Source organism: Pinus tabuliformis, chromosome Q, assembly GCF_031772625.1.
Source record: "Pinus tabuliformis cultivar Carrire ecotype Pingquan chromosome Q, CPIR1, whole genome shotgun sequence".
NCBI classification, from domain to species: domain Eukaryota; kingdom Viridiplantae; phylum Streptophyta; class Pinopsida; order Pinales; family Pinaceae; genus Pinus; species Pinus tabuliformis.
The window spans coordinates 414,759,640-414,831,728 of NC_142296.1; the positions used below are offsets into that span (position 1 = coordinate 414,759,640).

General features: G+C 37.3%; 2 protein-coding genes across 2 annotated transcripts; one reads left to right on the forward strand and one right to left on the reverse strand.

Moving 5' to 3' along the window:
• Window positions 1-33,296: 33,296 nt before the first annotated feature.
• On the reverse strand, window positions 33,297-33,907 carry LOC149219953 (uncharacterized). The gene is made up of 3 exons (XM_089382700.1): window positions 33,735-33,907; window positions 33,565-33,629; window positions 33,297-33,460 (listed from the first exon to the last, which is right to left on the reverse strand). The coding sequence occupies exons 1-3, from the start codon at window positions 33,814-33,816 to the stop codon at window positions 33,374-33,376; spliced, it is 234 nt and encodes a 77-aa protein (XP_089238826.1). The 5' UTR covers window positions 33,817-33,907; the 3' UTR covers window positions 33,297-33,373.
• Window positions 33,908-40,445: 6,538 nt separating this feature from the next.
• Window positions 40,446-47,542, forward strand: LOC149219954 (uncharacterized). Its single transcript, XM_089384578.1, has 7 exons — window positions 40,446-41,887; window positions 43,304-43,341; window positions 43,452-43,679; window positions 43,777-43,997; window positions 44,093-44,250; window positions 44,380-44,869; window positions 45,020-47,542. The coding sequence occupies exons 1-7, from the start codon at window positions 41,786-41,788 to the stop codon at window positions 47,059-47,061; spliced, it is 3,279 nt and encodes a 1,092-aa protein (XP_089240704.1). The 5' UTR covers window positions 40,446-41,785; the 3' UTR covers window positions 47,062-47,542.
• Window positions 47,543-72,089: the final 24,547 nt, after the last annotated feature.

Consider the following 72,089-nt stretch of genomic DNA (forward strand, 5'->3'; position numbering starts at 1 on the left):
AGTATAGGTCGGTTATGCAATGGTTATGAATGTCATTGTTTATATGTATTGTGTATGCATGCATGTCATACATATTTTGATCATGCATACATTAACATTGTTGTAGTTTTCATGCATGAGGTCATGATGTGTGTTTGATATGGTCATGCATTGATGACTAGACTATGGTTAGGATGATATCTATATATTTTTATGGTTATGTTTATACATGTATTGTGCAAATCTAGTTGATCTTGCAGATGAGATATCCTCCCCAAACTGTACTCAGGTAATGTTGATTATATTATGTTATAGTTTAGCTGACATGGTATACTTGCAGGAAAGAGATCAAAGATTACTAGAAATATGGTAGAATATAATTCCCGAGACTCTCCCTATGGATCAAATGAGTAGCGTGGTGTTGGGAACTCATATGATTTAGCAGACACATTGAGAAGGTTGAAGGAAGAAATAAGGAGTTGCAAAGCAGATAATGATAGAATCATCCAAGCACAGGAGAAACAAGTAGAAGTCAATGCAGTAATCCTTCAAAGTTTGTCAAAATTGTAGAGACAAAGACCACTTCGGATCAGCCATGAATAGGACGATAGGAATAATGGGGCATATGGCAGTAGATCTCACAATGGGCATAGGTCAGATAAGGATGACATGATCAGAGATGGTAGGTTCTTGGAAACTCTGGATAGGAGAGGTGATGGACACAGGTACTATTCTAGTTTTGGTTCTGAAAGGTATCATGATCATCTCCGTTATCATCCTTACAAGAGAAGTGATAGGGAATATTTTTCAGATGAGTTCAAGAAAGCTAAGACACCTAATTTTGATGTAGATTTGAAGAATTTGGAGGATGCAGAGGCTTGGTTACTTGGGATGAGTAATTTCTTTGAAATGCATGAGCACACAGAGAATATGAAGGCCATAATAACTATCTTCAACCTCAAAGGGAAAGCAAATATCTGGTGGGAAGATGTGAATTGGGTTAGACACATCAGAACTAAAGATTTGAGTTGGCATGAATTCAAGAGACTCTTCAGGAAGAAATACTTGTCAGAAAGGTACCACGACAGTAAGGCCAAAGAATTCTACCAGCAAAATATGGGATCGGTTACAGATGAGGATTATACGAATAAGTTCCTAGAGCTATTGAGGTATGTACCATATCTTAAGGATGAGAAAGCTAAAGTTAAAATATTTTTCAGTGGATTTCCATTAGCATTTAGAGATCAGATTGAGTATGATGAGCCTTGGCCACTTGAGGAAGTTATTGGGAAATCAAAACACTGTTATGAGCAACCAAAGTGTAAGAATGAACCTCAACAAGGATGGAAAGGAAAAGATAAAGGTAAAAGTAAATGGCAGTTGAAAATAACAAGGCCTCATAATGCAGAAGAGAAAGAAAATGTTGCACCATACAAGAAGTTCAGCGTAGCTAGACAGGGACATGGGTCACAGCAACAGAATAGAGGTGATAGTACAGGACGGTTGGAGTGTTGGACATGTGGTAAGGAACATTTTAAGAGGGTTTGTTCGCAAAATTAGGGTGGTAGGCCTCAGATTTATAGTGCATAGGAGGCGTAGACAATTGGGGATGTTGGGCAGAGCATTCCACGAATTTATGCAACACTAGATAACAAGCATGCATATAACCAGGAAACTATTATTGAGATGGACGGTAAGCTTTGTGATCAAGTTGTTTCCATTTTGATTGACCCTGGATATAATTATAGTTATGTTATTCCTGACCTGGTGGATAAGTGCATGTAGAATCTTGGCTAGTGTAGTTGGCTACAGGTACAAAGAAGAGAGTATATCACTGGGTAAGAGCTTGTGCATTTGAGTTGAATGGTATGCCTACATCAACACATTTGAATGTATTGTCGTTGGGATCATACAATATGATTTTGGGTATGGACTGGTTGTATCTTCATGGGAACAAAGTGGACTCTTATGACAAAGCCATTGAGTGTTTGGATGACAATGGAGCATAGATAATCTTGCAGGGTAAGAAGAAGGTAACATCAGTTAGAATGGTGACAGCTATGTAGGAAAATCACAGTTGCAAAAAAGGGTGTTTTTTATTTGTAATGCATATTTATAGTGATAAAGGTAAGGATGTTGAGGATATAGAGGTATTGAGTAGGTCCCTAATCTTCCAACGATTTCAGGATGTGTTTCCAAAACAGATTTCAAAGTTTCCCCCTCATAGAGAAGTGGACTTTTCTATTGAGTTCGTACCAGGGGCAGCACCAGTATCGAAGGCACCATACAGGATGAACACTCCAAAGTTAGTCGAGTTAAAGTTTCAATTAAAGGAAATGCTTGACAAGGGATACATTAGGCCAAGTGTGTCACCTTGGGGTGCACTGGTATTGTTTGTGAAGAAGAAGGATGGTACTCTTAGGTTATGCATCGATTACAGGAAATTGAATAAGGTAACCATCAAGAACAGGCATATGTTTCCGAGGATTGATGACTTGTTTGATCAGTTGAAGGGAGCAGCAGTGTTCTCGAAGATTGATATGAGATCCAGATATCATTAGGTACGCATCAAGGGAGAGGACATATACAAGCCTACTTTTTGAACCAGGTACGGGCAATGAATTTTTTGTAGTTCCATTTGGTTTGAATGATGCTCCAGCTACCTTTATGTGCTTGATGAATAGTGTGTTACACCCTTATCTAGATAAGTTTTTATCGTATTAATTGATGACAACTTGATATATTCTAATAATTAGGAAGAACATGTTGAGCATTTAGCAGCAACGTTGAGACTGCTAAGAGAGCATCAGTTGTATGCCAAGGTTAGCAAATGCAATTTATTTCTGAAAGAGGTACATTACTTGGGACATGCTGTTTCCAAGGAAGGTATAATAGTGGATCCAAAGAAGATAAGAGCTATCATGGAATGGTCAACTCCTAGAAATGTAGATGAGGTAAGATCATTCAGGGGGTTAGCAGGTTACTATAGGAGGTTCATCAAGAACTTCTCTCGCATTGTATATCCTATTACGACATTCAAAGAAAAGGTAGGAAATTTGAATGGACAGAGGAATGTGCAGCTAGCTTTGAGAAATTGTAGTTGTTGACAAATGCTCTAGTGTTAAAGATTATAGATTTAGACAAAGAGTTTGTGGTTTGTACAAATGCTTGCAAGAGAGGATTTGGTGGCGTCCTTATGCAGGAAGGACAGGTAGTGTGCTATGAGTCATGAAAACTAAATGAGCATGAGAAGAATTATCTGACACATGATCTTGAGTTGGTAGCTATCATCCATGTGTTGAAGATGTGGAGGCACTATCTTCTTGGCAAGAGGTTTGTATTGATGAGTGATCACAGTGGGTTGAGATATTTGTTTGATCAGCCGAATCTGAATGTCAGGAAAGCTAGATGGTTGGCCACAATCAGTGAGTTTGATTTTGAGATCAGGTACATTAAGGGTAAATAAAACAGGGTTGTAAATGCTCTTAGCAAGAGGATATAGGTGAATCATATAGCATCTATGAGCTCTTATGGGACAGATTTACAGGATCGTGTCTTACAAGAAGGTCAGCAGGACGAAAGGTGCAAGGAGCTTATGCACAGGTTACAGCAGGGTACAGGTGATTAGGAGGTGGACTATCATCTCACAGTAGATGGCTTGGTCAAATTTAGGGACTGGATATATGTGCCAAGTAGTAGTGAGCTCAAGAAGACTATCTTGAGAGAGTTTCATGTGAAACCATATTCAGGTCACCCAGGATATCAAAAGACATTGACAACAGTGAGGAAGTTTTATTATTAGTCAAATTTGAAGAAAGGCGTGGTAGAGTTTGTGGCTAGATGCTTGGACAGTCAGTAGGTAAGGGCAGAGTGTAAGCATCCAGGTGGACTACTACAGCCGATTGTGATTACAAAGTGGAAGTGGGAGGTCATTTCCATGGATTTTATCATAGTTTTTTCGAGGACATCTAGATAGCATGATTCCATCATGGTTGTGGTGGACAGGTTGACAAAGGTGGCACACTTCATTCCAGTGAAGTCTACTTATTCAACTAGTGATGTAGCATGTGTCTTCATCAGAGATGTTGTCAAAATGCATGGTGTTTCAAGGAATATTATGTCAGACAGGGATTCTAAGTTCACTTCCAAGATTTGGAAGGATTTGTTTGCAGGTTTGGGAACAGAGTTGGCCTTCACTACAGCTTATCATCCACAGACAGATGGGCAAACATAGAGGGTCAACATGATATTGGAGGACATGTTGAGGATGTATGTGATGCATCAGAAATAGAAGTGGAAAGAGTATCTTCCATTAGTTGAGTTTCCTTACAACAATAGGTATCAAGAATATTTGAGGATGAATCTGTTTGAGGCATTGTATGGGCGGAGTTGTAATACTCCCATCAGTTGGAGTGATCCAGTTAATAGGGTGTTGATTGGATCGAATATGTTGGCAAAGATGGAATAGGAAATACGGGTAATCAAGAAGAATCTAAAGGCAACACAAGACAGGTAGAAAATTTATGCAGATTAGAATAGGGTGTTTATTGAGTTACAGGTTGGGGAACAGGTGTACTTGCGCATCAAGCCCAAGAAGAGCTCCTTGAGGATTGGATCGTGTGCCAAGCTAGCACTTCGGTTTTGTGGACCTTTCAATATTCTTGACAGGATTGGACTCGTAGCCTATCGACTTTCAATGCCTTAGACAGTGAAAGTCCATGATGTTTTCCTTGTGTCATTGCTTAAGAAGTATGTTAAAGATGTTGATCATGTGATTGACTGGTCTGTATTGCAAGTGGAGCCAAATGGATAATTTCAATTGGAACCTTAGTGTATATTATAGAGAAATATGCTCATACTCTATAACTGAGCAATCGAGCAAGTTAAAGTGCAGTGGAAGCACTTTGGGCCCGATGAAACTACATGGGAGATGGTGGATCAGATGCGAGTTATGTATCCTTCCCTATTCGTTGGTTGAGTGAATTTTTTTGGCATATGTTTTGGTGTGATGTTTTTGGTATATGTACATATGTATATGGATGTAAATACCGCCATGAGTTGTGTTATAAAGCTCCAATAAGCGGTATGGGTGTCATGTCATTATGGTTGTCATGTTGTTATGTTGTCATGTTGGTTTGTTTTTTAGCACGTTGATCATTGTAAATACTGCAAAGAGCCAAGTTATAAATCTCCTTGGGCAGTATGTTTTGCTTTCAGCGATCATGTGGTTTTAGGTGCCATTCAACACCGAGGACGGTGTTCCCCCAAGGGGGAGGGTTCTGTAACAGCCCTGGTGAAAATTCCATGTAAATAAAGTTAAAAAAGGCAAAATAATAACCATGGTTATGGAACACTTATTCCAAGCTGAATATTGGGCAATACATTTGTGGGTGTTCAATTGGTTTATTATGGCTAAGGAAATTGGCAAAGGAAAATGGCAAAGGATTTGGAAATGCATGAGGTATTAATTGGCATTTTATTTATGAAAATAATGGAAATTAGGAGAAAAGGAAGGTGAAAGGTCATAGGTTGCGCGTGAGGAGGAAAATAAAGAAAAATAATGGAAAAATGAAGAAAATAGAGGCCTCATTAATAAAAAGGCTTTTGAGGATCAGTTTGTAAACTTTTGTCAATTTTACCTTTGGTCAGCTCATTTTTGGAGCTCTCTCTCTATTATCTCTCTCACACACTCTTGGACACTTAGATTTTTCTTGGAGCACTTCAACATTGGATCAAGAAAAGCAAAGAAGGCAAGAGGAAGAAAAAGATCAAGCAAGGAAGAGAAGGATCAAGCAGCTATAGTGGGAAAATTCCTCACGATTGTGGTGGAGAAATCCGGTGGCATCCATGCTTGTTTAGGGGCCAGTGATCCAGTGTGGATTGTAGTAAATTGTGGTTCTATTGATGAGGGTGATGTGGTTTAGCCTCAGGAAGCCCTGGTTGATTTTTTGGTTATGAGTCTCACATTAATGTTTGGAATAGGGCACGGGAGTGATTAGCTAAAAGAAATATTTGGTTCAGCCAATCTATGGTCGAGTGGTTCGTGGAAGTCCAATACCTAGTTGGCTTTTGCATTCATTAATGAGAGTTCCATCTCCTTGGTATTTCATGTGTAAATATATCGGTTTATATGTGGATTTTATGGTTGTAATATCCTTATTGTTTATGTTGTTTATATGTTGGTTATGAGTATGTTTTATGACAGTGTTGATGTATGGATCTCATCATGTTTTGATTTGTAAATGAATGAACAATGAATATATGACATAATAGATGCTAATGTAGCTAATGTGATAAGGCATCAATGCTTCTTAGTGATTCTCAGATAAGTATGATAATCCCTATGCTCAAATTTGTTTTTATGACCTGTAGAATGCATATTTGTGACATGTTTGACGAAATGCTTGTCATGGCTAGTAGGTGTCCAATCAAGTCCTTGTTCAAGTATTTTCATTAGTATTCTTGTTTCGATGTTGTTTTCATTTCTGGAAGTTCCATGAAGTTCTAGGTAGTGGCCTGAGTCTTGGACTTGAAAAATTGGCACAAAATCCAGGGTTGCGGGCTCAAAACTAGCTGAAAAAATCCCCAGTTACTTACATGCCCTTGTTGTGGGAGCAACTAGAGGGTCCCAGTCACATGCATGCCCATGTCATGGGAGCGACCGAGGCTATAGGTCAGTAAAATGTTAATTTTCCTAAGGGCTTGGTCACCTGAAAAGGTTGGTTGGCTCCTGGAGGTTCAGCAACATGTGTAGAAGGTTAGATTGGTTGTGTTTTGTCGATTCCACTTCCTTAACTATACATGGGGAGTTGAATAAAATCATAGTAGCCTCTCATCACATGTTTACCCTAGCGGACTGGTTAACTTGGGTAAATTTGGGAGGAGGGTGTTACAATACTAAATTCATAGATCTATCAGGGCTACTCCTCCCACTCGATTCCTCATAAGGCCATGAACCTCTTCATGCCATTCACCTGCATAAGCAATCATTCTTCCAAAAGAATGATCCTTGACAACTTTGTCATACATTGACATACATACATACTTACATACATATACATGTAAACACTTGTTGGGTTGTGTTATATTCTTTCCACGTAGTTAACAGGGGGTTTGAGGGGTACTTGTAACCCCACTTTATGGGATTCGGGGCAATGCCCCAGAAAATTTTGGTTTTGGACCCTATGTTAGGTTGGGCGGACCCACCTATGGTTTTGTGCATGATTTTTGCACATGTTTTTGGACGCGATGGTTTTCGGTCCATGGTATTGGATGCTTTGGCATGTATAAATATGTATTATAACATTGAAAGGAACATAATGAAAAATCAAGCTGGTAGTCCTAGTTTTGGGATCCAAGGGAAAATCTTTGTGTATATGTGTTTTATGTGTTATGCTTTCGCATTGTTTATTTTCTGTGTTTTAGAATTCGTATGCAGGTAATTTCTGTATGGGTTTAAAACCTACATTTGGTATCAGAGTTGTTTTGGCTTCAAGGGGACGCCTTTGTTGCTGAGGGGTTTTGCTCGGGCTTGTGCTAGACCCTGTTCAGTGGGAGATCTGCAAAGATCGATTCTAGTGGTGAAAGAAGATGGCGAGCAGTGGAAAGATAGAGATCGAGAAATATAATGGTCAGAGTTTTGAGTTGTGTAAACTCAAGATGGAGGATTTTTTGGTGGATAAAGATCAGTGGATCGCGATAGATCCAGGTACTAAACCAACGTGAGTGTCTGATGAAGAATGGAAGAAGTTAGATTGGAAGGCAAAGAGCACAATACAATTGTGTGTCTCAGATTCAATATTGCTGAATGTATTAGGGGAAGCTACGGTGAAGGCTTTGTGGGACAAGTTAGGGACTTTGTACCAATCTAAGTCTCTGGTGAATAAACTGTTCCTGCGAGAAAAATTGTATAACCTGAGGATGAAAGATGGAGACTTGGTGACAGAGCATCTGAATGCATTTAATACTGTGGTAACTTAGTTAGCATCTATTGATATTAAAATTGCAGATGAAGATAAGTGCATCAGTTTGTTGTGTTCTCTACCAAATTCGTGGGATAGTCTGGTTATTGCAATAGGTAGCAATGCAACTGCCTTGCAGTTTGATGAAATAGTCTCAGCCTTGTTAACGGAGGAGATGAGACGGAAAAATATGGAGAACCAGAATGGTGATGCCTTGTCTATACAAGGACGGTCCTAGAACAGAAACAAAAATAAGTCATCGAGTGGGAGATCTAAATCTAGAGGGAGATCTAAATCTCCAGGAAAACCTGTAAAGGTGGTGTGATGGAAATGCGGAAAGGAAGGCCACTTTAAAAGGGACTATAAATCTAAAACTCCTGACAAAGGAAAGGGATCTGATGAGGCTCCTTCTGCAGAGGCAAAAACCACCTCAGATGAAGGTGCGGATGTGTACTTGGCTTCTTCAAGTACACATGTAGATCATGAGGCATGGTTCATTGACTCAGGTGCATCCTTTCACTTCACTCCCCATAGAGAGTGGTTCTATGAGTATGAGAAATATGATGGTGGTGATGTCTTCTTGGGGGATGACAGGAAGGCTAGAATTGTTGGTCGCGGAAAAGTAAAGTTGAAGTTGCAAGGTGGAAGGGTTAGAACACTTCCAGGTGTTCTACATATTCTTGCATTAGCCAGAAATCTGATTTATGTAAGCAAGCTGGATGATGCAGGTGTAAAAACAATGTTCGAGAAGGATACCTGCAAAATGGTTCGGGGAGCACTGGTATTGATGCGGGGAGTTCGGATTGGAACTCTATACAAGCTGCAAGGTAGCACTGTTATTGATGGGTGCAATAGTTCTATGTTTCCTGAAAGTGGAGCAGAAAATCTGGTGGTCTCTCGAGAGAAGACCATGCTGTGGCATTAAAGGCTTGGACATATTGGAGAGAAGGGCCTTCGAATACTTCATGGTAAAGGTATGGTAGAAGGTATGAGTAATAGCTCTCTGGATTTTGATTTCTGTGAAAATGGTGTATGTGGGAAGCAGAATTGAGTGAGTTTCCCCTCTAGTGATAAGAGGGCGAAACATATATTAGAGCTTGTGCACAGCGATGTGTTTGGACCTGTGAAGGTTCCATCACTGGGTAAGTTTATGTACTATATATCATTTATAGATGACTTCTCAAGGAATACATGGATATATTTCCTTAAGAAGAAATCTGAAGTCTTTGACAGGTTTAAAGAATTTAAGGCTCTGGTGGAAAATTAGACAGAGAATAAGATAAAGGTGCTGAGGACAGATAATGGTGGAGAGTTTTGTAGCAAGGAATTTGAAGAATTCTATAAGAAGTGTGGTATATCACGGCAGAAGACTACTCCATGCACACCTCAGCAAAATGGAGTTGCAGAAAGAATGAACAAGACGTTTATGGAAAAGGCAAGAAGCATGCTCAATGGTGCCGGGTTAGGACAAGAATTCTGGGTAGAGGCGGTGGATACTGCATGTTACCTGGTCAACGAGTCACCTTCATCAGTGTTGGAGGATAATACTCAACAAGAGGTATGGACTGGTAAGAAACCCTCTCTTTCACATCTAAGGGTATTTGGATGTGATGCATATGTACATGTTCCAAAGGAGAAAAGAACCAAGTTGGATAGTAAATCTGAAAAGTGCATCTTTATTGGGTATAAGGATGGTTTAAAGGGTTATAAGCTTTGGAACCCATTAACAAGGAAGGTTGTGTACAGCTGAGATGTGGTGTTCAGAGAGGTGAAAGATGTTATTAAACATGAAGTCCAACCAAAGGAACCTGAGAAGATAGAGTTTGAGCTAAAGGAGGAAGAATCAGACTCTATAGCAGAGGAGGAATCAGAAGATGAAGAGCCACAAACTCCGGCTGTGAGAAGATTAATTCGAGAAAGAAGGCAGCCAGAAAGGTATAGTCCATCTACTTTCTGTTCAAATTTTGCTTTGTCTGTTACTGATGATGATCCTATAACTGTGAAGGAAGTAGTGGATTCAGAGGATGGAAAACTCTGGAAAGAGGCCATGGTTGATGAAATGGCATCTTTGCACAAAAATGAGGCTTGGGATATGGTGGAGTTGCCGGTTGGAAGGAAACCCATTGGCAACAAATGGGTGTTCAAGAAGAAGACAAATGCAGAAGGAAAGGTGGAGAAATACAAAGCTCGGTTGGTAGCAAAAGGTTATTCCCAGGTGTCGGGAATTGATTTTGGTGATTATTTTTCTCCTATTGCCAAGGTAACTTCTATTAGATTACTTTTATCTGTTGTTGTTGCTTTTGATTTTGAGGTAGAACAGATGGATGTGAAGATAGCATTTATTCATGGGGATCTGGAAGAGGAGATCTACATGAAGCAACCTGGAGGCTTTGTGGTGAAGGGTAAGAAAGAACTGGTATGTAAGTTAAAGAAGTCTCTATATGGGTTAAAACAGTCACCAAGGATGTGGTATCAAAAATTTGATAAATTTATACAGTGACTTGGCTTCACTAGAAGCAAAGCAAATCACTGTGTGTATTTTAAATTAATTGGTGACCGTGTTATTTATCTGGTCTTGTATGTGGATGATATGTTGCTGGTTGGAAATGACAAAGAAATTATCCATGATTTGAAGACCCAATTGTCCTCCAAATTCGACATGAAAGATCTTGGTGCTGCAAACTATATTTTGGGCATGGAAATTAAAAGAGATCGGGCAAAGAGGAAGCTCTAGTTAAACCAGAGGAAGTATGTTGAGACAATATTGCAGAGGTTTAATGTGCAGGATAGTAAACCGATGAAGGTTCCTATTCCTGTAGGTGTGAGGTTATCTGTTGAACAGTGTCCCAACACACAAGAAGAGGAAGAGGACATGTCCCATGTTCCATATGCAAGTGTAGTCGATAGCCTGATGTATGCAATGGTCTGTACTAGACCAGACATTGCACATGCAGTGGGAGTATTGAGCAGGTTTATGTCAAAACCAAGAAAGGATCTTGGACAGCAGTGAAGCGAGTTTTCAAGTATTTGTGTGGCACTAGTGATTATGGTTTGTGCTACCAAGGAAGACCAGGATTGGACAGAGTGTTGGATATTCGTGGCTTTGTTGATGCAGATTGGGCTGGAGATCTGGATCAGAGAAGATCTACAAGTGGGTATGTGTTTAACCTATTTGGAGGTGCAGTCAGTTGGATGAGTAAGAAACAATCTATAGTGGCACTATCAACTACAGAGCCAGAATACATGGCAGCCACTCATGCAAGCAAGGAAGCAGTTTGGTTGCAAATATTATGTTCAAGTATGGGGTTAGTACAGGAAGCTATAAGGATAGACTGTGACAGCCAAAGTGCAATTTTCTTGGCAAAGAACCCTGCATATCATTCAAAGACAAAGCACATTGATGTTCAGTATCACTTTGTGAGGGATATGATAGAAGACAAAAAGGTGTTGCTGGTAAAGGTGGAAACTTTGAAGAATACTGCATATGCACTGACAAAATTTGTGAGCTTTGAGAAGTTCTCTTCGTGTAGAGAGACAATGGGCGTTTTAGGGCTGGAAAAATGACTAAGCTCTCTTGTGGCCCCCTGTGGAAAGAAAACAACAAGTGGGATAATGTTGGGTTGTGTTATATTCTTTCCACATAGTTAACAAGGGGTTTGAGGGGTACCCGTAACCCCACTTTATGGGGTTCGAGGCAGCGCCCCGGAAAATTTTGGTTTTGGACCCTATGTTAGGTTGGGTGGACCCACCTATGGTTTTTTGCATGATTTTCGCACATGTTTTTGGATGCGATGGTTTTCGATCCATGGTTTTTGACGCGATGGTTTTCAGTCCATGGTATTGGATGCTTCGACATGTATAAATATGTATTATAACATTGAAAGGAACATAATGAAAAATCAAGCTGGTAGTCCCGGTTTTGGGATCGAGGGGAAAATCTCTATGTATATTTTTTTTATGTGTTATGCTCTCGCATTGTTTATTTTCTGTGTTTTAGAATTCGTATGCAGGTAATTTCTATACGGGGTTAAAACCTACAACACTAGCCTAAAACAATCATGATCCATGACGACCTTGTCAGAAAATGTCATGCATACATATATATACATGTAATTATCAACATAATCATGATCACAACATAATTACCAGATATCATAAGGTCAAGGTTAAGAGAACTCCCTTTATCCGAGCACAACATTGAGGACAACAATTCCCAACATAGCCAAGGAATCTAACGCCTCAAATCCATTTACTTTACCTTTCTCATAATTGTCTTACCATCGTCTATTTACACCAATAGACCCAACTAGCTCAACTAATTTTCATACTCTTGTCTTCAGCCACCCTTACTTATACACCAAGCTTCGTCTGAGTCTTATATTACCTGTTGGGTTTCATTCAACTCTTCTCGAGCTCCATTAACTTTCCTCTTTCTCCAACCAATTCCCAAGACCCTCAATCATGAAAGAAAAGAACAAGAAAAAAACAAGAAGAAAACATGAAAAACCAATAACGATACGACACAAAAAACAAATTGGGATGGACATGCACCAAACATAATCAAAACTGCAAGTCAAACACAAAAAAATCAAAAAATATTGAAAGCACAAAACTAGCAACAAACACCATGACTCAATCCCCCATGGATTCCCAATGCTTCTAAAGGAGAGCTCAACCTGAACCTTCTTCAACATTTCATGGCAGTCTCTTTTGCCATGCAATCCCCTACATCATACTACCATAAACACATAATTTTCAGTGCATCAATAAATATGCAATATACTAGCTAGCTTACCTTGTTGTGCCAAGCACGTTGCCTTGCAACTGAACACATCCATGCCATCTCTCAAGGGACTCCAATTCCCATGAAAAATCCAACTATAACTAGAAACTAGTTGTTATACCTATCAAATACATGTTCAGGAATATAACACATATCCACATAATGTCAGATGAAATCAAGGTTAAGAAGACTTCATGTATTCATGCAAAGCACTCATTCATTTGGAATTGTGGTTTCCAAACATAGCCAAAGGAATTCTCACCCAATTCCTTTATTTTAACTTTTACCTTGTTGCAATTGAGTCTTATTATGTGCTATCACATCACCCAGTTGTTAGTTATATAAACAAATCAATTGTTACCTTGTCATGTTAATACCAAGCATGTTTCCCTGCAACTGCTCACACATGTCAGTCACATATTCCAAAGATCAAGACATTGTGTCTATTAATTTGAAATCAACCTTTACCAAGACTAACAACCATGTCATAATCAACTCACAATCATTAGTCATAATACTACAACTAGCACCCACTTGCACTCAAGTGCATATCAGTTGTCTCAGTACATATTGTGTTAGTACAATCGTCTTAAAATAAGATCATTCCTTCATGCAACCTTATAGACACATACTCATATCATGTAATTAACCAAACATTCAAACAACCTGTAAACATAACATGTTAGATAAACCAAATTGACGACATAATCAAACTCATACCTCAATGTATCGCAGGGGACGCTATCACATCTGCACAAGTTAGTCTGGATTAGTATGACACAATATCACAGGTATATTGACTCATACTAGAATATCATAACCATAACCATCTGCATAGGCCAATCCAAATTATCACACTACATAATATCATCAATACCTCAGGTGCAATGACCATAATCATCATGCATATGACCGCCATGCATATAAAAACAAGTTACTATCATTCATGACTAATCGACACATGTGCATATGACCACACTGATTAATTAGCATCTATCATGCATGTAACCATAACAATAATAGAATGGTAGGCATGTAAATAACCATAATGATTATAATATCCGTTAACCATCATACTTGCATGCCCAGCATACAAACCTGTATGACAGTTTGTTCTTACCCTGAGGTCCAGTGCTGCAACCTCGCTCTAATGATCTACATTCCTCCTCTATCTCAACCAACATATCAACATCATAAAATACCAACAACATCATGATGACATAAACTGCATAATGACCACCACGATGCATGTCTAACCTAATATTCATGCATAACCATAACCATGAAAATGCATACATCACAACATGCATATAGTCCATCCAGTCCAATTGTTTGAACTTGGAAGCTCTAATACCACCCTGTAACACCCCCCTCCCACATTTACCCAAGTTCACCAGTCTACTTGGGTAAACATGTGACGAAGAGTTACTATGATAGGATTTGACCTCCTAAGTATCGTTAAGGAAGTGGAATCAACAAACCAAAACTTTAAATACCTTCCTCATGAGCTACAGGACCCCTAAGAGCTAAACCACCACTCTCGGTGCCCAAACCCCGAGTTAACTTTATTTTTCACTGACCTTAACTCCTAGTCGCATGCACAAGCCAACATACATGTGATTGTAGGCCTCCAGTTGCATGCATAAGTCTGCAAGGGAGCGAATGTAGTCTCATTTTCCCAGTTTTGTGCCTACAACCACGAAATTTGTGCCACCTTTTCAGGGTCAGACTCGAGATCATTGCCCAAAACATGATGAGACTTTCAAAGAAAATAAATGACACAAGGACAAAGCCTCTAACACAAAAATTGATCAAGTACTTGACCTAACCATGACATACATTTTGTCAAACATATGGCAGGCATGTAATCTACATGTCATGAATGCATATCTGAACATAGGGGTTTGAAACTTATCTGAGATTCACCAATAAGGTCTAATTCCCTCTCATAATAGCTGCAATAACATTTTTTAGTTTGTGCATTCATAAACCATTCGTATATTCATCAAACATGTTAAGAGCCATAGACATTATACATCATATAACTAGCATATAACCAACAAATAACCAACATAGAAACCAAGCAATAACCAACATATAAACCATGTAAACTCAACCATAATATCACCATCATAATCAATAAATATGATCATAGATCACAATAGAAAATAACTCTTATTAAAATATGAAAATGCCAACCAATTCAGGGACTCCTACGTACCACCTGGCCATAGATTGGGTTGAACCAAATCTTTCTTTCAACCAATCATGCCCATGCCATATTCCAAGCATGGATGTGGGATCTCATGGAATAATCAAAACAAAACCAAACCAAGGCTCCAAGAGGCCAAACCACCTCAACCCTCAATCAATGATTCCACCTCACAGTCGGACAACACTAAACATCACCAGATCGGTCTCTACCCTAGTTGTCCAGGGCTAGACCATTTGTTCCAACCCGGCTCCAAGACTAGTAACTCAACCCACAACTGTTGTAGGGCTCCTGAGCATTTGTCCAGCCAAGGCTTTAGGACAAGTAACTCAACCCACTAAGGGCTCAAGAGCGTTTGTCTAACCAAGGCTTCCAAGACTAGTAAGTCAACCCAAGTTGTTCCATGGCTTCCAAAGCGTTTGTCCAACCAAGGCTCTAGGAACTAGTAACTCAACCCACAACCATAAGGAACGTGAGCACCAATCATAAAACAAATGGGAAAACCCACAACACCATGGTTATCTAGGAAATGGTAAGGCTAGGTAAAACACTGTTAATCTAGGCAATCCTCCATGCCAGTGACATCACATAACCAAGAAACCACATGCATGTACCATGCATGCCAAAACTAGCAAGGAAATCATACATGCAACTTGATACCTGCAAAGCAATCCCATTGTAACTGTTGATCCAATTTTTCCCTTGTGCTTTCTTTCTTTCCTTTGCATTCCTTTCCAATCCAAGTGAATGCTAGAGTGCTCCAAGCATGCTCCAAGAATACTCTAAGGGTGCAAGAGTATGAGAGAGAGAATAATAGTGCCCTCAACTCAAAACTGCCAAAAGGCTAACACTGAAAAAAGCTATGAACTGATCCTCAAAAGCCTTTTTTATCATTAAGGCCTATAATTTCTTCATTTTTCTTAATTGTTCCTTCAATTTTCTTCTCATGCAAATTTGTGACCTTTCACCTTCCTTTTCTCTTATTTTCCATTATTTTCATAAATAAAATGCCAATTAATGCCTCTTTGCCTTCACCAATGCCTTTGCCAATTTCCTTAGCCATAATAAACTGAAAGTGACACCCACTAGGATGTTTTTCCCACCATTCAGCTTGGAATGTGTGTCTCGTGACCTTTGTCTTATATGTTTTTACATGGAAATTTAACTAGGGGTGGTTACACTTGCACACGTCATCGTGTTTCGTGCTTAATTCTGGAACACCTATCATTATCTCCTTAAACATCCTAAGTTCTCCATGATGTAGAAGACCCATTCTCTTATGCCATATTTCATTTAGGTCTCTCCCACTACCACTGTTATCATTGTTGATGTTGCTAACTAGTTCCTTTGGAGAATCGAGTTGCAACTTATACAACATGTTTCTACAGACGCCAATTTTCTTCACCTTCTTCTTATTCTGGTGTTTAATGAACACCTTATTTCCTATGAAGTAGGCAACATATCACTTATCCTATAGTTCTGACACTGAAATTAGGTTCATACCCAAATTGGGCACATGTAGCACATCTATAACACTAGTGCTTGCTCCTGACTCCCTCTAAATCTCAATGGTACCTCTCCAAACTAGAGTACATTTACTCTTGTTTCCCATATGGATATGAAAGTCCATCTCCTCCTCTTTATAGTTGGAGGAGTAGTCTTTAACTCATGTCATATGAGTTGACGCTCTGCTCTCTATATATCAGACTTCCTGTGAAATTGACCTAAAGAGGCATGTTATCTGAGTGAATTCATCCTCCAATTCAAAAGACAAATCCATATCCTCCTAGATGTTAACTCTCTTTGTGGCCATACTAGAAAATCTGAGAACTTCAAATGCACTGGAGAAGTCCTTTGTATAATTTTTTGTGTGATATTTTCTTCTTGCCCTGCCCATATCTGCAACTGCAAACCCTTGTTGCAAATCTTTGCACCCAGATCTACTCTGAACATTTACTGATATGTTCACTAGAACCCTCTCTCCAGAAAATACACTGCCTATTGCTACTGATCTAAGGAAAATCAAACTTTTCCTTCACTCTAAATTGGAAATCGATTTTCCTGCCCCAATAATTCCAACTACCTGGTTGGTCTGCGTGGATCTAGAAACTTATGCTTCAAATCTCCCTTTGGAACTACACAAACTACTTCCTTCACTTCTAAGCCTCTGATTTGATCTTCAATGCTTTGATACCATGTGAAAATTCCATTAATGCAACAACTGGAGTTTATTATTCTAACTTGTTAACAATTTATTTGTTTAAGACAAATAACAAATAAATCACTGATGCATTCTTCATAATAAAAATGTTATGGGATTAAAATAGGAACTGAGAAATAGATGCACACACAAAGTAAAATGACACCAATATTTTTGGATTATGCGGCAATTTGGAAATTATTGCAGCTGGATGCCCAACTAGCAATCCTCCAGCAACTATAGATCATAAATGGAAAAATAATCCAGAGATCTCATATCTCCTCTGTAATCCAACTCAGCTTCCTCTGGCATGCTCACATCCCAAATTGGAAACTCGCATTGCTACTTGGAATACGCATTGTAGCCTTTGGAACTACTCGCGCTACCTGGAATACACATTGTAACCTATGGAACTACTCGAGCTACGTGGAAATTGGCTCTAACTGACTCATCATGCCTCCCTTTGTCACTAGAAACCACTCATTTTACCTTCTGGAACTAGATTCAGCCATTAGTTACTGATTTGTGGCTCTTTTGGCAACTCGCAATAGGGTTTCTAGCCATTCGAACTGCTTGTACAACCTCCTCTATAGATGAATTTGTGCCCCCTATTCTTACCACTTCGGCACTAGAAAATACTAGGAATCTCTCCCCCAAATCTTTGTTGCTCCCTCTCTCTGGTGCTCTTTCCCTGGCTCGAATTGCACCCTTACTTAAGATTGCAAACTAGGTAGCTTGATCTGCCTCACACAGCTTGATCACACTGATGTTATCTCTAACCCCTTCAACCTGCTCTTATAATATCTAGTTGGGTCTTCAATGGCCACGATTTAATCTCCATCTATCAATAGAAGTCTCTAAAGCAATCTCAAACATCCTTAATTAATTAACTTTAATTTACCACCTTTCCTATGTTAGACTTAAGACATATTTTAATTATGACAAATTAATTTAATTAGGTGTTTCCCAAGCTTATCTCGCAAAGCCTTTTCTAGGTTTTGGAGATCTCATGTACCTTATCCTCTTAGCATCATTTAAGACTAAAACACATTTATGATGCTACTCCACATCCAAAAGCTAACAACGTCAAAGTGACATTGTGCATTGGTCTATTCCCAAAATACCTTGGGATGAAAGAATTTGTCGCATTTGAGATACTAAGAAGGTTGAAGATAAATAACACTTTCTCTTGGATTATCCAGCCCTTACTCACATCTGTTCTCATTTTCAAAACATCTGCCACACTACCAACCTACTTGACTTGTTAAGTCAACAAAACTATAGTGATATAGAAACACTTCTTTCCCTTCTTTTTGATCATATAAATAAAAGGCGTAGTCTAACTTATAGACGAAATAGTATTCTTCACTGGAATTCAGCGATACAATTTAAAGCAAGAATGTAATTTTGTGTTGTTTAAAATCCACTTTTGAATGCATAAATGGATTCGGCATGCTAAAAATCCCCTAAGGCGCTCAAATTTTATAGATTAAACAAATTAAACTCAAGTTTTTAAAAATCTTTGTTGAATTTTGGTTAAAATTAACTTGAAAAAATATCGTGAAAAAGTCATTTTGTGTATAAATTAGACTAAACCAAAATAAAATATTAAAGAATATCAATTAATTTGTTACTTTCTTAAAATCCAATAAACCACATTGGTCTTAATTGACATTTATCATTATCATCAGTATCATTACTTTATTTATTTATATATATTATTTGAGATAAAATTTTAATTTATGATTATTTATATGAAAATATTATTATTCTCATATTTGAGATAAAATTTTAATTTATAGTTATTTATGTGAAAATATTATTATTCTCATATTTGAGATAAATTGTATAAAGAGCTCATCACATTCTTACCCAAAACGGGTTTGGAAAATCAATATTTTATTTATTATAGTTAATTGAAAAAAATAAAATACAATTATTTAAATTTATATAAATCAATAAACATATATTAAAATTATTTATTGAAAAATAAATAAATTAAATACCTTCCCTAGGCCACATAAAAACTATACCCATTATTAAATATTCATAACATTATGACCAACATCGAAATTGGTAGAATATAACATAGAAACATTTTTTACACACAAACCAATAAATACAAATCCAACAAGAATATTTGTGTATATACTTTGAGTTTTTAAACTTCTTGTCCCAATATGTAAGTTGACAAGTCCCATCCATTACAAGTCTCCTCCAATGAGAAAAAAATTCCATGGAAACATAAATATTTGTGTATATACTTTGAGTTTTTAAACTTCTTGTCCCAATATGTAAGTTGACAAGTCCCATCCATTACAAGTCTCCTCCAATGAGAAAAAAATTCCATGGAAACATGCTAGACACTAAAGATACAGTGGCCTTTTGGTTGGTGAGTACCAAAAATAAAGGAACATCCACATCATTCACAAAGACTTAGAATGAATATAAGGTATTTAATTGAAATAAAACATGAATTTCAATCCCAAAGTCCAAAAGCTGGTTGGAGATCCTTTTGTATGAAAGCTGGCACCGATTAAGTGGGTGACTTTTAAATTTTACTACCAACCACATAAAGTGAGGCATACTCATGTATAGTGGACTTCCCATGTTTGGTGTATTTGATAATGATTCCCATATGATGTTAACCAATAAGCTTACAAATATGCTTGTATTTTAATGTTGGATTTGGTCAATTTTGTGTAATTTAATATAAATGTTCTTATGCGATTAAATTTTGAGAATGGAATTTGGAAAAGGTATTGGGAAAGAAGATGGTTTTAAAAAATAAAATTTAAAAACAATTTACGAGATAATTATGAAAAGATATAAAATTATAAAGTTAAATATGAAAATAATTGATTTTAAAGATAAAGAGAAAAATAATTAATATAATAAATTTATATTAAAAATATAATACTAGGTAGATATTTTATGTTTTTTATATTTTCAAAAGTAATAATATTTTATGTTTTTTATATTTATAATGATAATTGAAGTTTTTTCTTGAAGTATTCCATGTTTTATAATTATTTATTTATATTATATATATATTAATTATTATTATAGTTTAATAGTTAAATAAAATAATAAGGGTGGGAGGAGTAGGAGTAGGAGGGTGATCTTTAGTCTTGATGAAAATTTTGAGTTTCAACATGCTTGGGTTGGGTGTTGCTACCAATAACTAAGCTAAATTTTTAGCTCTATGGAAAGGAATAGAATTAGCGATTGAAAATTAAATATTATATCTCATGGTTTTTGGTGATTCACTAATTGTAATTCAACAATTATGGGAAGTTAAAGGATCACATAACAACAAGCTCCTCCCTATATTGCATAGGATTGTTATTCAACTTCAGAAATTTGAAAAGATTGAATTATTTAATATCCTAAAGCACCTGAATCCTTCAGCAAATGCATAACCAAGGACCCTAAAGGTCTTCTAACCATATTGATAAATGAGGAATTTGGAGATCAAGAGCGCTTGTGGATGACTTTGAATTCAACTCATTGTTCGACGAAGGTCTCTAGGGTTTGGCGGTAAGCATTTACTATCTCGTCCGGCATGGCACCCCTTTTATACTCTTGCCCCAACTACTTGCACAAATGGCATATGATTCCAATCTATCAAGTGCACAGGTGTCCAAAATTCCTCTTGAACAACATCAGATTAAGGATTTTTATAGGACTGAGATCATCAATTATGTGACCTCATTCATTTTGCCTTACATTGTCATTAATTCTTCCCTCTCTCGATATCTATTCACACTCTACAATTTTTTCAAAGTAATACGAGATCAGGTCATTCAGTTATGCAATTAATAGTTGCAAGGAGAATGTACATCGGTCGAGGAGGAAATGGCAATATCGACTCTAAGCTCCTTAAGGCCTATATAATGATAAGCAAGCATTATTCAACTATGTTGAGGATAACGAGCAAGGGAGGGCGTAGTGTCATAATATAATTAGTGATTAGAGCCAATTCTTGTGTGTTGAGAAAAATGCCTCCATTTTGGAGTCCAATTTCACTGAGGTGCAATCTCCCCATGGAGAATATTGGTTCTTCTTCCCATGATACTAAGTAGTTGGACATGAATTTTCTTCTGGACAAGATTCTTGAAGTCATGACAGGCCTTCTAAGCGCTTTCAACTAGTGGCATGAGGTAGAGGAGGAGGCATAAAAATCCTTCAAGGCACTTATCAACACCAAACTAGAATTGATGCAAATTAAAATGGAACGGTGTTAGAGTGAAATATGAACTGAGTTGGATGTAATGAATTGCAAATTGATTGAGATGCAAGAGACTTATGTGACTGGAGTGCACTTGGCAACAGTAGAGGTCGAAGCCAGTGAATGGTCAGCGTGAAATAAAGGAAAGCAAGTCCCAAGTCTGAGTGACATGTTTGACTAATGAAAATGTTTGGAAAAGAGTATGAATGGTAGGCTAGTAATCTATTAGTTGAAACTTTCGATTTTAATCTGATTGATGTTATGTAAGTTGTCTATTCCAAGGAGTTTTTTTATAGAGAATACAATAGGCATCTCTTCAGTATCATAGGAAAAAAATGCCATAAGAACAGGCTCCATTTGTTTTGAACTTCTGAAGGCATAATCATCATGGATTTGGGTGAAATATGAAAGGGTTCTAGCCTGAAATCCAACTTATCTTTTTAATATAAAATCTCTAATCATCCCTTTCAAAAAAAATTAACATATATATAGTTTTTCAAAAACTTAATAATAATAATCAATATCATGGTGTTAAAATTATCAACACTACTATCGCAACCGAAAATGGTTGTCGCACCAGCAGTTGCTTCACCAACAGTGGCAACTGATTGAATCTCTAAGCTTCAAGCAGATGTCTCAAAGCTAAAGCATATAAGATATCCTACTAAGACCTTCAAACCGACCTTTATCATCAATGTTGTTGTCATTGTCACGAACAACCCTATCTCTCTCGTTGATACCTTTGATTTAGCCTCTATCGTTGTTGCTATCACTGTCGTTGTGCCCAACCCTAGCTCTCTCAATAATACCTTCGAGTCAACCTCTGTTGATGGTGTTGTAGTCGCGGTCGAAGGATCTGTCTCTAACAGTCTTATGTAGGACACATCTCCCTCCAAATCTCATGAGCGAAAGAACGATTTGGTTAATTTTTGGCAACCGGGTTCTTCCTTCTCCCGAGTTCAAGCTAGTGATTCAAATTTACTGACCTTCTCGGTCTTTATGAGGCCCCTTTCAGGGGAGAATTTTTGTTTGCAGGTGTGAGAAGTTGATCTAGTCTCTTTCGTTGCAACGATAATTCAAGGACATATAGGAATCCCCTCTATTTTTATGCACCTCCTTTATGAGGGCCAACAACGTCAAGAAAGGAATTCGCTCAATGATTTCAACGTAGCCAAGGATGCATCAATTTCTCTAGTTTCGAGATTAAGATGTGGATCTAAAGTAGGGGTGTGCTCTCTCCCTCTCAACCCAGGTACTTTAAAGATGCCCTGAAGCTAGGTCTCTTGCATCAGCCTCCTAAAGAGATCTTAGGGCCAACCTTCATTGTGGATCAAACAAAAATATTCCATCTATTAAATTGGCTAATAATCAACTCAATTTTCTCAAAGTTGATTATACACAACATGCCATTATTTTAAATTTCAATGGGTTTTGACCTTCAACATTTGTGCTTCGAGAATGGGTGCACTAGACTTGGTCCCCAAATAAAAATCTATTTTTCTACTCAAAAGGTTTCTTTATGGTATATTTTAAAACTCTAGAGAATTACCAAAGGGTCTTTCATCTTGGACCATGGTTTTGGGGACACTTTGGGCTTTCCTTTCAACCATGGTTTCCATATTTTAACCCATATCTATGTCAGCTTTGACCACTCTTGTTTGGGTGCGCCCCCTTAATTTGCCTCTTCATCTACTACATTTGGATATCCTAGCTGGCATGGGAAATTCCTTGGGTTGATTCATTAAGATTGACATAGATAGGCTTGTGAAGGGTATTGTAACATTTGTGTGTTTATGTGTTGAAATAGACCTTAACAAAGGACTACCTGATAAAATCCTCTTGAATTGGAGGAGAGTTGTTTATTCATAGTTGTTGGACTATGAGAATACAAATTTCCATTGCAGGATATGTAACAATCGGGTTATCTCCAGAATACCTTCCCTTCTTCTCAAGCAAGACATCAAGTAACAACAAAAAACATCTACAGACAAAGTAAGCCCTTCAATCTCAGTGCAATCACAGGTAGATCCATCTCATCTTATTGTTGTTAGGGTTCACTCCACGAATGGGAAGGAATGAAACACAACAATAAACCTGGCTTTGTCAATGAGTGGGCATAAACACTTCCATAAATTGGATCACTCTAATAATGATAAAGAAGTAGCCAGAAGATCCTTTGGAAATATAATTTTCTCAAGGAAATGCAATTATTGTCTCCTTTACATCTGTACCAGACAACTCAAAATGGATAGATGTTCGAAAGAAAAGAAAAGGAGCTTCAAAAAAACGTGTGAACAATTACAAGTTTTAATACCATATTTATAGTAAACGTCTCAATTTTTTTCAATTTTAAGTTAACTTTAAATATTAAATCAATTCATCTAAATTTCTCAAATTTTCATATTACTGGTTAAAAAAAAAAAAAAAAAAAACTTAATAATAATTAATTAATGAAAATAAAAATTTTATAATTAAAAAAACAAAAACATAACAAACAAAAAAACCTTGATTAATAATCAATTAACTCATATATCTCTTCTTCTTCTTTTTTCTCCAAAAGAAAAATCGTAATTTTATTCATATTGAGCAAAATTACATGTTGTAGATGCTACATTAGCATATGCTGTATAAACTTGTCCTGATGCATAGGATCTAAATAAGACAATAAATTATGAACTATCTATGCTTTCCTACCTTTCTTTTTTTCCACTTTCCGCCAACCTCCAGTGTTGGGAGTGGATGTTACAATGGACATTTTTGCCTCTTTGGTAGTAGTTGGGGTTTCTTTGTTGGAATCTGAGCTTTCTATTGAGTGTATTCGCTTGCTGCCACCAATTTCCTTCCCTGGGATGAGTTGCTCATTTTTCTGTTGTGGGTCGGTTATCATTGGAACTAAAGCGGAGCAGTTCTGGTTCTCATCATTTTGTGAGTTGAGTTGGGTGCTTTGTTCATTGAAAGCTGAGATATTTCCTGGGTGTTCTGCTTCTTGGAATGTGGTGTTTGTGGTAGTTTCTGCATTTCCTTCCTCTTCTATATCATCTACTGGAGAGGCTGAAAACTGCCATCCTTTAGGCTTTGGTGGTTGTCTTCTTTTCCTGTCTTTTTTATTTTGTGGACAAGCACTTTGTAGATGACCAGTTTGATGACAAATGCGACATCTGAAGGCAGTGTTTTCATAATCAAGAGACTGGGACCATTTCTTTTTGTTGTGGAATAAGAGGATGCGATCTGGTAATCCTTGACTGAGATCAACCTCCATACAGATTCTGGTGAAAGTGTATATATCCTTGGTAAGACGCTCACTGTCTACTTTTAAAAATTTCCCAAGAGCATTGCCAATGCCTACTAATACTTTGATGTGCCAAAAATGCAGAGGTAGGTTATATAGTTTTACCCACACAGGCATTTTGGAGACCACCATGGTGTTTGGATCAAATTCTGGAAACCATGATGTCAAGAAAAGGCCAGCATTACCCCAGAACCATGGTCCCTCATTCAATGCATATTCCTTGTCATTGACTGTGTAGAATTTGACAATGAAGAAACCTTTTGAGCATAGGTGTATATCACAGTTTTTTGTCCATATGGAGTAAATCCATTGACTTAGGGCTTCCGGTTTGGGCCAAAACCCGTTAAATCTGCATATCACTGCTTTTGATAAATAATCATCATGTATTTCATTTACCTCAGGTATAGCGATCGATAGAGCAAGGTTCTGAGTTGTCTACTCGATGATGTAGGCACCAGGAGTCATGGCTTGTTGTTCTGATTGTATTTGAGGCCCCATTTTCCCTTTTACTGCATCTTTGAAAGAAACAGGTCCTTTGGAGCTTGTACCAGAGCAGCCACCACAGAGTCTTGTATTGAGGTAGATAGTTGAGTCTCTGCCTATGTCGTATTCTTTTAGCTTGTATTCCTCCTGCAATACTTTTCCTGCGTGGGTCAAGAGTTGTTTGCAAGGTGGAATGCCCATCCTTTCTTGTATCCTCTGTTTGAGGGTTTTGATCTTCTCCTAGCTCCCTATTTTTAAGCATACTGTGTTTCCTTCTATGGATCTGATAAAAAGGGTAATTTGTTTACCTTCGAGCAGCTCTGCTACCAGGGCTTCAAGATCCAGTGGTGAGTTGATCGCTGCTTCCTGTCGTTCATGTTCAATCACCAAAGCTTGTTGTAGATCTGGGCCAATTTGTTTGCAAGCTCGCGGTACCCACCAGTAATCGCCATATGCATGCCAGAGGTAAGCCATATCCCGTGGCTTTATGTACCTTTCTGCCCTCAAACAATATATCATGGCTGCCTCTGCTCCGTTGATGTCGCGAAACTTCGTCCTAGCGCCCCATTTTGCATACTGTGGATAACGCCAATCCTTAGGCTGAGGAAAACCCTGCAAGCGTGTTGTCTGACCAGTCCTCCTCGTGTCTAGAGCAGTGGCGAGGGTCTCAGCCCAGATCTCCGTTGCATATTTCCTCTGCCCCGACTTCCTCCATTCGTCAAGTTTTCCGGAAAGCCCAGATTTGTATTTTATCTCTAGATCCGCGGATTTGCAGAGAGTAAGCCCAAAAATAGTGAAAGCTTCCAGATCTGACCAATGCGGCATTTGATCTGTGTGTTGGATGAAATCGTCTGATGATATTTGACCTTCTTCATAGCTATAAATTTGATCTGAAGCAGAGTCGATCTGGTGATATTTTCGGTAGGCTTGCAGTTCGTCATCGGTTGCAGCTCCCTCTTCTAGCCTGTTGTGGCGGCTACTAGATTCCTCCCTACCGCCTTTATTGTGTCCCAGATCGCTGGGAAAGATAAAAGCTCCGTCGCAGGCACTATGTACAGAAACCCTCGCTATCGCCATCTCCATCTCGTGCTCCGCTCCATAAGGTTTTATTCGCGGCTGTAAGTACGAATCTGGCCAGACAAAACGCACTCTGGGTAGAGGCTTCAGCTTCTCAGAGAGCTCCTCAGGGATTTTCCATCCAATTGCGAGGTAAAGCCTGGTGGACACAGAGTAAATAGCCTTCTTGGCTTCTTCATTGCTGCCCGTAACTATTTCGAGTGTCTGAACATACTTGGTGATGAGGTCCTCATGGGAGACTTCGGGCCTGAGCCATCGTTTGTGCGCGGACGCAGAAGCCATGAGAAATCTAAAACTCGAAACCCTTCGAATTCTAATATCTTCTTATTTAGCTCTTAAAGATTTATCATATATCTCTTCTTATTTATATCAATAATCAAATAAAATAAAATAAATATTACAACATTTAAAAACATATAATAGTTTCCAATCCTCTAGCAACCTCGCTTGAAAGTGTAAGCGGTCATTAAATTCTTTACCTTTTCAAAATCACAAATAAAGTAGCGTGTTGTGTTATAAGATGAGAAACATTATATCTAAAGAAAATTTTAACGGAAAATATTTCAAACATTTCCTGGTAATTTATTAGGCCGATAGGCCTTCTTTTGAAAGGGACTTTCGTCGTCCCTTTGTTTCTCACGCTGACACGTGGCGTCGGGAACAGAGTGGGCATAACCGCAGAGTTCTGCAATCTCACGCTACGTGGCATCGGGAAAAGAGCGGGCATAACCGCAGAGTTCTGCAAGTGAGCTGCGTCGTGTATTCATGGATATTGATGAAGACGGTTCTGCTGCTAAATTCGTGATGTTTTCTTCGGAAGCTTATGCATTCTTAAGCTCCAGTAGTAATGGCGCATTGTGTTTTCGGAGAAAGATGCATATGGTGTTTTTGGAGAAAGATGCATATGGTAGCTTCCCAACTCAACTAAACTGCTCTCACTCTCTCTGTGTATGTTGTTGGGATTGGATTGCTAGCGGGTCAAATTTGACTGTGGAAAACGGGTCGCTGGCTGTGTGTAGACTCAGTGAACGCTACTCTATAATGGTGGCGCCCATGATGCCCAGCACCAGGTTCGAATCCTTTCCTCTTCGGCAGGGCTAGGGTTAGAGCATGCTCCTCCTCCTCATCCTCCGCCTTCTGCGTTCGGTGGTCAGAAGGGACCTGCGGTTCAGCGCGGTATTTCTCCTCCATGGCGTGAAGATGATAAAGATGGACACTACGTCTTCGAGCTCGGAGATTATTTGGCTCCAAAATGTAAGTGCACAAATTTCCATGAGCTTTCTTCTTCGTTAGTGTATTATTATTGATTAGAGAGGGCGTGAAAGGATGATTATTCCGTCAGAGTTTTCTATGGACAATTCATGTCAAAATTGTGTTAGGATAGAATGGTTTTGAATCTAGGTCATCCTTGTGCAACTCACTGCTGCACGATGACCCAATGGACCCACTAACATCGCCTGGATTTATTAGATATAATGTCTGTTTTTATTAATACAAAAGAGATAGTAACAGCAATTTACATATGATCATCAAAGCCCTACAGAACTTGAATGGCTCTTTCCAGATCTCTTTTGCTTATACTATTTTTGCTATGAGGCAGTCGATATGTCTACTGACCATAAAATTCATAACAAGCAAGGCTATGTAAATCCCATATATGCATGTTTACTTTTTCCCCGGTGAAATCCGCAATAGAAACTCCAGGCAGTGGACATTTTAGTTTGTTTTTCCATGAAATATGTTCTGAAATGAAGCTCTGTTGCATATAATTTGTCCTGTTCAACCTGCAAACTAAATCTGTGGCCAAAAATTTATGTTACCTACTCCACAATATTTCATTATATACCGATTTGTAGGCCATAAATTTCCCATTCCACATTGAAAACATTCCCCGTTCACACACAACTATACTGGATTTTGAGAGTATCTGAAGCGATCTGTAACTTGGAAAAAATCCAAAACCTACTGAGTTGATCAGAAACACAAGAGTTTGTTACGCCTGAGCCAGAAAGGTACACATTTCTCACCATGGTTAGCCAAGTCCACATTATCCTTCCATGCCCAGCTCTAATTACCGAGAAACTGAAAAGGACTAGATAAAAATGCAACCAATTGAACTCTCTCTATCACATTTAAAGCGACTTATCTCCTCGAATCTAACGATAAATCACATTGGAAACCTTCCCTGCCAGCCGATTTCAATTGTCTTGGGGTTTTTTAATTCTTTGAACAGATTTATGGCCTAAAAAGGAAATCCAAAATTGATTGAATTGATAAAGCCAAAAGATTTGTTACACCAAGTTACAGCAAAGGATTGCCAGAATGGTGTGTAATTATTTGTTGCATATTTTTGTCAAAATACTGTGAGCGCCTCACTAGAGTGACAGTTATGAATACAAAGTACTGGCGCCTTGTTTAACTATTTTCCAAGCATCTCTTTCTCCATCCATCCGACTCCTTAGTCCCTCATTAAGATGCCTGTCCAGAGTGGGCTTGTCTGTCATCAAGGACAAAGTTGGCCACTCTATCAGAAGTGCCAGTGTGCGGTATCATCAAGGTAAGAATGCTTTGTGGAAGGTGGGCCAGATGGTACGCAGAAGAGATGTTGAGATTCATTATGTCCCTCCAGTGGCTGCAAAAAGTGGATGACAGTTAATTTACCAATCGTTTTAACCATGTAACAAAGGTGCTCAATGTGCATTAGTCATGGGGTGTTTTGTGACAGCCAGAGGGAGGTCTAAAGTCTCAACTCAACTATGCCTTTTCCACCACACACTCACTTGTTGATAAATATCATGACAATACTTGTAACTACTAACGCATTCAGTTTCTGCAGCAAACCCAATGACGGAAAGTTTCAAAAGAGAACCGTGCAGAACAATGTCTTTTTCTTGCATTACAAATTGTGGTGCCTGCGGGCCTCCTGCAGGTCAACCCAGCATGTTATAACTGTACGTGTGTTAATTGGTCTATGAATTGAAGAATCTAATTTCTATATATATCTGTCCCACAACGTCCAATCAAACAAATAATATATCACCAAATATGATTCATCCACATAAAAATCACCATCAGCACCAAATGTATGAAAGTTGTATACACATAATGTGAAAAATCTTCTCGTCATTCATTGTACTATTCAAAGACTTTTTATAACAAACGATACTTTGAGCCACAATGAAAGGGAGCTCGCCCATAATTCTTCTATGCTTTTTTGTTTTCTATACACATTTTTCTATACTGAAGAATTACAACTTGATCACGGCTATAGTTGTTTTCTATAACTGCAAGTAATAGCAGTAGTAGCAGCAGTAGTTCACTAGACTAGGTAATAATTATTCCCTAGGTTAAAATACCCAACACTATTCCTGTAAACTATACTTTTTTTGGTATCTTCTGAATTTTCTATAGTTATATGTAGACAAATTTCCTGGCTGCCTGCTCAGTTTGAAAATCCCAATTCAGTGGGGATGCAGATCTCAGTCGAAAAAAACAAAATATAAATCAGGCCCCAGGGCAGAACCTTGATGCATCCCAGGGCACTGTGTACATTATCTGTATCTTCATATAGATACAAAGGATTGCATTTGCACCATTTTCAAATTGTTTTATATTTTAGACCCAGTGCCATCTGAGAAATGGACCAAGCTGAGTATCATGATGTATATTTTGTATAACTACCACACATTTGGTGTGGGACTGGCTCTCTTTCCCAAGGGTAATAATCAAATTATAAATCTCTCCTTCCAGAAAGTTTAAAGACCTGGTTGCCCTTGTGTTGCACACAGATAGGGCACTCCTCAGACAATTTAATTACCTGCACCAGCAGAATTCACAGAAATGGCAGCCTGAATCAATTATATATGTTCTTTCAAAAATATATTGATTTAATAATGCAAATGAGTGCTTTGTTTATCTCACCTTTGGCACACATTTCAAACAAAAGAAGTGGCTACACACTAATTGCTTCGGCTCCACAACGGCATCTGCACATAGACTTATAGGTAGAAGTTTCGGATTTTGTTGTCTGTTGTTAGAATACAGATAAATCATTGAAATAACAATGTAAAAAAAACGAATATTCTAAGTACCCAGGCATATAGAACAAGTAAGTTCCTTATCGATAACAGATGTTGATGATGCTTGTGTTAAAGCTTTGGAAATAGTGGGCATGTTCCCCACTATTTTCTCTGAAGTATGTAATACCGTTTTAATATGATTGGATCCATTAAGATTTGAAAATGGACTCTCTGAAAGGTTATGTCCATAGTTGTTGCAAGGAAAGAAACTCACTGATCATTACCTTTTTATAATAATCACCAAAACAAAACAAAGTAGCTTCTATTCAACTACTTCCAGGAACCCATTATTGACAGCTTGTTTTCTAAGTAAAATCTTTGCCATGTTCTTTATTTTACAGAACTGCAAACTGTGGATGATGGTCTCTACCTTTCTTGATCGTCATTATCCTGCTTAGGCTCATCTTCGTTATTCTCTAGTACCTCAAGCAGGTACCCAAACTGATCGGTTGAAGGAAAATTGTTGAGATCTGCATAAGAGGATGAATGAAATTACTTAAATGCAAAGTGACAGTCTCTAGAGAACATGTCTTGAATAAGTGGGTATCCTAGGTTTACCTTCTGATGCCTTGGATTCTATTTCAGACTGTGGGAATCCATTAGTGAATCTATTCTCGAGGGGGTGAGAAACAACAATAGGTAGTGATATTGTAGGTACATTTGGGTAAATATCCATTTCTTTCTTTACACCAACTCTTTCCTTAGGAAATGTGTCTGATCACTGGAGAGGTCCACTGCGACAAGGTCATTTCCCCTATTGTCTATGATAACAACCCTAGAATCTCCGACATTGGAAACATACAATTTATTACCTCTCACTAGCACAATTATTGCAGTCGTGCCACTCATGGAATCATCTTTGCTGTGGCGACATAGCTGGGCATTGATGGATTCAAAAGTTGAATGGTATCGCTTCATAGCATCCATATGGAAATTTGGGTCCCTGAGCAAGTTTTCGCATAAATATTTCTTTACAAACTATGAGCATTGTGCTCCAAATTCTCCATGCCTATCAAACACCCTGAAAAAATGATCATTTATGTTATTCCCAAACTGCATATGAATGCAGAAGCTATCCTGGTTTTCTTTGTCAAGAGATTCGAGACAATATCCCCTATGTGAAAGGTAAGATCTTCAAAATTAAAGGTCGAAACCTGTGCAACTCTTGATCCGCTTGAAGGTAGAAACTGGGTCGACAACCTGGAGAGATGGGGAACTTTGGCATCCAAGTCTAAGGAGCCTGCCCTATCAACTCCAATACCTCCTTCAGCTTCACCCTCCATAGAATTATCTTCAATGTGAGTGACGACATACTCGTCTCTGTCATTTTCCTTCCGCTTAGAATTTTTTGAATGTATGCAACCCATTGAAGCTTGTACTCACTTCCTATCCCATAGATAGCCCATCGAAGCTTGTACTCACTTCCTACTCCATGAAATCACTTATGTTTAGGGTTTCACAGGCACGATCATACCGTGCCTTTGATTTTTTAGTAATGATACACCTGTTGTGACTTTGAAGAGTTTAATTCAGTTACTGCTTACAAAAAACAAATTACCCTATATGAAAGAGCAAATATTTAAAAGAAATGAAACCCTTTCCATTCTATTCAAATATGGTTTTTGCTGTCTATCTAAATTCAACATTTCTCCAACTACTAGCTTTCTAAGAGTCCATCCCAAGGAAAAATTGTTATTAACGTGCAAAGTTTGGGATCTGAAAGAAGTACACTCTTGATAAACAACTGGGAGCTCTTCTCCAAGACACCTCTCCTCTTCCTTCTAGTAAATATTTTATTTCGTCTTCAAAGCACTACACCTTCAGTTTTAAATGCCATAATACAGTTTTCAGCTACCTCTTGCAGTGTGCTCCTCCCAAAGAATTTTAAAAAGTTTGTCAAACAAACCAGAGATGAAATATATGTGTTTTCTACCTTTTCTAAGAGTCTCAAAATCTCATATGTCCAGTCATTTTCATACAAATCCAATAGGAAACCAGCTTCCATAGTACCCAAGTCATATCTCCTTTCATGTTTGTGGCACAAAACTAGATTTGAGGGCACCAATACCTCATCCCTATTTCCTTCCATAATCCACAACATCATCTCATAGTAACTAAGCTCCTCCTTGGACAAATCCACATTGTCCTCCCTCGTCTGCTCAACAAGAGAATGAAACTCTTCAACCATGCCCTTATTTGCAACATAGGAAATTAGGGGCGTGTAGCTGAATTTATCTGGAAACAATCCACATTCCCTCATCTTATCTACTAGCTTAAAGGCCATACATATTTTCTTGGAAACCTCCTCCTTATTTGGGTTCTCTTCAGCCCTCTTAACACACAACTCTATCATGGCAGTGTATTCCTTCACACCATTTTATTTGCCCAACTTCCCTAGAAGGTTAAGGGTGGCCTCTACACCCAACCTCTTTCCATAAACTTTCATCAGTTCTCTAAAGTGGCGATCCTGTATAACTCTAATGACCCGTCTCTTCTTTTTGTCCCTAGGAATCTCTCTATGACGAAATGAAATATTTTCATAGGGGTAAAGTATGTTTCTTCATAACCGTCATTTGAAGTCGAGCGAAGTCAAGCGCTGATGAGACACTAATAATGAAATCAGGGTCTTTTGTAATTTAGTAGTCTCTGAATGCTCGTTATAATTTGGTGGCTTCACAGTCTTGTTCACTGTGGAAAAATGTGAGGCCAAGGCATGAGCCAGAATCCTGGTTGTCTTAAGCAATGCTCTCCCACTGCAATTGGGTTCCAAGCTTCTCATCTATGAATTGATACCAAAATTGGGTTCCAAGCTTCTCATCTATGAATTGATACCAAATTTTCATGATTGCATACAAACTAGATGAATACCCTATATAACATGGCACAAGATACTTTTGTGTCCCTGCAATACCAATATTTTGAGTCCAACTGGTATAACATATGCCAGCGAGACTTTGAGATATTTTAGACCCAGTGCCATCTGAGAAATGGACCAAGCTGAGTATCATGATGTATATTTTGTATAACTACCACTCATTTGGTGTGGGACTGGCTCTCTTTCCCAAGGGTAATAATCAAATTATAAATCTCTCCTTCCAGAAAGTTTAAAGACCTGGTTGCCCTTGTGTTGCACACAGATAGGGCACTCCTCAGACAATTTAATTACCTGCACCAGCAGAATTCACAGAAATGGCAACCTGAATCAATTATATATGTTCTTTCAAAAATATATTGATTTAATAATGCAAATGAGTGCTTTGTTTATCTCACCTTTGGCACACATTTCAAACAAAAGAAGTGGCTACACGCTAATTGCTTCGGCTCCACAACGGCATCTGCACATAGACTTATAGGTAGAAGTTTCGGATTTTGTTGTCTGTTGTTAGAATACAGATAAATCATTGAAATAACAATGTAAAAAAAACGAATATTCTAAGTACCCAGGCATATAGAACAAGTAAGTTCCTTATCGATAACAGATGTTGATGATGCTTGTGTTAAAGCTTTGGAAATAGTGGGCATGTTCCCCACTGTTTTCTCTGAAGTATGTAATACCGTTTTAATATGATTGGATCCATTAAGATTTGAAAATGGACTCTCTGAAAGGTTATGTCCATAGTTGTTGCAAGGAAAGAAACTCACTGATCATTACCTTTTTATAATAATCACCAAAACAAAACAAAGTAGCTTCTATTCAACTACTTCCAGGAACCCATTATTGACAGCTTGTTTTCTAAGTAAAATCTTTGTCATGTTCTTTATTTTACAGAACTGCAAACTGTGGATGATGGTCTCTACCTTTCTTGATCGTCATTGTCCTGCTTAGGCTCATCTTCGTTATTCTCCAGTACCTCAAGCAGGTACCCAAACTGATCGGTTGAAGGAAAATTGTTGAGATCTGCATAAGAGGATGAATGAAATTACTTAAATGCAAAGTGACAGTCTCTAGAGAACATGTCTTGAATAAGTGGGTATCCTAGGTTTACCTTCTGATGCCTTGGATTCTATTTCAGACTGTGGGAATCCATTAGTGAATCTATTCTCGAGGGGGTGAGAAACAACAATAGGTAGTGATATTGTAGGTACATTTGGGTAAATATCCATTTCTTTCTTTACACCAACTCTTTCCTTAGGAAAATAAATGTCATTTATAATCAAGGCTTCGTAAAACTAGCTGCTATCATATTTCAGGTATCTGGCTCCAGAATATTTCATGTATGGCCAGGTTAATAAGAAGATGGACGTGTATCCTTTGGAGTAGTTCTTCTAGAGCTAATAACTGGAAGAAAACCTACACACAGCCAGTGACCCGTCTCCCACAGTCAAATTTGACCCACTAGCAATCCAATCCAAACAACATACACAGAGTGAGTGAGAGCAGTTCAGTTGAGCTGGGGGTTTCCCGGTCTCTAAGAAGCTCGAACCCTTGACCCAATATCTGGAGAAAACCACAAAGACACCACAACACACAGACCAACCTCTTCTTCGCCATGGGGGGCAACGTCCCACGTCAATCTGGCGTGTTTCCTGGCTTTCCACCGCTTCATACCTGTGAATTCGGCCTCGCAATGCACATATAGTCCATTGACCGCCTTCAGCACTCGGGTTCTTTCCAACTGTAGAGAGATATGACGAAACCAGTGCACCTGACCTTTATATTCTAATGCAAAAGCATAGAAAGATAATAATGGATTCATTTTCATCGGTATGGACGCTCACTGTTTCTAATGGAGAGAGGGGAAGCAGAGGAAGAAAAAAGCCGACCAATAATACCCACTTCTAAGCTAGCTTCGGATTACCTAGCTATATCGGGTGCATTTATGTTATTTTTCTCTTGCTCTTATACAAACAACATCAGTGGTTTCAGTGTCCTGCCTTGTAGTTGTTATATATGTGATGGTAAGCTATCTTGTTATAGTAGAATACCTGATATGCTTGATATGATAAAAGTCAAACAGTTGACTTTGTTCATGTCTATCAAAAATCAGTTGACTTTGCTTAATGATCAGTTAGCTTTGCTCATGTCTATCAGAATTCTGGAATAGTCATATCCCTGTATTGAGATTTTATTCACATGATCAATAATCCCCTTCTTATCCACCTATGGCTTTACATGCAATACCGTCCTAAAGTGTTATCCTGTAGGTACACTTCAGTAAGTTTCATATGTGGCCTGTTTTGTGCCCTGGCTCACAACCTCTTGTTTCCAGTCTACCTATACTATTACACAATACTAGATATACTTGCACTGATATGCCCATTGATGGTACCTTCTTCAGCGATCTGTGGTCACAGCTTGTAGCAGCTTTAATTTTATTTCAAATGTCTTGCCATTCTAACATGTTTGTTTGTCCTTTGCAGATTTGCTTGTCCAGTGTGCTCCAAATCTGTCTGTGATATGTCTAAATTGTGGGAGAAACTTGACCGAGAGGTAGATATTTTCGACAAGATGAACATCTTGAAGTCAACTTGCAATGGGTTGTATAAAGAGTAGCTTATTATATGTGTTTTTGCTATTTTTGATTTCTCATATTTGATATTTTCTTTCGTCCAATGGCAATTGATTTTTTAAGTTTCTTGAGTGGATTCTGATATTTTTTTTGTCATGTAGGTTGCTTTGACTCCAATGCCTCAAGCTTACAAGAACAAAATGGTAAGTTATCTAATGTTAATGTGATATAATTTGGAGGCATATTTTAGAGCCCATTAGTAGCGTGAGAGAAAATACCTCACCACTTTCTCGTCGGTCATTTGAGTAGGTTTGGATCTTATGCAATGACTGTGGAGTAACTTTTGAAGTAAATTCTTCTTAAGTAAATTTTCACATTGTTGCACACAAGTGTCAAAGTTGCAACTCTTATAACACCTGGCAGACCAGGGGAGGTCCTTCTGCAAGTTCATGTGGATCTCATCTTTGATATTCTCAAATGTTCATATTCGTGTATCCCACTTTACCACTTGTAAGGTTGCCTTAGCACTACCTATGTCGTATGAAAAACAGCGGTACTGCAAATTGCTATGCAGTGGCATTACTGTAAGAATTCATTGTAACTGCTGAGTTTTTCCACAAACGAATTAACTCTTGTAGAAAAATTCAATAATTCCAATTTAATAATCCTATCGGCCTCTCTTTGTACCTTTTGGGACAATTGCTAGTAATAAATTAAAGATAAATAGTGACACTGATTGTGCAGCCTAAACATGAGAGAATAAGACAGTCGAACCAAAAATCACTTAACTCTCAAAATATAAGACGTTAATCATAATGATTAAAATACTAATATATTTTCAAAGAGAGTAAATATAATTTTTTAAGATTTTAAAGTATTTATTTTTATTTTGAGAATGTATTTAGGATAAATATATTTGTTCATATTACAAGAGTGATGCAGGAGTGGTTTTCATGGATGTGCAAGATTATCTCTATCCACATTTTTGGGATTGTCCTGTGGTATTTTTTTTTTTTTTTTTTTTTAAAGTACTTATTTTTATTGTAAGAATGGTATTTAGAATAAATGACATTATATATATATATGGTAGAATTTTGGTCAATTTTGTCTTAAATTTAAATTAGATTGTTTAAACTATGAAATCCACAAAATTTAAATGTTTTGGAATTTTTTTAAACCTATGAATTTATTTATTTGTTCAACAATACATTTTTAATAACCAAAACTCATGATTTAGCGAACGAGGAAAAAAAAAAAAAAAAAATTCTAATTCAAAAAATAAAAACAAAACATAGATTAATTAAATTGTGAATCTTAATAACCGTATCAACAAAAATTAAGAAAATTAAACTCCTAACTTGAAAACACTCCAACTTTAAAAAAAATTCTCTTAAAACACCTTAAACCTAACACTTAACCCAAACTACCCCAAACACACACGTATATGTAATACATCTCATTTATCCTTTGTAATATGTAAAAAATAAATAAAAATTATATAAATAATATCAGTAACTATTTATATTTAATAAAAACATTAAAGAGTTTCTTATCCCGTGTTTTTATGATTAGTTTATTTTTAAATTAACCATACTAACTCCTGGATTAATAAAGTGCGACTCAAGAGCATTCACACAGTCAAAACCACATTCAATTTAGACCACACCACTACCTACTTAAATTAAAAAAAAAAAAAACTTTAATATTTCCTAAATAAAAAAAAACTCTTAAATAATATTAATAAAATTTTGTTTCAATATACATTTTTATATATTTCTTTTAAATATTTTTTATTTTAATTTAATTTAAAATATAAATAATTTTATTAAAAAACAAATATATTTTATATTTTGATATTTTCAAATTATATTAAAATTAAATATTATTATATTTATATTTTGATATTTTCTTCTTCTTTTTTCTCGTTAAAACTACTATTCTATTATTTACAGGAACCAGAAAGACAATTACATACACAGTGCCGTATTACCAGAGGCTAAACTGTAGCACTCTGGAGTGGGAAAAATCAAAAAGACCGCCCTCGCAGGGGCTCCATATCTATGCAAAACAACCCACGAAGGGGCCCTGAACCACAAAAATGCAGCCATATGAAAACTAGTCATCCCGCGCAGGGGCTCTGGACCGAAAGTGTTCATCCCACGCAGGGGCAACAAAAGACCAACAGCAGTATCCCTTTCGGGCGATGCAAATACAGCAAGAACAGACATTGAACCGACATTACATAAACAGGAAGCCAAAACAAGACCTGAGCATCGCTGGAGGGTGCCATGCTGAACTGCTGGACAACTATTCATCCGGCTCCTCCTCGACCACCTCGCACCAGCCATATTTCTCCCTTTCCTATGCAGACGGATAGGGCTCCATGTTGACATTGTCCCCCTGGGGTGTCGACACCGATTGAGGCTGAGGAAGGTTGGAAGCCTGCGCTGGAGCATCCGCTGGCGTCCCTTTGACATTCTCTGAACTTTCACCCGGGTTCTTCCCCTTGCTGCAATGACCATCGCCATCATTCTGAGAATCCTCAAGGAAGAGAACTGAAATGTGGGCATTGATACGGGGTTTGTTCTGAGAGCTACTGAAGGTAAAAATGGCAGAACCAAAGGCGGGCATGGGTGCTGGGTCAGAATCTGGGCTACTGGAGTCCATGAATTGGCTGGTTTGGAGGGGGTTGGCCTCAGCAATTCGGTGGCAATGACAACGACAGCAATGGGTTTTTGATTCTTCGACTGGAGGACGAGAGGACCCTCCCCGGGCAGAGCCTCGACGGCTGAGCAATCGCTGTCGAGGCCTAACCATCTTTGCAGGCGCACCGGGGGTGAGGACCAGGGCAAAATAGGAAGGTTTATCCGGCTTGAGACGGCACCCGACAGTATTAAGACGGCACCCAACCAGCCTTTCAGAATAGCAATGGCCTCCAACAGACAGGGGGATGGCAAGAGCTTTTGCCCGAAGGACCAAAGACCAGGCAGGAGCCTGAATTCCGAATACAAAACACTGAGCTTGAACCATCGTCCCGCCACCTTTATTATTCTGTTCATCCCTACCTCGATCTTTGCTTGCCATAACTGCTCGCAGCAGGCGCTCCAATAACCCGGACGGAGCATTGAATTGCCTCCTCTGTTTGCCCGATCCTTTATTCCTTGGCGGCTTCCTCGCATTGAATGCCCAGCTTAGACATGAGGCAGCACATGGCTACCATGTGACTCCTCATTACCACCTGTCGAGTTACCCGCATCCGGGGATATATTTTGATATTTTCAAACTATATCAAAATTAGATATTATTATATCTACAATATTATGATATTATATTAAAAATCAATTAATTTTTTATATATAAATAAATAACACATGTAAATGCTTAAAAATCAATTCACAAAATCATTTAAATTATAGTATTATTTTAAAATTGTATTACTTATTTAAACTTAAATTTTAAATTACTCTTAAAATATTTTAATTTATAAATTTAAGTTATTCTTAAAATATTTCAAGTTATAAATTTAGATTAATTTTAAAATATATTACATTTATTAATAAATGTTAATAGCATGGTTAAACCTAACACTATAATTTCTTAACATAATGGTATGGTAAACCGTAAACTTTAATTTAATTTTTTAAAATAATAGTATGATAAACCTTAATTTTTAGGGTAACTTCAAGTTCCATTAACATTATAGTTCTTAGAAATAATTGCCCTGTCCCAAAAATGACATATGTTATTTTTAGGGTAACTTTAAGTTCCGCTATCGCTATAACTCTTAGAAATAATAGCCTTGCCACATTATAATTCTTGGAAATAATAGCCTCACCCTAAAGATGGCACATATAATTTTTAATTTCACTATAACTCTTAGAAATAATAACCTTGCCACATTATAACCCTTGGAAATAATCGCCTCACCCTAAAGATGGCACATATAATTTTTAAAATAACTGCAACTTACACAATCACTCTAACTCTTAGAAATAATCTCCTTGTACCTATGATGACAAATAACACATGAATTGACACTTAAAAAAAAATTCACTCACATAATTTTGTATAATATAAACTTACCCAATTAACTATCCCAAAAATTATTTAAATAAATGTTATAACCTAAACCAGAGTAATAAAATTATTTACAAAATTTATTATTTTAAATGAAATTTTCATATTTTTAAATTTATATATATAACCTAACATCTACTATGAAGTTAATTTTTAAAAAGTAAGCCTCTAATTAAAAAAATAAAAAATATTCAAACCAACAAACCTTTAACGAACTATTAAATCCCAACATGGGGGAAATTAAAGCTTAATTGCTCACCTCGCTTGGTAATTCAATCAGATGCATCGATTAATACTTTATCAAAGTACTTAAAAGTGCTTTTAAGGCCTTCTACTTTGATTTCTTTAACTAACCCTAGTTTACAAAAACAATAAACAAACTAAGGTGGGGGCCATAAGGGATATGGTTTCTTTTACCATCGGCGTAAAAGAAACGGTCTCTTCTTTCTACGTTCGGTGTCCTTTACGTAAAAGAAATACCGCCGTCTTTCCAACTTCTCCCGCGCTTTCTTACATCGAAAGCGCCTAAACTTGCTGCTCCTTGGCGCGATCGAACGATCGGAAATCCGCCATCTGGTGACTCTAGGGTTTCGGGAAAACCAAGGCAAAGGAGAAGTGCGGCAGAACGGCAAAATTCTGAAGTGAAAAAACACGCACGGCCGGCAAAATCGAAACGGTGGAACAATCGTACGCGGAAGAACCTCGAGGAGAGTGTGCGGAAGGAGGTGTCTTGGCTGGGATAGTGCCGTAACTGCCAGGGATCGCAGTGCATTTGCGATATTTACCGGTTTGGAACAGCCGTTGGCCTAGGTAAACGGATTTTTTCCTCCAATTTTGAATTATGGCAGGCAAATTCCAACGTGGGGCTTGCTTTCACGGGTCCCGGGCGGGTCCGCATGGTTGTCGTCCAATCTTAGCATTTTCCGTGCTGTGTTGATGCTTATTTGCATCTTGAGGCGGCTCAGCTGCTCTCTGGCTCGCGGATTTCTCACAGCCTTCGAATTGCCTTTCAACGTCTAAATGTGGACCAGATTTGCAAAAGAGATTCGATGAATTGTGGCCGTGAATGAAGAAATCTCGATTGCCGACCTAAATTTGGAGTTTTTAACCTCCAAAGAAGTGGATACCAAGCTTCAAAGAAGATTGGATTCGTGTTTATCATTTTGCTTTTTGGGAAGCGTAAGGATATCTCTAGATTTCTAAATAAAGCGTGGTCCGGGTAAATTTGGGGTCGCTGCGAGGCGATGGACTTCGAAATCGGGAACCTCGCGGCCAGGTCAAATAGCCCCCGAGAACGTGCCTGTTAGGCCTAAATATTGTGCAATTTGCCGGGTTTAGCCTAATTGTTGTGAATAAATTGTCTATTTTAGCTGGTTGTCCATGATAACTTCGCGGATTGGAACATGCTGACGAATTGTTCGGGAATTGTTCGGGATTCATGCGGCTATTTAAAGAAGGTTGAGAGATACCTTTGGTAATATTAAAATTCAAGGCTAATTTTGTTCGGAGCTTTTTCGTAGGGAATCGATAAGGGATATTTCTTGTGTGTTCTATGCCGTGTTGAAAGATGGAGTAGGCGTGGGCTGCATGCAGGTCAGCAGAAGAAAATTGTTCATGCGGCATCGAAAATTGTTCGTTTTCTGCATCTTTCCTGAAATATAATGTCATAATAAGGTTGTTCCTTAGCATGGAAGGCGGGACTGGCTCGATTTCGATCGGTATTGTGGCGACGGGATGTCACGATCTGGAGCTTCTGTTAGGATGGTTGGTGTTGGCATGGACACCCGTTCTGCTACGAGATTACTGTCGTCTTTCGTCGTTTTTTATGCATTGCATCGTCTCTGCAACTTCATCAGGGTTTGCCGATCACAGTAAGTGTATAGGAAGCGAAGAGTTTCACTAGCGCAGTGCCTCCAGGCTGGTAAGGGGTTGATCGAAATCCTGGCATTTAGATCTTTCCCAAAATGCCGGAAACTAAGGTTGATAGTGAAGGGGGGTCTGCATCAACTGAGCCACCTGATGACAATGATTTCGTGGAAGTTGATCCGACTGGGCGATATGGCCGAGTAAGTTTCTTAAGAATAGGTTTACAAACTTTTGTCTTTGCAGAGTCAGTGGTGATTGTGCACTTGCGATCTCTCACAAACACGCATATGCTGTTGCGTAGGATTATCAAAATTTCCACCTGGGATTGTCCGCAGATATCTTGAGGTTTTTGTATCTCTGATTGCTTTTTGGCCGTTATGAATCTTTTCGATTCTATGGTTCGCCTGTGTTTCTAATTTCATTTTTGCTGTTATGAAACTTTTGGGATTTTGGCGATGTTTTATTTGCGAGTTTTTGATAATAATGTTGGAATTTCATAATCAAATTGTGGAAACCGTATTTTCTCTCTGCGTTGTTGCACCTTCTGCAAATCAAAGTGTTTTCATTTAAGAGTCATATTCAGCCATCGTTCCTTTTGGTCGAATTTCTGATCATTTTTTAGGAGTTTCATTGCGCCATTTTCCTTTAAGGATTAATAGATTACATTATAAATCAAGATACATGTACAATAATATTTTTACATACTGGAGCCAAGAGCGATCAGAGAAAACCCCCTTTTGCTTGCGTAAGCAAGGAGGACAAGCATATCTACCTTGACCTTAACCTGAATCTTTGGCATTCCACTTTCACTGGTTTGTCCTTTGCGCCTGACTCCCTTGATATAGTTTTGATATGGTTTATATTTTTTAACTAGCTGCCTCTTATAAAAATGAGGTTAACTTGCCGTGATTTACCATCATGGGGAATAATTGGCACCATTCAATTTCGTAATGGTTACCTTTGGCTAAATCTGCCAGTCGGTATCTATTCTGCTAATTCTCCCAGGATTCAAACCTGGTCCAACCACTCTTGCATGTGATGTTGTGCATTCACAAGCACGAGCACAAACACCATGTCGCTTAGTATGACTTAACCCTGGTGGGAGCTGTATATTAGCTACCTGCTTTTACTGTTCCGACAAACCACCTTGGATATGATGACCTGAGTATTTGCCATTTTATCATTCTACTCTCTCTGGTTCGTTTTTTGCTGCCTCAGACCCTTGATATATTATTATGAGATAGTTTTTTTTTCCAGATATACTTTGTTTTTGTCTCGTGATACTCCATTTTAAAATAAACGAGTTCTTTCATCAATTTAATCATAATTTCTCCAAGGGTCTGACATATGCCTCTAGCTGGCTTTTGTACTGTATTTTTACTTTGATAATCTTTGGGGGCGTTGGTATTTTAAACAATCGTGTTTTTTAGCTTGGTGTATACCTCTGGTAGCCTTTTAGTTGGGTTTATGTTTTTGATCGTTCTGGATGCTTTTAAGTCTGCTATTTAAAAACAGCTGTATTAATTTTGCTCCTAGACAATTAAATTTACTTGTGAAATAGATCTGTTTTGGTTTATTTAGCTTCTAATGGCTTTTCTGTGGTGTAAATTTATCAGTATATGGATGTTCTGGGTAAAGGCGCATTCAAGACTGTGTATCCTTCTCTTCCTTTTTAGGGTTTCGAATCGTTCTTGGTGTTATATTGTTTGGTTTAAAAATTGTAGAGTTCGTCTATTTTTTGTTTTACCTTGATTCTAGTAACAGCTATAGGGCCTTTGATGAAGTTGATGGAATAGAAGTGGCTTGGAACCAAGTGAAGATTGATGATCTCTTACAAAATCCTGATGATTTGGAGAGACTGTATTCTGAAGTGCATTTGTTGAAGACTGTGAAGCATAAAAATATTATCAAATTTTACAATTCCTGGATTGATGATAATAACAAGACAGTGAACATCATAACAGAGATCTTCACGTCAGGCACTCTGAGACAGTTAGTTCTTCTCTGTTCCCCTAACCCTGGTCGTGCTTCTTGTGTTGCATTAGTTTAGTTTTGAACTCTGCTGAGTTTGGATATCATCTGTCACCAGATATCGGAAGAAGCACAAGCATGTTGACATGAAGGCTGTCAAGGGTTGGGCAAGGCAAATTTTGCAGGGTTTACGCTATCTTCATAGTCACAATCCACCTATTATTCACAGAGACTTAAAATGTGATAACATCTTTGTTAATGGTAACCATGGTGAGGTCAAAATTGGGGATCTTGGCTTGGCCACTATAATGCGGCAAGCACATGTTCATAGTGTTATTGGTAAGGTTCCGAATTATTATTGGAAAATCACTCTTTGATTGTATGATCACTAAAAATGACACGGTTTCATGCATTTGAACAATTGTAATTTGCAGGGACTCCAGAATTTATGGCTCCTGAGCTTTATGAAGAGGATTATGATGAATTGGTTGACATTTATTCTTTTGGCATGTGCCTGCTGGAGATGGTGACCTTTGAGTATCCGTACAGCGAATGCAATAATCCAGCTCAAATTTATAGAAAAGTGACATCCGTAAGTTATTTTTCTGTCATCTCATTGTTAAGTAATTTTCAGTTTTAATTCCCTTAGAAATTGTTTGATTAATGTTCACCCAGCAGTTCCTTTGTGGATATGCTATGATTATTGGGCTTCTTTCTTCAGGGTATAAAGCCTGCTGCCTTGAATAAAATAAAAGATCCACAAACAAGGGCATTCATTGAAAAATGCCTGGTTGCAGCACCCCAGAGATTGCCTGCAAAGGAGCTTTTGTTGGATCCTTTCCTTCAATGTGATGGGTATAAAGAGTTTACATATTGCACCCAACCCTCAACATCTGTCATGCCCGGACCAGGGGACAAGAAAGAAGAATTTACTGCTTTGGAAGAGGAGGGCACCAGTGGCAATGATGAGATATCATCAATTTGTAATGATGTCAATGTTGTTTCACATCCTCCTTCGGAATATTCATCTACGGATACTGATGGAGAGAATCAGATTCCTCCTGGTTCTGAAACAGAGAAAATTTGTTCTAGTCCACCCTTGGCTAGCCTGGTAGTGCGAAGCTCGGCGAATGGTAAAGAATTCAAATTAAAAGGGAAGATAAAAGATAGCAATAAAATATCTGTACATTTCCGGATTGCAGACCAAGAAGGTAATAAATTCCAACTTGTGATAAATGCTAGTCATTCGTTGGCAGATCTTTTCTGGTTCATAGTTTAAATTATTTGGGCATTTTTGTAGTATCAGGGTTTATTTTTTCCTAGATGGTTCACGAATGAGATGTTTTTGTTTCTTCCTCCAGGTCCTGCAAGGAATATTCATTTTCACTTTTATATGGACAGTGATACAGCTCTTGGCGTTGCAAATGAAATGATTGAGCAACTTGATCTTTCTGATCAAGATGTGACAGAAATAGCTGACTTGATTGATACCTTCATTGCGGAACTGGTACCTGGATGGAAGCCGTGGGATCCTGCTGATGAAACTATTGGTGTAAATGAAGATTCAGCTGAAAATGTTCCCGGTGAGAATGGCTTGCAGGAGGCTGATCAGTACCAAATGAAAAAGTTGCTAGATTCTGTTTCTACAGCTTTCACTGTTGAGGCTGTAAAGGTAGATGATGAATCCTCTTTAGTTAACCAAATTGCCTCTGTAGAATCTTCCTCAGTTGAATGTTTTGCACCAGTCAGATGTGAAGGTAACATACATGGGAGATTTGAAGAATTCATGTATAACCAGAGTGGTTCAGAGTACTCCCCTTCAAGTTCTATTGCACCTATATCTTATATGGGAGAAGATCAGGCTTCTCAGGATTCATTGAATTCAGAGGCTACTATTATGGCATCAGTATGTTCAGATGTTGAAAATATTGCAGTAGGGAACCATCAATGTTTGGGCCTGAGTGATGACACTGGAGCTGATGCCTGCCCAGCATCTGATAAAATCGAAAATTCAGGGGAACATGAAATGGTCATAGTTAATCAAGATACTGTTGATGTTGACCATGCCCACTTTAATGGCAAAGAAAACTTTGGACTGCTAGAGAGATCTTCCTGTCCTTTTGAAGTCATATCACATTCCTCAAAAGGCCTTATGGAGGGTGTATCAACCTTCTCAATGAATAATGAAGATGAAGATGAAGAGTTGCGTGAACAGATTGAGTTGATTGAGCGCCATTATGAGAATGAACTACAGGAACTTTACAGAAGGCGTCAACAGGATATAGACGAAATAAAAAAGATTTGGAATCAGAAGAAGCAACCAGCATCTGCCTGTTCCCAGTCTTCTGGATCATCTAAGCAGATTAATGGGCATGCCTCTGCAGGGAACCTGGAGGCCAATACACTTGAAAACTTTGGAAGGGTATCTTTAAAGGAGATCACAACAAAGATGAACAATGCACTTGCTATACTTTGCAATATTCCCAGGGATGATGATCTTTCAAAAGGTGTAAACAGAGAGCATCCGGAAAATGTAGAACTGTTGAGGCTTTCTTCAAATATAGTTTATCCAAAAGAATCTGGCTTGGTTCATAATAAAGATCACCAACTTATAGATTTACAAACAAATTCCATTACTGAAGTTCACCTTCTTGAGTCATGTATTGATATTTCCAGTGCAAAAAGTTTGCACACAAAGCCTCCCACTTCTATAGTAAACCTTATACTTGACACAGATGCTATTGTTAAGGCAGATGATCATGGTGATTTGAAAGATGCACGTTTCAGTGCAAAGAGACTGTCCAGAAATAAGTGTTTTGTAGAAAACCATATCTGTAAGCCTTTGGAAGTGCCCTTAGGGGTTCACGAACAGCACAAGGCAATTCTGAAGGAATCTTTAACAATCAGGCAAGAAAATGCATCTGATCGCTTAGAAAAAGGTGGTTCTTGTGGAATGCAACAAAAAGTTTTGAATGGTATGATGCCGAAAAAAGAGTTTTCCAGAGCATATGATAATGTGGTGTCTGGGCATATTGAGTGTGAGGTGGCACCTCATCTGTTTGAGGTGGTCCAACAGCAGAATGAAAAATCTGCTGCTGTACATGCTATACATTTTCCAGTCAATAAGTCAGATTGTGTAAGTATGACATTCATTGCAGAAGAGACATGCAAAGCGCCAACAAAAGAGAGAGAGAAGCCTCCATCATTAAGGCTTGAAAAATCAAATTCTCCACCTGACAGCCCAGGGTTGGCTCGAGGCGTCAGATCAGGTATAGATTCTGCATTGGAACAGCGGAGAAAGGAACAACTTCAAAAGTCAATTGCTGAGTTAGAGGCAAAGACGTTGGAGGGGTTGAAGCACTCTAAAAATGGATATTTGATTGGCCTTCTCCCAAAGAAGTGAGCTGGCGCCTGCTTTTTCAATGATGATCATCTGCTTCTCCAAACATATTCTTAAATGGCATTGCAGCTGGTGAAATTTTAATCTTGTGTAGTTCCAACATGTATTTTTGTTCGTCAAGCACTGTACATGAGCAAATTGTTATGCCCCAGTTCTTTAAGATCAGAGAGGTCCTTATGTCCAGGTTTTGTTAGCCTTTAGTAAGAGTGCAGCATGTCAGGTTGGATCTCTCTGCATCTTATACTAGTAATCAAGTTCCCCATTCTTTTGGATAGAGCACATAATTTCAATTTTATTGTTTTCTTGTTCAGTGCTTAGCCTTCACCTATATTAGAGAAATGTATAAGTGGTAATGTTTGCAACTAGCATACATTGACTCTAGTTCTTTTTATTGGACTAGTGGATTTTCTTTATCTCTAGTTCTTTTTATTAGACCAGTGGATTTTCTTTATCTATGCATACCGAAGCACTCTTTCTTCTAGAAGTAGGATTTGTAGATTTAGTCCTCAGTTAGTATTTCAGTTCTACTATAGGTAATACAGTTTTTATGGCAAATTTTGTGATTTTCTGATAATTCTCTTTAGACTTTCTTTCGGCATATTCAGGGAATGTATTATTATTATCATTATCCAATTTTAAGGTTACACACCAAGCCAGACAGACACCAACAGAGACGAAATTGGTCTATGAGAGACCCACTTGTTTGTGGGACAAGGGACCCACCTCCGTGCAGTGATTTGATTACTAAGTCTATGAAGGCATACATACTCTACCCCCTCTGGTATTAGTGGTTCCCATCCCTCAGCATGCAGTCTTGACCAAAAAATCAAAAAGCACTTGAAGAGAGAGATGATCTCTTTTGCAAAAGTCTAGAACCTTAATTTTTTGAAGATAAACCATTTACAAAACTACATACAAGATCATACATTTTCAAAATCTATATTATATAAGCTAAACGGGCCTACTATATCAGATGACAGAAGTTACTCAAGGGATGGAAGGTAGCTGAAAGCTGCTTTGATGACCTAATCTAGTAATGATGGTTGATTATGATTGACCATGCTTGTATATAGCGATTTATCATTGACCTGCCCCACCCAATAACCACTAACACCTAATATAATATCCACTAACAATTATTGCTGCCCATGGTTGAATGAAGCCTTATTTTGTAAAAAGTTGACATTACTAACCCATTAAACTAGAAAATTACCTAGGCCAAGGTAGATGTTACCCTACTAATTGTCGACCACTACCAAATATAGTTGGTTTATTGTAATGGACTATAAAAGAAAATTACCTGGGCCAAGGTAGATGTTACCAAATATGGTTGGTTTATTATAATGGACTATAAACGAAAATGACCTGGGCCAAGGTAGATGTTACCCTACTGATTGTCGACCTACCATTAACATAATGACCACCACTGCCAAATATGGTTGGTTTATTGTAATGGACCATAATTAATTCTAGGTACCCATAGTTAAGTATAACCCGATTAATTAGTGGTTCATGTTATTAAGTGACTCAATCTCCCCGACATTGACGACAATTAACCATAGTTTTCCATTGTCGATGTAACCCCACTAATTGAAAACTAAACCTTTAACTTAACGACTATTAAAACTATTGTGCAATATTTTATCTACCATTAATCTTCCTCTTATTCATTGATATGTGCAATGTTTTACCTGTCATTAATCTTCGTCTTATTCACTCAGTTGAACACGGTAATAGCAAAAAAATGAATGTATTACAAATATATTTCAATAGTTGCCGCAATTATTTCAAGATTTGAGGGAATTGCGAGTTATGGGCCCACACACTTTTGGTGCAGCACTATGATACATTATTTATTTAATGTGTTTATTTGACTTATCTATTTCCAAATTTAAATTCAAACATGAGAAGTATGGATCAGTAGAGTTAGTAAGGTAGGAATGAAAGTGGTTAAATGTTAGATGTGTGGATTAGTAGGGTTAGTAAGGTAGGAATTAAAGTGGTTAAGGGATGGAGTGAATGCTATTCTAATTAATGGTAGTAATGTTATTATTAAAATATGATTATTTTTATTGACTATCTTTATATATATATATATTTAAAGAGATAGATCGCAGTATTTTATATAAAATCTAGAAATGGACCAGGTCCTTTACAGACATAAGAGGTTTAGTCTCAGATACATATACATTTTTTTCCCATTGAAACCTTAATGTTACCCTCTTTATTTCTATATCCCACCATTACATCGTTTATACTAAAAACTTCCCAAAACACCCCACAGAGCTTTACAATCCGACATAACATATAAAATGAAAGGCTACCCGTGACCATCTTGTTCTGCAACATCTTGAGTAGCATTAGAAGGTTGGCTCAAGGTCAAATTATTCTCAACAAACGGCACCAGGACGATGTTCGTGATGCCTTCAGCAACCTCTGCCATTGGCATGGGAACATCACGCAAATCAAAGACTTCCTTTAACACGCCTACAATGGTCGTTTCAACCTTTACCTCAATATTATCAACTTTAAACTTCAAGTTTATCATCCCGATGTTCAGAGTTTCCATGGACTTCTGCAACAGTTCCATATCCTTCCCTAACCTTGCTAAATGAGTCAGCACAATAGTCATTTGGTCTTGGATCTCCTTCACAACTTGCTTGGATGATTTGTCAATCATCTCCCCTACATTTATGCGACTCACTGGATCCTCGACACCATTCCTACTGCGAAATTTTTTTGTTGCCATCTTCCTCGCTATCCTTGCCTGCACCAGAACAATTATGTTCCTCAACTGCATGACCCATCTTCTATATATAACCGTGTGGTTGATATGAGAAGAGACTCCCATCTTATCGATATTAATTGTATTCCCTTCCTGCAACTCCTTCAAGGCACACTCCTCCATCCGCAACACCATCGAAATATATTCAGAGTGATACTCTAATGTACTGAACAAGATCTCACCTGCTTCCCCCATTAATAACCAATTGGGAGATATCCACATATACTGCACATGACCTTGTTTCCCAGCGGCGACCATCTATATTTTAATGCCCAACTACCTTCACCACCTTTCGACGGTCCCTTCGCCATCCCCGAGATTTTAATTAATACGCTCAGTGCCGTGATTATCCCAATGACCCTTTTGTACTTCGGTAAGTGTGAATATATGCCATTCATTATGGTACGTGGCATTGATTAATATCCCCATCAATATGTAATACTCCTTGTGCTAATGTCGCTCCCACATTAGCTTGGCAGTCGGCCTTTTGATTATTATCCCTTTTAACGTGAAAAAGTTTAACTTCGTCGAACTTTTTAAGCAGGATCACAATCCTAATTAACAATGAGGAGGTTTCAGACTCAATTAGTTGTTCACTTTTGAGGAGCGATATACATTTTTGGATCACCACCATTGAGTCGCCTATAATAATCAATTTTTTTATACCTTTGAAGATGTTTATCATCAAGCCTTGCCAAAGAGAGAGTGCTTCGGCTTGGTTATTCGAAGCTTTCTTAAGTCCCCAAGCGAACTTTGTTACATATTTTTCTAAGAGGTTAAAAATCACCCCTCGCTCTTGCCTCCCCAGACTATTTCTATACTTTGACCATTATTTTTTAAATATGGTTCATTTTAGTGTTTATATATTACATATATGTATTTGCATGTTTTATAAAGTAAGAAATATAATAAATTTGTATATACATCTCACAACCAATAAACCATCATGTTTGTGATATGCCACAGATTAGACCTATCAATTACTTTGAGACAGAGCATGAGGATAAGAGAAGTTTGTGGTATGTTAAGCTTTATAGATGGTTGTGAACAAGACCTCACATTTGTGAGCCATTAAAGATTGTGTAGACAAAAACTACTCTAGAACAAAACTCCTTGTAGAAAGAAAGACGTGTAAATTTTAAAAATAAACCTTCAAAATAGTGAAATGTTGGGCATCATTTGCAAAATATTTTCAAACATTTGAAATGTCGTCATAATTAGCAGGTTTTGAAAGTCCACAATGAATCATAATTTTCTCTTTTGTAGCCATAGGTGAATGCCCGAAGGTCACATGCATTCACTTCAATTTTAGAGGTCAACAAGTTGTTACGATGGGAAAATAAAATTGTGGTGAAGTAAACCCATTGTGTAAAAATTGCAGATACATGCAAAGCATGGTCAGTTCTATGAGCATATTATGGCAAACATAAATATGTTAGGAAACACATTGTAATGTTTTTTAGCATATTGTGACTAAAATAATGTCTTCTTTCTCAAAATATCTACATGGAGAGGAGTTCAACCAACAATCACATTAGCAGTTGGAAACCTAGAGAGACTTGACTAGATTGAACCTATGACCTATGGTCTCCCCATTAGTGATATGCCCTTGGATGGTTCATTTGATTGTACTAATCTTTTAGGCTTTTTAGACATATTTGTATTAGTCCATCAGTCAAATTCATTTCTCTTGAATGTCATGATTGTAGGTTATGTTCAACATGGTCATTGTGAAAATTATTAGAGATATGAAGATCAAACACAACCCTTGACCTTCCTATTTGTCTAAAGATCTTGACTCGGAGCATATATCTAATATTTGCTTCATCAAGTTTGGAGATTAATGACACAACATCAACTTCATAAGGAATAATTTTATTAAATTACGACTTTTAGAATTAGTGCTCCATTTCTTGGCACCAACTTATGTGGAACAAGACATTGCTACCTTTGGTTTATGGATGAAAGGCCCATGACATTGCTACCTTTGGTTTATGGATGAAAGGCCCATTCTTTGTAAAATGAAAGAATTGAAGAAATTTCAACCCTTACTCCGGTTATCAGTTTTTTTTATCACTCCATGCATTTAGTTTTAAATACAAGCATGATAAAAATTCTAAAATTTGGAAATGACAATATTTTTTGAAAACACAAATTTAGAGATTTCACATCTGCTGGAATTGCAGAAATAAAACACAGCAAAATTATGATAGCCACACATAGAAAATAACACAGTGATTTTTGGTCAATGTGACCCTGGAAAAACCCCTTACAACTCTTGGGGAAAATCAGTTTGAGAGGTATTTATTTTTGAAAATGGTTTTACAGAGAAACTGAAATACACAGTAAAAATTCCTGCAACCACAAATTACAACTTATCTCGATTTCCGTGCTTGAACTCTACCTTGAAAATCGTGCAAATCAGCAACCAAAATAGAAATTTTTCTAGCAATAAAACAACATTAAATGTTGTATGGCTTGCCTTGAAAAATGTGCCAAGAACTTGATGTATGGATTGTACAGATTTCAATGGTACGACTGCCTAAAAAATCATGCCCAAATCTGCCTCGAAATTCATGCCCTTGCTATTGTCCCTCTTCTTCGATTTTTGTGCCTTTCTCCTGTTGTACGATTTTTCCTTAGGATGCATGCCAATAAACGTCGTTGCCCAGATTTGTTGAAATATCTTCTTGCTGCTCTCCTTCACTTCCTCACTGCGCAGAAATTTTCTCTTTGCTCTCTCCTCTTTCTCTCAAATTCTCATGAAAGAATGAATTGATCTTTTCTTTTTTCTCCTCTTCTCCTTTTACTCTCTAAATGACCTTTTGGATTACTCTAAGATCTAATGGCTGAGATTCATTTAGATCTAGGGATGAGAATAAATGTGCATTTAATTCTCACTTTCTATTTTTTAATTAATTCACTTAGCCTTTTATTTCCATAGTCACTTTTTCACTTTTTAATTCTTCATTGACTTTAATAAAGTCACTTTTAAATTAGAATGTGATTTTACCACTTATATAGTCACTTTTAAATTAGAATGTAACTTTACCACTTATAAAGTCACTTTTAAATTAAATTGATTTTACCATCTATAAAGTCACTTTAGGAGAAAAGTACAAATAAATTTAGACACTTTTCCTTAGGCCAATGATCAAAGCCTTAGGGAACTATTTGTCCTCTCGCACCCAAATTTTAACAAGAAGGCATGACTTGTACGCAATTCTAGATTACTACAACCCATGAGTGTTTATTGTGTAAGGAAATACTTGTCTTCATTGAATCTTTTTTGACAAACAACTAACTTAGTGCCACGGAATCCTAATTTATTTCATGATTAATATGCATTAATTCGTGACTGCATAAGGAAAGTAAAAGACTAATAGGTTTAGAATACATTTCAGCAAGTGTTTGCTCTTGTCACTCAATAATTTTATTATCTTGGGATTCATTTTCTCTATAGTGGCTTCTAGATTGGTCTAGGTGTCTTAATGAATGTTAGAAAGAAAAAATTGCCCATGTTTAAAGGAGAAATTCACCCAATTTTGCATCTTTTTGTGGTCTTTTTCACATCTTTTTTATTAGATTTGATCCAAAATATTCAATCTACATATGGTTAGAATATACTCATTATCATCAATCATATGATAAAGATTTCATTACATTGTTTTTTAAAAACAAATTTGTGTAAAAATAATCAATCCTAAAACCATCTAGATCTATTATATTACACCATGTAATAACCTATAATCACTTCAAGGCACTTAGATTAGTGTTTTTTATTTGCATTGCAAGTACTTTGACTACATTACTATTTAAGATTTAGGTATGCTAGTGTGTGCAACAATTTCATGTAGGGTGACTAGATAAAGACCACTAGTTGATTGACTCAGTAAATATTCAAACTAAGAACGGTCGGTTTTAAGAGGAAGGAATAAAAGATATTGGAATCACTCACAAAGGCCTTCAAATGGTTAGTAGTTGTGTTGAAGAGTAAGAAGAGGATGGCCTCATAACTGTTATGGTCTCTAAAAGAAACTTAACTCTTATGGAAAACACTTTCTTCCTTTCAAAATTATGTAAACCCTAACTTCTACTTGCTTAAAAGTTATTTCTTAAATCTGGATGAAACATAAGCATAATCATTTAAATAACATGAATTACCATGAAAATTGTAATTTAAATGTTATAGATTTGGAAGTAAATCTCATTAGTAAAAAATGATTACAATGAAAATTGTTATTGTACAGTGTTATGAGGCTACTAATAATTTAAAAAGCTTTGGGATTTTTTTAAGCATTTTCCTTCCAAGAAAATGTTACCTTATAATGTAATGAGGCTACTAATAATTTAAAAAACTTTTGGATTTTTTAATCATTTTCCTAGTAACAAAATGATAAATGTTGGAGGGGAATATTTGGGGAAATCAAAGAATTTATAGAGGTGGTATTTCTTTTATCAAATTGTTACCTTATAATGTTATGAGGATACTAATAATTTAAAAAACTTTGGGATTTTTTAAATCATTTTCCTTGCAAGAAAATGATTAATGTTGGAGGGGAATATTTGGGGAAATCAAGGAATTTATAGAGGTGGTATTTCTTTTATTAAATAGCAAAACTTTTTTTGTCAATTTCATTGAATATGATAGGAGAGCGTTATGTAGCAAAGCCCCCTGTGATTTTCAACTCTAAGAAAATGCAATCGTTTTCTAGACAACTAGATATTTGGTCCCATGCAATTATTGCATGAGACCAAAGATATGTTTGCCTTCATTCTAAAATGTAAGGGAGAAAAATCAACATTTCTATAGGACGAAGATAAAACAAACATGACACATGATTTACAAAAAGTTATTTTTATTTTAAAAGGATTTGAACAAGATCACATGTTAAAATCTTAATTTGATACTCTCAAGATAGAGGGGAAAAACCTATGTGATAAGTAGTTATTTGACGAGCTTTTAAAAAAATGAATTCCAAATATAACTTGATTAAACATAAAAAATAGCATGACCCATGTTTTTTACAAATATCCATGACAAAAAAAAGTATTACAAAGTTGTGCTCTGATAAGGAGGGGTGGGGCTTTGGAACCTAGAAATAAATGAAATATCTTGGAAGAAAAAATCATAGAAATAATTAGTCAAAGCCCTATTTCGATTATTATAACATCAACGCAAACATTATTGGATCAAGAGGCACTCTATAGCCCAGTATGGGGGAAATGTCATAGTGAAGTGTTACATAAAAAAAAAATAGTAGAAAAAACATAATGTCATCTCAATTAAAGTAATAATAATAAAAAGCAATAAAAGTAATAATAAAATAAAGCTGGCTTGATAATAATAAAAATACAAGTCACACAAAAGAGAAGAATGAAAAGATTGAACTCTTGCTATTACTAAGAAAATGTCAAGAATTTATGTATTTTCAAGCGGATTAAAAAAATGAGAAGTTAAAATTTGCTTTTACTCCTATGAGCTTTCTATTGACAAAAACTAAAAGTAGCAAACGAAAAATCAAGAATAAAATACTACAATATTAGAATTTATTTATTACATAATTGTAATTTAGGGGGAAAAACTAATATTAGTTGTTTAATGTTAATATATCATTATAACAAATTATAATTTAATATAAACCAATGTAGATATGTCTTAACCTTGGATCTAAAAGTGTCTGGAGATTTGATCCCTCACGATGCTTAATAAATTTGGGATTAAGATGAATCTAGGTTGATGTCATATGACTAATGGAGGAGGGGAGACAAAGGAAAACATTTGTAGAGCTTACAAAATTTGGATGCAAAGTTCTCAAGTTCTTGAATGTCTTTTTTCTAATGCTTTCTTTATCCTTGTAGCTTTTTTCAAAGGTTAACGTTTTTACTCTTGCAACATTCTTTCACTATATATTTTTCTCAATTAATTGACTTTTCCAGCGAGTTAATGCTTTGTTAAAGTAATGAGGGTAATCTTACACTTACAAGTTTGTACCTTTAGTTGGGGCCAACTTTAGTTTTTCAAAATTTTAACGTAATAAGGTTTTTCAAATTATTTAATGCCATATGTTTGAAATAGTCATGATTGTTGGGTATGATAATGGACATATTAGCTCTAAAAACCATTTCCATTTCCAATTTGTTCATGTCATTATCTTTCTTAGAAGTTTTCGCTTCAACAATTTGGGGTCCTAGAGCTTGAGGGTGAAGACTGAAAAACCATTAATTTGCCCTATATAGTGCAATCTTGACCATTGATTTATAAATTCCATCTAATTTATCCCGTGTGCATTAGGGAAGGGAAATATGAACTATTTATAATGGAAAAGGGTTTCTCATTATATTTGAGTATGAACATATAGATAGCAATGAACCCTTGTGTAGTATGTGTTGTAGGTTGCTTAGTCATCTTACCACATCATCGTCTAGTGACCACTAGCCAACCATTACTTGATAAGTGTCATATTGTGATAATCCCACTTGTTTTCCACGTCACATAAGTACACAAGGTATTGGTTTCTCTATCATCTTACCACATCATTTCCCAATGACCACAAGTTAATCAATACTTACCAAATGTCTCATGTAAGCATGCAAGGAAGTTGGGAATAACATGATTCACATAAGCATGCAAGCTATTGGTTTCCCAATCATCTTACAACATAATTACCCACTTACCACAAGCCAACTAATATTTACTAAGTGTTTCACGTAACCATGCAAGGTACTAGTCAACCTACCACGTCATCACCTATTGACAATAAGGCAACCAATACTTTCCTTCAATCATATTGTGATAAGTTGGTAATAATGTAAGGTATTGGTTTCCCAACCATCCTACCATGTCATTTCCAAATGACCACAAGCCAACTAATACTTACCAAATGTCTCACGTGAGCATGCAAGGGAGTACCATGAGTCACATAAGCATGTAACATATTGTTTTTCCAATCATCTTGCCACATCATTACCTAGTGACCACAAGCCAACCAATACTTACCAAATGTTTCACGTAAGCATGCAAGGTATTGGTTTCCTAGTCAACCTACCACATCATCACCCAATGACCATAAGGCAACCAACGATTTCCTATTGTCTGTGATAAGCCCATAATAATGCAAGGTATTGGTTGCCCAATCATCTGACCATGTCGTTTGCCAAGGTCCACGCGCAAAGTAATACTTACCAAATGTCTCATGTGAGCATGCAAGGTATTGGTTGCCTAGTCAACTAACCACATCATTGCTCAATGACCACAAGGCAATGCATATTGTCATGTTGCAATAAGTCAACCTACATGTCACATGTCATGCTCTAGCTGGGGGGACATGTTGAAGAAAGTGTAACTAGGTTTGGTCTTCATAATGACATGATCTTTGTAAATGATGTAATAAAAGAGAATAATTATTTTTTGTATGCCTTGCTACATTGGTTTCATGAGAAAGATGTGTCATTAGGTAAAAGACTTCTTCTTGATGTCTTTAGGATTTATTAATGAAGTCAAAGAGTCAAGTCATGTATGAAGGATCTCTTTAAGAGCATATGTAAAATGTATTCAGGTCAAAGCAGCCCTCCCAGACCAAGAATAATCCTCCATTGGCATGCTCAATAAGTCTGCAAGCAAATCGATTCAAAACTCATCAAGTTGGCTTCAATATCGAATTAAATACATAAATAGCAGTCATGTTGGCTTGGTTAAAATGACATGCCGGTTCATAAACTCACGTCGGCTCAAATAGGAGCACAAACCACTATAAATACATGTCTAGGGTCAGCAAAAATGGTACAAGAACAGATCTCGTATTCTCTCTCTAAATTTCACATGGATGAAGGAGCAAATCCGCACTTCAGGAAGACAATTACGTAAGGGTTTGTTTGCACCTCGGTTGGGTATTAGGTGTAGGTAGAATAGGTCTCGAATGAAGAGCAAAGAGGGTAAAACAAGTCCTTGCACCTCGCACTACATAAGGAAATAACTTTGGACCTGTATCCTAAGTAGTCTAGACATGTGTATAATTATCTCAGTGATCCTTCAACAACATATCATCTCGGAATTCATTCCAGAACACAGCCACTTATGGATGAAACAGTCTCGACATAAAAATGGTACCAGAACTTCGCTAATCCTAGATGTCTCTGCTCTTTCGGATAGTACCACAGAGGCATAGTCTTGACATAATGAAGAGTCGCAGTAACAACAGTGACAAATATGATCAGTCTCAGAATCATGAGAAGAAGCAGTAATGACAGTGAAAGAGGGTAACACTCTCGACATAATGAGAACCATTACAGTCTCGACCTAACTGGAAGGTTAGGATCTCAATATCGCAATCTCAGTAGACCTACCTCATAGCAGTCAATGTATGTATGTGATGGAAAGAACCTCAGAACCCTTACTGTCTTTGCATAATCTCAAGTCTCATTGTCTTGGCTTAAGAGAGATCACAATGATCCTATAATTGCAATCTCAGTCTCAACATATTTATCATAGAACACACTCAACATGATGATGATCTTATCAAAGGATACAATGATGATCCAAATGCAGATGGAGACATGGTGCAACAGTCATCATGATGAAGATCTCAATGAAGTTAAGAGATCTCAGTGATATGATGAAGAAGCAGTAATGAAAATCTCAGTGATGTTGTAGTGAAATGGTGCAGCAATGAGGATGATCTCAGCAATGACAGAACAGAGGATTGATGTCTTGGTCTTGGAGTGGCAGAATGTGTCAAGGGTCATGGTCTTGGTATTCGTCAATTGGAATTTCTATAAGAAGAATTTTGTGCGGGTTTTCCTCTCCAAGAGGGAGAGGTTTTGGCCCTGGCAAAAAGCCAAATACTTTGTGTTCTTGTCTCTTTTATTTTTGGTAGCAGTTTGATGAAGTAAACACACACACTAATAATGAAAGAAGATCAAGCTAAGATAAATTGTATAAATACTTCACAAATTGTTATCATGTTAAGAAAAATTACTCTAATTTCTAAATGCCATAGATTCTTCAACAGGCCATATGTCACATTGTGGTACACTGGATTTGCATTAGAAATCATGCAAGGAAAATGGGGGTAAACAATTAGCATAAACACGAAGAGCAACCATGCCACATGTCATGCTTTAGTTGAGGGTCCCACCTATCATGTTCTAGTATGCTTGAGTTGAAATGGGAAGTTGTAGCTGGTTCTGTCATATGTGATGTTGTGGTATGCTAGAGTTGCATTGGGAAGCATGCAAAGTAAATGATTAGCACAAACACCAAAGGGTAACGCAGACGTTGGAGTTTAGGTGACGTGGAGGTGGAGAGGAGGGAGTGGTGGCTCCATGCCTCCCCATTTTGCATTAGAAATTGGATGCAAAATATTTTTAGTGGGGGTGATGTAGAGGACAAGAGATGCATAGGAATAAGGGCTAAGGAGAATGGGAAGAAGTGGATGTAGGTGATGGAGGAATGCAGACAAAATGGATGTGGAGGGAACAATTAATATGGAAGAAAATGGACATAGAGGAAAGGGGTTTGAAGGGAAGCAGGGAAGTGTGGAAGTGGAGTGAAGGGTTAATTAGAGAAAATGGGTATGGAGCTAGGATGAGAGGAAAATGAGGATCCTACCTTGGAAACACATAATTTTTCATGCATTTCCAAATATTTTCAAATCAAGCCATTTACCTTGCTTTCACAGGTTCTTCAATGACATAAATGATATATGAAGCTGAAAATTCATATGGCAACAATAATTATCAAGCCGTCAACCCTAATTTTGGAACGAAACATGTTATTGATGTTATATTTTCCCTTTTAATATTTATTAAATGTAATCCCTTTCAATAGGGAAATAACAACTAGACAATAAATTGTTATAAAATGCATATTTAAGCTAATCCTAATCCATGATGATGCCATCCTCTCAAAATAGAAATTCTTCATCAAGCAAGTGATAAAGTGGCTCATGAATGCTCCTCGCTCCAATAAATCATTAGGGTGCGTATGTATATCTCCAAATAACTCCTCCACCATGACCTCATCTCCAAGAAGGCTCATGTTACCCTTCTAGGGCACATGGGGGAGATGTGGCATGCTATGGGGTAAGCATTAGTGTGCATGCATAATTTTCTAGCCCTCCCAAGTCATCTTAGTGATCATCAATCTCATCTAGGCTATGGAACAAGGCAATGTCTATCAAATAAGGTCAAGGCCAGCCTCGGGGTATCTTGGGTCCATTTGAGCACACCATCAACCAAGTTAATGCCTTGGCTCCCTGGTACAACATTTAAACACGTAGAGGTGTAGCAAGGGGTATACAACCATGTGGAGTCTCATCAAAGCCCAACATCCATCTCATGAGGGAAACATTGTAGAAAATCCATGAAAAATTTGATTTGCTTGAATAAACAAATCTCAAACTAACTTGTAACCCAAGACACAAAATTTTCTCTACTCAATTTGCAGTTGAATGGGAACATAAATAACACAACCACACAATATCAAAAAAACAATTTTTGTAGGGAACACAACTAGGAAAACGCTCTGCTTGATTGAAAATTTTATTGATAGATGAGCAATAGACAAAAAAATCTTGTTTCAATAGAAACCATTCTGGTTTCCTCTACTTGTATTAAGTTGAAATACTTGCAAGACTTTGATCCTTGCTTCCTTATTTCCTTGCGCAAATCCCATGGAAATTCTCATATAAATCTGCGCACAATCCTCTCTTCATATGCTAATCCTCTCACAAGCTCACACACATACAAAATTTGTGTTCTCTACTGCCTTGTGTCACCAACTTATGCTCACAAGACAATTAATAACAATGTGCCTTGATCCTCCTTTTAAGATTTTTGATTAGGTTAAATCTAACAAGTCTTTATTTTAGGAAATTGAACTATTGGTTGAAGAGTTAACAAAGGCTATCAAGTTGTTGTAACTCGCCTTGCTTTAATTTAGAAGTTAAGGCTCTCTTATCTCATCATTTCCCAAATTAACTCGCACTAGAAGACAACAACTGATCCTTCCACATCTGCATTATTCAAATTTCTTCATGCACACATTAGGAATTCACCCTAAAATTTAGGAACTTGTCCTAATTTTTAGGAATTAGCTCCTAACTTAGAGGAATTGGTTCCTAACTTATAGGAACTTGTGCATGCTAAGAAAAAATTTCTTATGGTCTCTTTGACTAAGGCACAAGTCAAAGAAGGCATTTCTCGCTACTATTTGTAACACTCCCTCTTAGCGAAAAAGGTGCTTCTAGAAGAACCTCATCCACCTAGATTTGTCTCTGACACTACCACATTTTCCGCTACTATAGCTGCTCCCTCTGAACTAGAATACTTACTTTCTTCAGTGGAACTTGATCTGAAGACTTGTTCTTTCCCACCATGTACCCTGTGTACCTCTGTGCTTGCTTCATTTGGCTGAAGGTGGTACTGTGAGATCCAACTCTCTTTTAATTCTCCCAAAAGAATTCCTCTTCCCACTTGGCTCGAACTTTCCTTATACTTGGAGTCACCAATTGAGTGGTTGCCTCCACTCACCCTAGGCTCTGCTCCTCATCATCTTGCTGGTCATCTCAAGTGCCAGCTAGATTAGACAGAAAATTAGATATTGGTCGAGGCTCCATCTTGATAGCTTTATCATGTTCTCTCTCAACCACCATTTCTCTACTTTGAGCTCTCCCTACCTTGTTGCTCAAGGTTGCATCTATCTCTACCTGCAACTTGTAGAAATTATTCACCCTTGCACCTATCTGCTTCTTACATCCATAAGTTAAGTGTTGGAGGTACGTGTTATGAAACCAACTCACAAAAAGATAGAAAAGATAGATGAACGCCTTAGAAATAAGCCTCTTCGAGGGGGAAATCTCCTTTACATTACACAAATGAACAATTCTTGGATGATACAAATGACTAAACCTCCCTTCTATATATAGGAGTCTAAGGGGTCACAATATAATCAAGCCGACATAACAGTAATAACATAAGGGCACAAAAATAACAATAGTGGGTTTCTTTGGGGCATAATAATAACACTATGGATACAATAGGGGCACAATAATAACAATAAGGGATACAATGACAATAGTAATGGGGGAGTCACTAGTATTATAGGGGCCTAACATGCCCCTTTCCTTCTGAAAAGAGTTTTCCTCAACGCTTGAGTAGTTCTAGATGCTTCTGTATAAAATTCTCATTCTCCCATGTGGAATCTTCAGCGGATAATTTCTTCCACTTGATGAGATACTTTGAAATTGATCGATTTCGTAGTTGTCGAGTTCTTATTTCTGTGACTACTTTCGATTCTAATATGATTTTTTCTTCCTCGTCAAGTTTTGGCAATATTGTTTGAACTGGGAGCTTGTCACCTATAACCTTCTTTAAACATGAAACATGGAAAACTGGGTGCACTCGAGAGCTGCAGGAAGCTCCAATTTGTATGCCATAGTACTAATCTTTTACAACACCTTGTACAGACCATAATAATTTGGTGATAATTTATTATCCTTCTTAGCTTGCTTGAGGGACATTTGTTTATATGGTTGTAGCCGTAAGAATACCCAGTCACCTACATCAAAACTTCTTTCGCTGCGATGTTGATCTGCCTGTTGTTTCATTCTATTCTGCGCCAACGTGAGGTTATCCTTTAAGAGTTGGAGAACTTGTTGTTGATGCTCGATGTGATGTTCCATTGCTTGAACCTTAGAATTTTCTCTTAAATATGATGTGATGGATGGTGGATGATATCCATAAAGTGCCATAAATGGGGTCATTTTTGCTGCAGTATGGAAGGAAGTGTTATACCACCATTCAGCCAGAGGCAACCATTGACCCATTATGTTTATCAGATACAAAGCAACGAAGATATCCTTCCAAACATTTGTTTACTATCTCAGTTTGCCCATCATATTGAGGATGATAAGATGAGCTACGAGCTAACTGAGTACCGAGACAAGAAAATAATTTTGTCCAAAAGTTTCCAGTGAAAATGGGATCTCTGTTGCTTACAATAATCTTTGGGTTTCCATGTAGCTTTTGAATTATTTCTATAAATGCAATAGAAACTGTATTGGCTTTAAATGGATGTGATAATGCACAAAAGTGTGCATACCTGGTAAGTTTATCAACTACCACCATGATGACACTTTTTCCTTCAAACTTGGGTAAACTTGTGATAAAATCCATTGAAGCCTCCTCCCAATGTTGGCTTGGAATGGATAAAGGTTGTAAAAGCCCTGGGGTCTTAATTGTTTCAACTTTATTTTGTTGGAAAACCAAACATTCAGCCACAAACTTTTGAATATCCGATTTAAGGCTATCCCAAAAAAATTCCTTCTTAACCCTGTGGTAAGTTTTTAAAAATCCTGAGTGCCCTCCTAAGGGAGAAGTGTGCAATTCCATAAGAATCTTTTGTTTGAGTTGGAAATTCTTACATAGGTATAAGCGATCTTTGTACCATAACGAATCATTTTTCCAGCTAAATGTATCAGATGTACTGGGATCTTGTTGTAACTTTCGAATGAGTGCCCACACTTTTTCGTCATTCTTCCATTCCTCCCTTGCTTTGTTTATCCAATTCGGTTGGATAATGGAAATGGCACAAACAATGCTTCCACATCCTCATCCTTTCTTGAGAGTGCATCTGCCACAACATTTTGCTTCCCTTTTTTGTCGATGATTTCAAAGTCATAACCCAACATCTTTGTGACCCATTTTTGTTGCTCTTCAGAGGATAATCTTTGTTCTAAAAAGTATTTAAGACTATCATGATCTGTTTTCACCTTGAAGTGTCTTCCCATTAGGTAGGGTTGCCATTTCTTAAGTGCATGTAGTATTGCCAATGTTTCCTTCTCATAAATAGCTTTTTGTAAATACTTTTCTTTGATTGGACAACTTTTGAAAGCAATGGGTCTTTCATCTTGCATTAAAACAACACCAATTCCATTTCCTGAAGCATCACATTCCACAATAAAGTTTTTTGTGAAGTTCGGCGTAGCTAAGACCGGTGCTTGGCACATTGCCTCTTTAAGATGTTTGAAGGCCTTTGTTGCTTCTGGAGTCCATGAAAATGCATCTTTCTTCAATAATGTTGTTAGAGGTGTTGCTATTCTCCCATAATTCTTAATAAACTTGCAATAATACCCTGTCAACCTGAGAAATCCTCGTAGATGCTTTATGGATGTGGGGATTTTCCATTCCTTAATGGCTTTAATTTTGCTAGGGTCTACCTTAACACCTTCATGAGATACAATATGACCCAGATATTCCACCTCTTGTACTCCAAAGAAACATTTGAAGCTTTTTGCATATAATTGTTTCTCCTCCCACAGTTTGAGCACCGTGTCAACATGTTCAACATGATCCTTCCAAGACTTGTTGTAGATTAGTATATCATCAAAAAATACTAACACAATTTTTCTAAGGAAGGGTTTGAAAATGGAATTCATCAAACCTTGAAATGTAGAAGGTGCATTGGTAAGGCCAAAAGGCATGACCAAAAATTCATAATGACCTTCATGAGTTCTAAATGTTGTTTTCGCAATGTCTTCAGTCTTCATTCTGATTTGATGATATCTTGAACGAAGATCCAACTTGGTGAAGTAAATTGATCCATGTTATTAATCCAATAATTCATCAATGACAGGAATGAGAAATTTATCTTTAATAGTGAGCTTTTTGAACTCCCTATAATCTGGACACATGTGCCATGATCCATCCTTCTTGTGCACCAACACTACTGGAGCAGGGAAAGAACTTTGACTAGGTTGAATTATACCAACCTCTAGCATTTCTGCAACCATACGTTCAATTTCACTTTTTTGGGCATAGGGATATCTATATGGCCTGATGTTTGGAGGAACACTTCCTGGAATCAGATGAATACATGATCATAATCACGAAAAGGTGGGAGACCTTTGAGAGTCTCAAATACCTTGGAATGATTGTCCAAGACTTTTTGGAGATCTGGAGAAATAGATGATTTCGATGTGGGAACCTCTAGTAAACATAATTGTGCAATTACACCTCGTTGCTCCTTCTTTAGAAGCTTTGTCATACCGTTAGAGCTGATTATCTTTCCCGATTTCCCTGCAATACCCCTTAATTCAACTTCCTTTCCTTTCGCACAAAATTTTATGAAAAGTTCTTGAAAATTAAAAGCTATTGTACCCAATGATTGTAGTCATTGGACTCCTAGTACAACATCAGCACCACCCATTGGAATGAAAAGCATTGGGCTATTCAATACATATTCTCCCATGGATAGCTTGATATTATGGCACTTTTCAGAGCAATTTATGGTTCCTCCACTTGCAACCATCACTTGACACTCTGGTGTTGGATATAGGAAGCAATTCAATTCCTTTGTTATCTTATAATGAATAAAATTATGGGTACTTCCCGAATCGATCAACACTATTACATTTTTCTTCTTGATGTGTCATTCTATCTTAATAGTTTGAGGAGTGGTAATTCTAGCAATGCATTACAAGATATGGCCAGATTCATTTCTTCTTTATCTAGGGTTTGTTCCTGGAGTATATCCTCTTCTTTTGACATTTCTTGTTCCTTTTCTTCCTCCTTTTCACAATCTATGTAGAATAATTTCTTCTTAGCACACTCATGACCTTTAGTGTATTTGTTATCACAACTATAACAAAGCCCTTTTGCTCTTTTTTCTTCCAATTGTTGTGGTGTCAACCTTGTAGGTTGTGGAAGGCTAGGGGAAACAACACTTCCATCTTTATAGTTGTGAGTGGTAGGCTTCCTGGTTGCCATAATTTTGCTTTCTATTTTTCTTGCTAACCTGAATGCATTCTCTAATGAATTAGGTTCACAAAGACGAATCTCATGTTGGATATTATCATTTAAAGTCCCTATGAACACATCAATCTTATGATCCTCTAGAATATCTTTTACCCTTATGTTCAATTTTTGGAAGTCCTCAATGTGCTCCATCATTGAACCCTTTTGTTTGAGATTTATCAATTGGCTAAAAAAGGTGTTGCTTTTTGCCGTAAAAATTGCCCAAGTGACAATTTGTTTATGAGAGCAAAGTCATCGATACCATACAAACTGATTTGGTTCCAAATATAAAGTTGCAATACGTACCTTTTGTGTGTTTTTCACATTATGGAGATCGAAAAATTGCTCCATCTGCAGTATCCATGTTCCGGGATCTTTGCCATCAAACTTCCTCATATCGATTTTTGGAACATGGTGGGTCTTCAATCCAACATTAGAGTCTATGAAATCATGATTAACATTTCTTTTGTTCTCATCATGAGTTTCTTTTACTACCCTTTCACCATTAGTGACCATTTCTTATAGCAACTTATTCAAATTTATCTTCAATTCTTCCATCTTATCGTCCATGCCATTCATCTTAGCGTCCATGCCATCCATCTTAGCTTCCACGTTATCCATCTTAGTTTCCATGTCATTCATCTTAGCTTCTACGCCTTTCTTTAAACCATCCATCTTAGCTTCTACGTCTTTCTTTAAACCATCCATCTTATTTTTTGTTACTTTTTGTGCGAGTGAAATTTGTTGCACTTGGTTTCGTAATTTTGATATATCATGTTGCATTTCTTCCTCTTCTTCATGAGTCATGCTAGAGCTTTTAGGTTGCTTACTAGGTGTTTCCATTTTCTTTCTTCGGGGGATCAATGACCAATAATAATGCTTCACTATGCCCTATGAATTCCTTCAAACTAATTTTTCAAACCAAGCTTATGCAAAAATTAAAAAAAAAAAACTACACACATTTTTTCACTTTGTAGGAGCTCGATATTGAATCTGATGTATCTCTGTAATTTCAGATCTCCCAGGTCTAAAATTGCTTCTTATGGTAACCCTCTGAGTAATCTTTCGAACCCTGCAAGTCTGATCAAGATTGGATTCTCCAATGAAGAGTTATGCCAAATCTCCCACGATGACCTGAGTATAGACAGGTTCAGTACAATGAACTTGTACGACGCGCCGCGGGTTACTGTTTCAACCTTAGGTTTTGAAAATTATACCCAAAAAAACTACAGTCCATCCTCTTTCTCCAACTTCTTACGAAAATTCAATCTATGCTTAGAGCGAAAGTTATGATGATTTACCCAAGGTGACCTGTTTGGAATGTAATTCGGGGTCTGCAAAAACCCTAACATCCTCAGATTATATCTCTGAAAATATAGCGATACAGGCTCTGAAATTCGGGTTAGCGGTTCAGCGCGATTTTGTCTCAAATGGGTTTTTTTTAGTTTCTGAAACGTTGTAGAAAAAAAGTTATAGTGAAAATTCCATGATGACCTGTTTGGAGCAACGAAACCCTAGAATCCAAAGCTTTGATACCAAATGTTATGAAACCAGCTCACAAAAAGATAGAAAAGATAGATGAACGCCTTAGAAATAAGCCTCTTTGAGGGGGCAACCTCCTTTACATTACACAAATGAACAATTCTTGGATGATACAAATGACTAAACCTCCCTTCTATATATAGGATTTTAAGGGGTCACAATATAATCAAGCCGACATAACAGTAATAACATAAGGGCACAAAAATAACAATAGTGGGTTTCTTTGGGGCATACCAAGAACACTATGGGGACCATAAGGGCACAATAATAACAATAAGGGATACAATGAAAATAGTAATGGGGGAGTCACTAGTATTATAGGGGCCTAACAGTATGCCTTTATACCTCTGTTGAATATGATATCATATCCCTTGTCCTCAAGGGTAGCTACCGAAACAAGATTCCACCTCAATCCTGGAACATGGAGAACATCTCTAAGATGAAGAGGATTACCTGACTCCCTCTGAAAAATGACAATAACAACTCCTCTAACTACATATTGACCATCATCTCCTAGCTCAATCTGAAACTACATGTCCTTCTCCTTCAGGTGGTTGAAAATCTTCTTGTTCCCAGTCAAGTGGAAGGATGCTCCTGAATCAATATACCAAATGTTGATGTCGCTAAGCTTTCCATATAAGCAATCAATGAAAAACATTTCTTGCACTGAATAGAAAATGCATCTACCTCTGCTAATGTAGCTACATGATCCTCACTGGACTCCTTTTTCTTAGGTTGAACTTAACAGAAAATCTTTTTGCTTGAATGAAAAAATATGAAACTAACTTGTAAACCAAGACACGAAATTTTCTCTACTCAATTTGTAGTGGAATAGGAACATAAATAACACAGTCACACAATATCAAAAACATTTTTTCTAGGGACCCCAACTGGGAAATCCTCTGTTTGATTGAGAATTTTATTGATAGAAGAATGAGCAATAGATCTCTTACAAAAACAATCTTGTTTCAATATAAACAAGTTGGTTTCCTCTGCTTGTACTAAGCTGAAAAACCTAGACTTTGATCCCTACTTCCCTATTTCCTTCCGCAAATCCCTAGGAAATTCTCCTATAAATTTGTGCACAACCCTCTCTTGGTACGTTGATCCTCTCACAAGCTCACACACACAAACACAAATTTGTGTTCTCTACTGTATTGCCTTGTCTCAACAACTCGTGCTCACAAGACAATGAATAACAATGTGCCTTGATCATCCTTTTAATCTTTTCGAATAGGCTAAATCTAGCAAGTCTTTATTTTAGGGAATTGAATTGTTGGTTGTAGAGTTAAAAAAGGCTATCGAGCTATTGTAACTTGTCTTGCCTTAATTTAGAAGTTAAGGCTCTCTTAGCTCATCGTTTCCCTAATTAACTTGCACTAGAAGACACCAATTGAGCCTTCCACATCTGCACTAGTCAAATTGCTTCATGCATAGGTCCTAACTTTTAGGAATTCACCCTAAATTTTAGGAACTTGTCCTATTTTTTAGGAATTAGCTCCTAACTTATAGGAACTTGTGCATGAAAAGGAAAAATTGTTTCTGGTCTCTTTGACTAAGGCACAAGTCAAAGGACCTTTCTTGCTACTATTTTCAACAAACATTAAGGCTACAAGGTCATGTTTCCTCTCAATAATGGGTAAGACATCCTTTGAAGTGTGTTGGATATGTGTCAAGTATTCCTTCAAAGGATCTCTATTGCATGAGTGATGAACCACCTAAAACACGCCCTCCAAATCAAGTGAGATAAGCATCATCAGGGACAAAAACCATAAAAGTATCACTGTCAACCATATTCAATTTTAGGGGTACAAAAATAGTTCGCACAAATCTTGCCTTTTGATGTCTTTATAACTTAGGATTTGTAAGCAAGTTACCACATTCATGTTAGGGATGATTATTCCTTCAACCTAATTAGGTGCTTCCAACTACCAAGGGGAAGGACATTTGACAACTAGACCCATCAATTCATATTTGCATGTGATAATAATGGTGATGGAGTGGGCAAGAGTTCAAGGAAGATGGCCTTAGCCATGGTACCAACTAGAGGGGGTCCAACATCTTTGAGTATTATAATGAGAAGAGGGAGCAATCATGGAGTTATGAGATACCTCTTTCTTCGACTTGCTTTTTCCACCCCTATGGTGTGTCTTTAATGTTAATGATTAATATTTATTATTAGATTAGGAGACCAAGCTTCCAATACCCCTTAAACATGCAACAATTTCTCACTCATCAAGGTTGGGACATTCAAGAGTTCCTTTTAGATGTGGCATGAAAAGTTGAGGAACTTAGTGATACTAGGATTTTTCCCATGTGCTTACAAAGTCCCAACCATCTTTTTCATTTTTCTTTTCTTTAGTTGTGGCTTTATATGATTTTATCATTATTTCAGCTACATCAAACTCTTAAGGCAAATTTTTGAGCTCTGACTCAGAGATGGGTATATAAGGGACTAGTCCAAATGACAAAGGACAATCAACCCAAAGAATGGATGTGCTTAATAAGGTAAAGAGGGAAAGTGTCAAGTATGGAGTACCTTGGGCATCCTACTTTAATTAATTCCTCCCTTAAAGGAAGGACCTCAAGGGAGGTCACATTGGACTGCCGGAAAATGATAACCTCCCAAGTGAAGCATGGGAATAAGGGTGCAATTGAGAGTTTTCAATCTTACAATTTGGCCTATGATCCATATTTGTAATCCCCAAAACATCAAATGAAAGCACATGATTACAAAAATTGTGAATGTACTTTCCCATAGATGACCCACCTTCCTTCAAGAAGCATGTTAGATGAGAGGGAGAACTAACCAAAGCACAAGCGGAGAGCTTTGATGTAAAGCTATCTTTGGGCCATCATAGGGATGTTGGTTATTTGGTTGTCAAATGAGAAAAATTTTCTCTTATGAGTTACCCACTTTTGGTGACCTCCAACTCGGGGACATGTGCTCATTGTGAAGAGCACAATCCATGTACTTGAACAAATAGTGCACGAGAATATAATAAATCCCTAGTACTTATGGCTATGCTATTTGTACACTTATAACAACTTGGTAATAACAACTGAATAGGGTGTTGATCGTCACTCTTACGATATAGGATAATAACATTAATATGTGTTAGATAAAAATAAAACATAAAATCTAACTATTATGCAAGCATATTAGTATGTATGCAATCAAATACAAGTGCACAAACAAACTGTAAAAAACACAATCCTACCCTAACTACCTACAACTAAATGCATCAGGTTCCACTGAAAGGGTGAGGTTATTGCCATCCGCAGGGGATAACAAGGGCACTCCATTAGTATTGGATATGTAGGAATAGTTAACCCCTACCTTTTCATGGACCTTATATGGGTGAGGGTTGTCATCAACAAGGACAAGATCCCCAACTTAGAAATATTCTTCTTGCCTCTTGAACCACTATTTCTTCTTGTTTTTGTTCCTATATCCTCTAGTTTTGAAGATAATCGGTTCACCCGACATACATTTCCTCCAAAGTTTTCAACAACCTTTGGTCTTCCAAGTATGTCAGGTTCAAATTACTTCCATGCCACTTGCAGGTTTAAAGGCTTTAGGTTTTCTTTTTCCTTACTAGACTCTTCAAGTGAAATAGGGAAGGGGAAGGGATCCATAATTATCAATATTGGATTAGTATGATCTTCATCCAGTAATCCTCTAGCGACACTAAATGTAGAGTTGATTTGTTCCATGATATCTTCAACATGTTCAACCATTTGTGGTCTCTTTACAAAATAAATGGCTTTCCATCTATAAATTCCCACCAAGAGTTGCCAACCATTTTCTTGATAAGAGCATGTCCTAGGTATCAGGAACATCAATAACCACTATATCCATGACCACATATATTATCATTGATAGTAGTTAAAGCAACTTTAACATATTTAATTAAACCATGGACATGAGTGGACATTGAGTCAAAACCACACATATTTCGATAAGGCCTAGTGATTTGTAATTTTAATTGATTAATGATTCTTAAAGGCATCACATGTGCAAAGGCTCTAGAGTCAAGCATAAAATTGTGTAATGTATAATTATTAATTGCTAACGACAATAAGAAAGGTGTGTGTCCTCCATTCTCTCATCATATTACATGTTTTGTAATATCAAAAGAGGATCCTTTAGTTCTTTATTAAGGTTCAAAATCAGATCCGTAAATTATCGTGGATATTCCACTAGACAGTTCATCACAATAGATCTACTAAAATATATTTCAAAATTTGAAATCTATCCCATAAAGGTTGACTTTTCCTTATATTTCTAGATCCATTAATTACTATGTTATGCTTATGCATGTGACAAATAAAATATGGAAAATAGAGAACAATGAAATAAAACTCACAAACCACATTAAACAAAAAGTATGATATGGGAAACCCTTATAGGAGAAAACCCAGTTGGAAGGTGAGGTTGCTCTGCTCTCTTTTTTACTATATCAAAATGGATGCATGTATAAAGGAGTGAGACTTGTGGCTTGTGGGATAATACAGTACACAAACCCTCTCTATTTTCTATCTCTCTCTCTCTATCCACTATCAACTACTTTGTTCATATATTAAACAAAATGCACTTGAATAGAATGGAACTCCTTTTCCTCCTAGTTGTTTAGTTATAACATAACCCAATAGCCTACTAGTGATTAAGTTTGACTCCTTTGAATTTTAATTAGAGTTTCAATATTGAATCTTCTAAGGTATTCTCATCATGATCATGTTTCTAGCCCCTTTTCCATGAATAATGGGGGCTAATGTGGCATCCTCTTGAATTATGGTGGTTAAAACATGAAGGTCAACTTTTGGGTGGCATAACCTTTGCATACGAACTCCAATTGAAGCGGTTTTTATGTTGTTGGCAAGATATACATGTGTAGAATAGAACTTG

What these genes read in the sequence shown, in the direction of transcription:
- LOC149219953 (XM_089382700.1), bottom strand. Translation starts at nt 33,816, where the DNA reads ATGCCCACTATTTCCAAAGCTTTAACACAAGCATCATCAACATCTGTT. An exon ending in TACTTGTTCTATATGCCTGG is followed by an intron (nt 33,630 to 33,734) that starts GTACTTAGAATA and finishes GTCTATGTGCAG; the next exon opens with ATGCCGTTGTGGAGCCGAAG. An exon ending in GTTTGAAATGTGTGCCAAAG is followed by an intron (nt 33,461 to 33,564) that starts GTGAGATAAACA and finishes CTGCTGGTGCAG; the next exon opens with GTAATTAAATTGTCTGAGGA.
- LOC149219954 (XM_089384578.1), top strand. Translation starts at nt 41,786, where the DNA reads ATGCCGGAAACTAAGGTTGATAGTGAAGGGGGGTCTGCATCAACTGAG. An exon ending in ACGTCAGGCACTCTGAGACA is followed by an intron (nt 43,680 to 43,776) that starts GTTAGTTCTTCT and finishes ATCTGTCACCAG; the next exon opens with ATATCGGAAGAAGCACAAGC. An exon ending in CCGGATTGCAGACCAAGAAG is followed by an intron (nt 44,870 to 45,019) that starts GTAATAAATTCC and finishes TTCTTCCTCCAG; the next exon opens with GTCCTGCAAGGAATATTCAT.